At 36.0% G+C, this 67823-nt stretch overlaps 7 protein-coding genes and 1 long non-coding RNA gene across 9 annotated transcripts; 7 read left to right on the top strand and 1 right to left on the bottom strand.

Annotated features, from left to right (window-relative positions):
- Positions 1–35632: 35632 nt before the first annotated feature.
- Positions 35633–36550, bottom strand: LOC122533851. The gene has a single exon (XM_043663947.1). It carries the CDS (start codon positions 36548–36550, stop codon positions 35633–35635), a length of 918 nt encoding a protein of 305 aa, XP_043519882.1.
- Positions 36551–38399: 1849 nt separating this feature from the next.
- LOC122533850 lies at positions 38400–39426 on the top strand. Its single transcript, XR_006307788.1, has 4 exons — positions 38400–38486; positions 38878–39011; positions 39115–39250; positions 39350–39426. It is a non-coding gene; the product is annotated as an uncharacterized LOC122533850 (long non-coding RNA).
- Positions 39427–40367: 941 nt separating this feature from the next.
- On the top strand, positions 40368–44083 carry LOC122533842 (odorant receptor 49a-like). 2 transcript variants are annotated; one of them, XM_043663937.1, is made up of 9 exons: positions 40368–40754; positions 40898–41014; positions 41079–41196; positions 41579–41840; positions 42591–42713; positions 42799–42889; positions 43321–43454; positions 43753–43885; positions 43959–44083. In XM_043663937.1, the coding sequence occupies exons 1-9, from the start codon at positions 40602–40604 to the stop codon at positions 44004–44006; spliced, it is 1179 nt and encodes a 392-aa protein (XP_043519872.1). In that variant the 5' UTR covers positions 40368–40601; the 3' UTR covers positions 44007–44083. The 2 variants fall into 2 exon arrangements, with proteins under 2 accessions (XP_043519872.1, XP_043519873.1); XM_043663938.1 differs by having other exon boundaries at positions 43753–43902; positions 43959–43978.
- Positions 44084–45545: 1462 nt separating this feature from the next.
- LOC122533837 (odorant receptor 67c-like) lies at positions 45546–48642 on the top strand. The gene is made up of 9 exons (XM_043663932.1): positions 45546–45790; positions 45922–46038; positions 46102–46219; positions 46561–46822; positions 47185–47304; positions 47583–47673; positions 48105–48238; positions 48374–48506; positions 48595–48642. The coding sequence occupies exons 1-9, from the start codon at positions 45641–45643 to the stop codon at positions 48640–48642; spliced, it is 1173 nt and encodes a 390-aa protein (XP_043519867.1). The 5' UTR covers positions 45546–45640.
- Positions 48643–49542: 900 nt separating this feature from the next.
- On the top strand, positions 49543–52077 carry LOC122533844. The gene is made up of 9 exons (XM_043663940.1): positions 49543–49692; positions 49821–49937; positions 50001–50118; positions 50367–50628; positions 51007–51129; positions 51196–51286; positions 51518–51651; positions 51780–51912; positions 51994–52077. Exons 1-9 carry the CDS (start codon positions 49543–49545, stop codon positions 52039–52041), a joined length of 1176 nt encoding a protein of 391 aa, XP_043519875.1. The 3' UTR covers positions 52042–52077.
- A 912-nt stretch (positions 52078–52989) lies between these two features.
- On the top strand, positions 52990–55861 carry LOC122533845 (odorant receptor 22b-like). The gene is made up of 9 exons (XM_043663941.1): positions 52990–53236; positions 53379–53495; positions 53554–53671; positions 53908–54169; positions 54529–54651; positions 54733–54823; positions 55298–55431; positions 55565–55697; positions 55779–55861. Exons 1-9 carry the CDS (start codon positions 53087–53089, stop codon positions 55824–55826), a joined length of 1176 nt encoding a protein of 391 aa, XP_043519876.1. The 5' UTR covers positions 52990–53086; the 3' UTR covers positions 55827–55861.
- A 340-nt stretch (positions 55862–56201) lies between these two features.
- Positions 56202–59593, top strand: LOC122533838. The gene is made up of 9 exons (XM_043663933.1): positions 56202–56222; positions 57074–57190; positions 57249–57366; positions 57565–57826; positions 58181–58303; positions 58386–58476; positions 59073–59206; positions 59295–59469; positions 59546–59593. The coding sequence occupies exons 1-8, from the start codon at positions 56202–56204 to the stop codon at positions 59296–59298; spliced, it is 870 nt and encodes a 289-aa protein (XP_043519868.1). The 3' UTR covers positions 59299–59469; positions 59546–59593.
- Positions 59594–62530: 2937 nt separating this feature from the next.
- On the top strand, positions 62531–65191 carry LOC122533839. The gene is made up of 9 exons (XM_043663934.1): positions 62531–62680; positions 62790–62906; positions 62969–63086; positions 63498–63588; positions 63935–64054; positions 64150–64240; positions 64618–64751; positions 64932–65064; positions 65147–65191. Exons 1-9 carry the CDS (start codon positions 62531–62533, stop codon positions 65189–65191), a joined length of 999 nt encoding a protein of 332 aa, XP_043519869.1.
- Positions 65192–67823: the final 2632 nt, after the last annotated feature.

Consider the following 67823-nt stretch of genomic DNA (forward strand, 5'->3'; position numbering starts at 1 on the left):
ATAATTGTAAATTATTGAGACTCGTGTTATCCCTATTGCAAGCTATACTGTACAGTGATGGGCAAAAGAAAGTTTGAAATTAGAAACTATATTATATATAAAGAGTCATTAGATATTAATCATTTATATATGTATATAAGTAAAAATTAAAAATCTTTTCATCAACTATCCTCAGGATATATTACCGTACCTATTTCATATTTCTCCTATTAAGTATAATTCCATTTCACAAAATTACGAACTTCTCTTCACCTGTATCGTATCTATACACTTGCTTTTCAAACAAATACGTTTACAGCACCTTTTCATATAATACACAAAGCTTAATTTACGAAGCTTCTTCTTGTTGGAGAAAAGTCCCGACCGGGAACTTTTGAAGGCACATGTATATCTGAAAATCGAATCAAACCAAAAACCAATCCCCTTCCCATCCTCATTCACACGATACAATGTAATGAAACCAACGGTCACAACAAGGTTGAGAACCCAGAAACTGGTCCGTTCGAACACCCTATTAAGCCCGGTTTATCGTGCATATCCGTATTTGTCCAAGTAGTAATATCGCGGTCTGGTCGGACAGGAGTCGGAACCAGGAGGCGGAAGGGTGGCGCACGAGAAGAGCATTATTTCACACGTCTCTCGAAACAGACTGTACACGACCAGGTCAGGGACTGTACCGTCTGCCTCTCCAATCTGCAGGCTATTGTGACACTCCTCTGGTTCTCCGACTCCCACTCTCTATCCCCCTTTTCCTTCGAGCGGGCCCCTCTTCCGTTCTCGCCCCTTCGCTCTGCTTTGCTTCTGTTCCAGCCACTTCTTCGCCGCCCCTTCGAGTTCTTCTTTCGTTCACCCTTGCTTCTCCTCGCGTCTCGTCTGTCATCGCCGCGGCCGCGAGAGGAGCCTGCATACCGGGCCACCCTTTCTTCCACAAACGGACGACCATTCTCCCTTCACCCCTCGCGTCCGTGTGAAAATTATTTACGTTCCTCCTTTCCATACGTGGACGTAATATTCCGCCTCCTGTCTCGAGACATCGGCTCTCCGGTTAAATTTTCATTCTCTCTGGGGACGATTTGAAGACGTAAGAAGACGTCGGATAAACAACCGAGTTGAACTACTATGCTTAAACTAATGACGATTCATCTTAGCTAAGTCTAACATTCTAATGAAGGATCCTTTAAGTCATCGAAAAATACCCAATTTACAGTCAGCCAAAGCCAATTGTTGTAACCAGAAATGCAGTCAAAGAACGTCTCAAATAAAAATATATTTATACCCAACATTCGTTATATATTTATATCCAACATTAAATAAATTTCCTTTAAAGCTTTCGTTCGGCGGGTTACGGAACTTGACAGAAAGTTACTAACGATCTGTAAAAGGCACAGCAGAATTTATCGGTCAGTTCGTTTTTTAATACATTTTTTATTAATCTTATTAATTCTGCATTGCAACAAATACTTGCTTTCTTGTGAAATGCCTCGACGAAATTTGAAGAAATGGCGAACGAGATTGTAAATGCGACGACATGATTATTAGAGAATGGAAAGGAATATGGTGGAGATTTGGAGGTTGTTCGCTTCTGAACCCGACGAGTTTCGCTTAGAAATTGGGGTAACGAGGTTAATGTGATGCGCGTTGCGTGGGCGTAGTTGGAGAATTAGCCGACGTTGAATGGATTCAGCTGGAAACGTTTAGTCAGCGAAGGTTTTTACGAGGGTGAGTCGATGGGGATGTTCGAGCTACGCAGTGAATTATTCTTATTTGAAATTCTCAGGAAATGCATACAACGACAAGCTGACCTATCAATATATTGAATTTCGAGATCAATTGATCCATTTCAATCTACCAGAGTTTTCATATAATTGAATTATTATATTACTTATTGTATTACTAATTAATTAAGAAGAATCAGGCACGTTATCAGTATAAATAGAAGAGCATAATGACGCGTGATTTCTCAAGAAACGGTGATATCCGTTTCTACTTTCGGGCACCGCAAAACTGCCGAATTTCGACACATCAATCGGGAAACATTTTGTACGTTTGGCCAGGGCCGCGTCACGTGCGTACCAATTGCACCATCGCCGCATGATAAACGACGGAGAAATTTCCACGCTGACGACCGTGCATCGATGGGGTCCCATTTGTCATGGAAATCTCATCTTTTTTTCAACAACACCGGTTTTCCATCCGAGTGGCCTGTTCCCATTCGCGGCCGAACAGAAATTTCTCGTTGCCAAGAGCACGGGAACGCTTTGTTTTCATCGGGAACAACAAAGTAACCGGCGATAAGAATCTACGTTACGCGCGAATAATTTCAAAACGGGCGATTTTTATCTGCTACCATCGATCCGCGCTCCGTTTTTCCTTTTGTTCCTTGACTTTCGATTGGCCGAATGATTGTTTATTTTTTTATAGACAGGTACGCACACCTGTTAGTCTTGCTTTAGGTTTTTAGACAATAAATATACTATTTTTATCATTGGACATGCAATATCTGTGTTTTAGCCACGAAGTGGTTTGCTTTTGGCTGAATCAATGTTGTTAATTTTTAAAATAGCGTTGTGGAAGTATTGTGCGAATAAATACTTATGTATATAATTTCGTTATGTATATAATTTCGTTAATTTGGCTAATAAATATCTATGTATATAATTTCGTTCATTCGTTGAAAATGAAAGTTTATCACAAAAAATATTAGAATTGTAACATTTATCCTCAATATTTGCAAATATAATTTAGCAGAGTATTATTAACTGTTTAAAATGAATTATTTTTCACTGTCCATCCTCTTTCTTTGGTAATACGCCCATTGACCGAATGTTAACTATGCATATAATTTTGTTTCATCATGTAAAATATTAATAATCCTAATATATATTAATAATATTGATATTTATTAATACAAACGATAGTCTTCAACTAAAGGAAAATCTTTAAGCAGAAGTGAAAGTATTAAAGACAAATATTATATGCATTATAAGTAAATATATATATATATATAAATTACACATTATATTATATAATATATCTAAAAACAACAATTAAATTTCTTTTTTTTTTCTTTTGCACCGTAATATTCAACCCTCGAGGATATTACCTCTGGTGTCTTTTACTTATTACCATCATTTAAATACTCATATCCGTTGGCATAATACCTCCCTTTTCCGCGATTCCTGTGAAAACACTATTTCACTACGTAAAATAGAAGGCTGGAAATACGCTGAGAACTCTCGCCGAAATCTACCCGACCGTCGAGCATTACATTGTAGTAGCTCTTTCCTGAACTTCCATATGTTCAATCCCTTCTATTCAACATACTTTCGACAATACATTCAGCCGCGGATTAAACGGACCAGCCACCCCTTTTTAAACTCCCTCCTTATTCAAACCTGAAAATTTAAAACGTTCCTACGGGCGAACGTATGCAAACGAACAACTAGCTTCGCCAACAATATTTCACTCCCTCCGATCGTTTTATTTCTTCTTTATTTCAATCATCGTTTTTCATTTCGGTCGTTCGGAATTCGTGATTCAAACGAAAATCGTATATTATTTGCTGGCGATTAAGGTTGTTAATTAGATCTTTCGTTTTCTACGAAGGACAAGTACATAAATATGTGAGTAATACTTCTTTTCCTAGTCTTTATACTTTATTTCTCCGTTCCTAGTCTTTATACTCCTTTAAAACGTTTCTTTGAAACGCTAAGTCAACACGTTCATCTTACTCCAATATTGTACTGCGACTGATTATGGTAGGAATAGCTACATATATGTATATATAGTACAAATTTTAGACTTGTGTTTCAAACGTAACCAATGTAATCTCGTTGAAATGTCAAAATATTTTATACAACACGCATAATATATTTGTAAAAATTTCTACAAGTGTCCTAAAAATACTTTCTTGAACAACTATCAAGTCCAGGGTTTACAAGTTTTCATTAGGCTGCTCCTAAGAGCTGGCTCATCAAGAGGCACAAAAGCTGGACGAAAAGTCGCCGAGTCGGAATTAACTATCAAATTTTACAGATACAGCTCCCGCCCAGACGGTGTTTACTTTCCAACAAAGTTCCCATCGAACGGACTTTCCTTTCTACGAGCAAGCCCGACGCCAGTTTTCAATTCCTCCTCGACTATGTAACAACCGAACTTTATTTACCAACATGCTAATAGATGAAAAATGAGAGCCACTGCCAATTATCCATGTGTTTCGTTCAGTTATTTTTGCTTCCACCGGCCGGATAATAAATGCAATTTCAAACTGCGACGTGTGAGATTTCTCTGGTATCATTTACTGTCGATAAGTGCCAAGCATGATGAATTACATGAATATATAAATTGTAAAAATCCTGTCGCATGTAAAATAAAGAGAGAGAGAGAGAGACATTTGATTGAAAAATAAAATGATCGAAGATTGATCGTAAATTGGGAAAGTATAGAAAGTTTGATGAAAGTTGGTGTGATGAATTTTATGTGAGTAAAGTATTTGAACTGCTTTAATGAATATGTTGCCCGCTATGTGAAACACCTTGAAATTGAGTTAATATTGTAACGAGGCATAACTGTCATGCCTACATTAGTCAGGTTTGAAACAAATCTAAAAATATTCATAAAAATTGCAAGATATTTAATTTAACAATATTTCTACGTTTTGTATTAATAAACTTCGATATTCAACGAGAACATGCTGTTCGTTGGCGGAATATTGAATTTGAATTCATATTGAGGCTCGGCTCATCAAATTTCAACATATGATAAGATACAATATTGTTAAATATCTTTAAAGAACTATGTATCAACTAACTGTAGCTATTAAACCTAATCATAAAGGAATTAACGTTAGGTGAAAATAATTCTTTCCCCCGAGTGATAAATTTCACATAGTAATACACGAATATCATATATCAGTAATGGATTTATTACCCTGAAGGCACCAAGTTCTTCAAATCTCCCGATACAAAGATTCATGCCCATAGTAAATGAAGGTATAATGACCAAGAAAACTCCATCTATACCACCGAAAATAAATTTAGAACCTGAGAGGAGGGAATTAAATTATTCCATTTATTTGTTCAATGACTTTATTCATTAAAAGATCCATCAATTTCCATCAAACTTCATTCATATCCAAAATCTTCCCTTCTTAAGGAAAATTAATTTCACCTCAAGCAAGAAAACGAATGCAAAGACAAAACATACACACACACACAAAAGAAAGAAAGAGAAATAAAAGATTTGTCTCCGTCTCAGCAGGGTGACTTTCACCCCCGAAATTTTTCCCAGCCGACTGGCCACTGGCTCGTCGCGTCTAGCCAGAACCCTCTCCGCCGCCCCGTCGCAAGCCAGCCTTCTAATTTCTGGCTTCCGATTTCGATGGAACTTTCGTCCCGAAAGTTGCATTTCCCCTTTGGTCGTCTGGATGCTCGGAACAGGAAGAAGTCCGTCTCGAGGTCGGTTTGGATGCCGTAGCTCTGGGGCGTAATATTGATCATGGCGTGGGCGGCCTGCAGGGGAGAGAACGGGGGTGTCTGCACGACCCCTTCGCCGCACGTCCCTCGACGGCTGCACCCCTTCTCTCTCTCTCTCTCTCTCTCTCTCTCTTCGTCTCTTCGGGTCGGCGTGCTGCTTGCTTCTCTAGCGCCTCGAACCCTCTCTTTCGAGAGGGGTAAAGCACGACGGGGCAGCAGAGAGGGGTGGCAGCAACGAGAGGGACTAGCTGAAGCGTTACAACGGGCCCACTCGTTGCATACGCTCGTCGATTTTCTAACGGGTGATCCCGGAGCAAGCCAACGTTTCGACAATTTAGAACAACGGACGAAAGAAAGATTAGTTGGCCGGCCTCGTAAGTTTCAACGATTTAACTCGTACTAGAAATGTTTCGCTTCGGAATGTTTCCGTTCGTACTCGAAATGCTCAACCGTTGGGTACCGTGGTGTGTTACACGAACTGCAACTGATTCCTTTATTTCTAGTTCCACCACTAAGGTAGTTAAAGATCGATCTTCTATTATTTGGAGATTAATTTCCAATGAAGTGAAATTTTATTTTCATCGTAATCAACTATTTTGTATATTCTGTGTATTTTGTATAAGGGATTTTTTTTTCACTTCTTAAATTTAGTATGACAGTGTAACGTTAATATTCTATTCAGTAAGATAATGTAAATATAATATTCTAGTATAACCTATAGATAAAATATCCTAATAAGCAAGTAAAAAAATATTTGCATCGTTAAAAAATTGAATCCTAAAAGAATATGGTGACGTATTTCAATCTGTAAGAATCTATGGCTCAAAGAAAAGGAATTTTTTAGTTAAAATCCAAAATCTAATATTCTGTTCACTACCATAATATTTTTATAGGCTTGTAGAAGATTCTAAAGTCCAGGGATATAAAATACGAAAAATATATATATATATATATATATATATATATATATATATATATATATATATATATAAAATAATCCAATATAAAATATCGAAGTGCTCTCTAAAATATTTAGCCAGCGAAACAGCTCTCCTGTTATTTCCTCTCAATTACGTTCTTACAAATAATATAAAAACTTGCATAAAAACTCGCAATCTGACCGCAACAGGCAATATGCTCCATCTTGCCGGAATGAAATCAAAAAGTTAGCAATTATTTGAATGCGAGAAATGCTGAAAATATCGAACACGACGGCGTTTAATAATTCATTTTTGCAAAAGTTTACGAAAGCGTTCCTGAGCGTTCGCGTAAACGCAGTCAACAAACAGCAGTTTATGACCGCTCTGTGCAACGAGAGCGACGGCCAACTTCGCATGCAAATAGTGGCGTGCGCGAAATTAATATGAACGTTGAAGGCTGTTGCGCGAGTATCGCTGGGAAACGAATCGAGATAAACGGAATTACCGTAATTTCGAAACGAGTTGCACAATCTCCGCGAGTCTAGCGTTCTTTCTTTCTCTCTTTTCCTCTCTCTCTTTTTCTTTTTCCCCTCCTCGACTCGAGTTGCGAAAAAAAATCCGAACGCTGGAATTCCCACGAAATTTTCGCACGCGTAAAAGTACGAAAACGAGGTGACAAAAATCCTTCGCGTGCCATTCGCGGAGGCGAAAACGACGCGAACGAACGCGCACACCTCGCGGAGATCGTCGATAAAGCGAGAATGTTCTGGGAGGAAGAAGGCTCACGCGAATGTTGGCGAGCGACTGAACAAACAACGATGAAACATGAATCTCGATCGGGGGGGGAGAAATACAATTGGCGTTCACGTAGTAGAGATTCGTTGATTCACTTATCTTAGCAGAGATTCTGCACAATATATATATATCTAACGACGTCAGTCGAGAAACAAAAGCGAAAATTTCTCTGAAATACAAAAACGTCAGAGTTCACGTTTAAAATCTCTCGCAATTTCAAACTAGTTGAAAAACCCCAACAAATGTGCGCTTGGTTCGGCGCTGGAATTTCGAAAAGCAGCAAGGAATCGAGTCGGCCACTCGACCATTGGCGATCGCCATAAACGTGTCTGGAGCCCTTCTTCTCCTCTACTTTTCTCTTTTCCTCCGTTTCTCCCGTTTCAACCCTCTCGTTATCTCCGCGCTCACGGGGTGAATTGAACACGCTGAGAACCGCTGCAGTCTCTTTCGGGATCGAAATGACAGTCTGGCCGAGAGGCGCGAGCTTCGAAAGCACTCCTCCTGGCTCGCTCCGGGTGGGTTTCTGTGCAACGATACCGGGATATCGCGGCCGTGTGTGTACACACGCGTGTCTGCCCGCGTGTCTCGCGTGTGTCTGCGCGTGCACCCGCGTATTGAGAGGAATAATCGCGCGGTCGTGTGAGTGCGAGAGCACGAAGCAAAAAACTCTTTTGCGAGGGTGGCGACGAACCACGAGGGGAGGGAGGAGACGAGAGGCGGAGGGGAGTGGCGGAACTACAATACAGCTTTGCAGGTGGAGGCCATAGAAAAGCCTGTCTGGCTTAAAGGGTCAGGCCTCGAACGAATTCGCGATGCCTCGTATCGTCATATCGACGGAGAGAGGGATGGAGAGATACGAGACGGCCGCGAGGGTCGCGAGACCGAGGTGGAAACGCGAAAGAGGGAAAAGAGAGAGACGGGAGAGACTGAACATACAGGGGCGGTATAAGAGAGTATATAGTAGCGCTCATAAGTATCGTGATACTTGGATGCAAGCCGAATTTTATTGCGATGGATGGAATTGGAAAATGGGGAGCATTTAAGCGTGGTCAGGTTTAGGATACTTTGTTAACACAATTTTATATTCGTTGCGACAATTTTTTTCTTTCGCATCTACTATTTTTTTTATTATCGTCATGTTGTTTTATAGTAATTTTCATTTATCTTTCATTGGGACATTTCTCGTGAAGTATTCGCTACAGTAAAGTAAATAACATTTTGTTTTATATTGGAATGGATGAATCAGTGGGAATGTTATTTTAGTGGATAGAGTCTAAAGCACGAATTTAAAAATGATATCTGTGAGAGTATGTAATGTAAATATAAGTTATTATAGGGGTTACAGTGATTATACGTAACACCTAAATTACTGAAATGCTTACGTAATGCACATTTAACAAGCAAAAGAAATATATATTTTGAACAAATGTTATAAATCTATCATTTATTACTGTATATATTGTATGCATATCATTCGTAAGTATCGTGACTCTTGAATGCAAATTAATGAGGAAGAATTTGGAAGTAGGATTTTCAAATAATGCGTTCGATAATTAAATTATTGTGCAACTTAGAACTTAGCATACCGTCATTCGTCGATTACATGTTCAAGAAATATTATATCTTAACTAATAACAGTCTGTAAATGAATATCTTTAACAGCCTAATCTTGTCCGTCGAATAGATACGATTTCACCCAAAAATTGGCAAAATGTTCCAATGTTTTCAAACGATAATAATATCATTTTCTTACCTATTCGAACTTCATATTTTCACTTATTGGCATTCCGATCCTGGTATTAAATCGCAAGCCATCAGGAAACAGGCGAGTGTCGGTGTACTTTTGAGCGATAGTGTACACGAGAGAGGGAAAATGAGCGTGCGGGGGCGAACAGCCGAGCGCAAGGATGAAATAGGGGGTGAGAAAGTGAGGAAGTAAGGAAACGAGGGTTGGGAGAGAGGGAGAAAGCGACGCAGACGAGCGAGACGATGGAACGACAGTGTGTGTAACTGAATGAGAAAGCTGAACGGGGCACGGCGGAGAGAAAGAGGACGGGTCGAGAGACGAGAGAACACGCATCGGAAGTAATAACTCGGTGATTAATGGCTGCCTCCTGATTTTGTGGAAACGGAAAGGATGGACGTGGTCCACGTTGCAGCCGGCTTGGATTGGTTAATTATTATTCATTAAAGTTGGGACAACGATCGTGCTTCAACGAGAGTGATGAACGCGCAGTGTTTCAGCCAAATTCTTCTTATCCTCTATCTTTATCTTATCGTTGTCCTTTTAAACTAATAATGTACGTGCAATGCAATAAAATCGTGATTCTTGCGTGTTATATCATCGTACAATTATATTACTGTGCAACGTAAATAATTATTTTTCAAGCACACGACGATTTTTATTAAAAACTAATATCATAGGCTCATTGACATAATTTTTAAATCTGTTTCAATCTTTCACCCACACGATCGTGTCCAATGATCAGCGAAATTTCAGGATATTTTCCACGTAGAAAAAAAAATAGCCGTGGACCATGATCAATAGTCCTTGACTCAATGTGCAATGAGAGACTAACATACGTACATGCATATCCTACTATCAGTTTTCCAACGCACGAACGTCAGCATATATACAAGAGGACGGATCGGTCCTCATACACGCACACACACACACACTGCTGCACAAATGTACAGTTCTCGCAGAAAAATCTGGCTATAATCCCATCAGTTCGCGCGCTCTTAATTGGCTATTCAGTTTCGTGTCGTGTTCGCGATCCACCCCCTCGATATAACACTCTCTCGAACGGCGGATACGTAATTATTATGTCTGACGACATCGGAAGTAAAGCGGTTAGTTATCCGACGAGGACGCGCCGAGCCACGCGTGGAAAACTGCCGGAAAATTGGGTTTTCCCCGGCGGCAACGGAGCGACGACGAGCGCGTCCCGCCGAAGAAAATGAAGTTCGCCCGGCGGATCGTCGATAGTGCGATGGGAGATGCACGCAGCGTGATTAAAAAAATTTTTGTTCGCTCTACGTACGCCTTTCTCTCTCTCTCTCTCTCTTTGTCTCTCTCTCTCTTTAGCTTCTCCTCTGTTCTGCAGTCGATGCGCGGAGAACGCAGTGTTTGAAGTTTAATCACGGCTTCGTGCTCGCCTCGTAGCAGCGCCGAACGATCTGCTTTTAAGGGAGAGACACGGGAAAAAGCCATCGAGCTATTATAACGATTATATCGCCGGTAGACTCGGGTATAAACTCGGGTAGACGAGTCTCTTGAACGGTTTAACGATAATCAGACCACGGAAATTTAGAAACACAGAAATACATGCGAAACGACACGAAGATGCGCACAGTGAAATATGTAAATTTCTATTCGGGCAGTTATACTCATAAAGATACGAAAATGTATAGGAAACCGTCTAAAGTAGAGTATTTTAGAATCTTCTTATAACTGAGACCTACGTCGATTTAAACTTAAATCATTGATTGTAAGTGAGACTTTAGAAGACATGATTGTTCAACTTTTACACTTGAAGAGTTACATCTGAAGTCAATATATGAAATTGTGATTTGTTTCTTTATAGCCTTTACATGAAGAAAGAATGTATCGTTTGAAATAAATAAAATATCTCTAAAGCAGAGTATTCGTTATAACATACTCACTAGATCAAGTCAAATTTCTATTGGTTACATTTTCTTTTTTTGGAAATGTCAACCAAATGATTTTTTTAGACGAACGTATCTTAATTTAACTTTGGGTATTCTAATTTAACTTCACGAACTTCGTTTAAGTCAGAATCTTTTACGCTCGAGATTGTAAATGTTACACACTCTTATCTGAGGCTTTTAATGTCCATTTCTTATACATGAATGTACAAACTTTCGAGAGTCTGTCACATAAAATTTAAACTCGTCACTTGAGATTACGAATTTTACCTTTGCCGTCCGAGATTATGAATTTTTCTAACACTGAACATTTGAACATTTCTGACATTCTCAATCGCGTTGCATCCTATAAGCACGATGTTTAATAAACGTCGATTAATAAACTTAAAAAAAAAAAAAGATTCAAATCGCTCGAAGATTAAAAGAAAAATTCAAATTCAAATCATTCGAAGAAGAGGCAAACTCGAAATACAAAATATTCCCCTGGCGACAGCCCCATCAACCTGTGCACCAGCGCGTCGACACCGACGAGTGACACGCTCGTTCCGGCGAGACAACTCCCAAAATCAACACGTCCCATTTCATTCATTAAAAAGAACGACAGTACGTCCAACATTCGGGCTTCCCTGTGTAACTCCACCTACGCCACGAAGGAACAAGACGAGACGAACACGCATCGTTTCCCATAAATCTACTGTTTTTACTAACAAAAAAAAAAAAAAGAAAAAAAAGAAAAGAAGAAGAAGAAACGAAAAGGAAAGAGTCGCGTAGAGGAGGGAAAGGGGTGCCCCCATAGGTGGTGGGGGAAGGGTGCGGACAAAAGGGAGCGCGAAGCCCCCGTGATTCAGACCTCTCCAATTACCGAGCTCGAGTCTCTTCCCACGCGTGACGTAGGTGTTTCATTAATTTTAATTAAATATTTTTAATTCTCGCCGCGGTGAAAGAGGCGCCGCCGGAGGAGGAACGTCGGGCGAAACAGCGCGAGAGAAGCGAACGAGAAGAGAGGCGAGTCTAAGGAGAAAATGTACGCGTATCAATCAAGCCCGAGTGCGATCGTTTTGCGTTTAGCGCATTAGAGAGCAGATAATAATTTATTGCAATCACGCTGCGGACGTTTTATCCATTTAATGCACGAATATTGATCTGTTACGCGTTATAGTAACTCACCAGTTTCGAGTTTCAGACGAAAACTTTGTTGCTCAATTTCTGAAATTTGCCACTCTATCGCGGAAAGCTTGGCAAAAAAGCTTTTCATCTGTATGTTAAATTAGAGACTGTAGTAAGTGTCGCGGGATTTTTCAGATTTCTTCTTTTCTTTTTTCGCGCCCGAAATAGTAATGAATCAGGCGGGGAAGTGAAATAGCTATAGTGCCACCTGTGTTAGTGAAAAAACCACGCTCATGTACTGTATACTACCTCACACGATTTTATCTTCCATTTTAAAATCGACGCTAAACAAACAAGCTCGAACAATCAAGTATGAATCAAGATTACACAATGTATCTGCGGTTTGAAATGAATATATGTCCATTTATCAGAAAAAGATTAGTAATTACCTTTTGGCCAACCCAAAATATATTACACAAAACAAATTTCTATTTAGATTCCAAATTATATTCACGAAAATATAAAGACGCACAAACGTTCGCGATCTATTTGCGAGTAATGATAAATCACTGTTTGATAAATCACGACATTTTCATACTACTGCCAAGAGAAAAGAAGATGCTGCACCATTTAATTACATTCGTAGGAATTCAGTTGCCTCCTCTCGAAAAAATCTTTCAGAATTGAGCGTTACCCAGATCAAATCCAATGCGCGATGCAATGTGTCCAATGAACACCTGAACTATGGCACACCGTGCGCTTAGGCTACGCTGTTTCATGCTCGATGTACGCCTAAACTGTGCTTACGTCTCGTATGTACTTAACCTATATTGTACTGCGACTGATGTGAGTTTAAACTAAGTACGCTGCGCTGCATCTAATGTGCGCTTGAACCGTCGATATCGAGCTGCATCGAACGTGCGCTTAGGCTAAGTCCAACGCACCGCGTCCGATACACGTCAGGCTGTATCCCTGTGTACTTGAGTAAATACGCACACACATACACACATCTACTTTTGATCTACGTTCGAAAGTATCTGGACACTGATTAACAAAATGTTATTTATTTGCAGAGTTACAAGTATTTGCTTCGTTAGTGATTTTTATTGACGAGTAATCATGTCGATGCAACGCAATTACTGTATTGATATTGTTATGAGATGCAACGTCTGCAAGGCTGTTATAATAAATTATATATATATATAATTATACCGTATTATTTATTTATAATTATACCGTTAATTATATTTATATATAATTATACCGTATTTATATATATATATATACGGTAAAATTTTTCAATGAAATTTAAAAAATTGATCATCGAAATACAGATTAGATAAGAAAGATTCTTCCTTCTCATCTCTTATAATAAGAAAAAATAGTGCAAATGAAAATTAAAATAAAATAGACACACCCATGAACTTTATACTAGCTTTTGAACACGATGGTCATTTTAATTTACATTAATTTACATAATAGACCAATCGTTTATATTTTGTTTATTTTATTTCATCTGTTCAACAGGACGAATACGATATATAATGGTTGTAAGTATAATATACATTATAAATAATAATAAGTAAATATTCTAATTATTCATTAATTTATTATTTAACGTTATTTAACGTTATATAAATTAATATAACGTTATTTGTATAAATCCTAACGTCAAGTAACGTATGGAAAAACGACGTTTTATATTTCAGCTTTTCAATTAACCAAGATGAAACGAGTCGTCTTATTTGCCGGCCTGTTTAACGTTTCAGCCACGTATTTAGACGAAAATTCGTTTGGATTAATTGCGGCCGCAGTAACTGACGCTTTTCAACCCGTTAAATAATTCCCCCCTCCTCTCTCCCCCCCCTGCTTTTCATCGCCGCAACACATTCGTCATTAACGTGCGGCCAATCGAATCCTTCGTTAATGCGCGTGTCAATTACGTTAATTAATACGAGCGCGATTCAAACGCGGTAATTAACTCGTTATCGTTAACTTTACGGGCGACATGCTTGTTATCGAATACGCGTCGTTACTTTTTTGTATATTTTCACCGAACCACCGAACGATCTCCGATCTCGAGGAGCCATATGTTCGTCGTTTTAATTATTTTACAATAGCACGTGCGTGTACATTGTAATTAATTAAACATAACGAGATACAGATTAACTAAACTCGAGCTCCAAGAAAATGTTCAATGAAAAGGTTTTGTTCTTTCTTCTCGATTCACTTTTTCACACAGAATCACCTCCCACTCGGTTGTAGCATACTGATTATATTGTATGGGACTGTATATCGTTGTACATATTAACTGACCATATATATTACACTGAATTGTATATTTGTATTATTGTATGTATATTACAATTAATATATATTGTGCGTGTATCTTCATAGTATAATTACACGCATACGAGATAATTGAAGTCGAAAAAAAGACATTCTACAAAGACGGAACACAAAATTTTACGTTTAATTATATTCAACAGCTACGTACACGTATTTAAATAAACGCGATCACAGTGCAACAGATTGCCACGGTGTTGAAAATCTGAATTTGCCTACCATACAGATACAAATGTGTAAAATAAGAAACTCTGTTAATTACGTGCTCTACTATTATTGTAATAATTTATGAAAGTCATAAAATATTTATACCAATCTGTACAATATTTTGGAACACAAAATTTTACGTTTAATTATATTCAACAGCTACGTACACGTATTTAAATAAACGCGATCACAATGCAACAGAAACACGGATTGCCACGGTGTTGAAAATCTGAATACAAATGTGTAAAATAAGAAACTCTGTTAATTACATGCTCTACTATTACTGTAATAATTCATGAAAGTCATAAAATATTTATACCAATCTGTACAATATTTTCAACTGCTCCACTTTATCTTATCGTAGCAGCTTCTACCGTAAATAAATAAATATCATCATCACACTCCCACATTTGCATCAAACTGTGCCAATATTAATCAAAGTGTAGTTAAATTCCACAACGACGTTAACGTAATACCAAAGTATGCAGCTGTGCACACGTGTCTACGAGTATCTGAATATATTTTCGCGAGCCTGTGTAAGTACCTGCGTCTTAATCGTTCCGCCGGGTCTGTTAGAAACGCGGAACCACGTTATTTCGTACGATTTGACGAGCCACGCCGCGCCAGTGCCAGAAATTCCATTACGTTCTAATTATTTCTCGTAACGCGCGCGCTAGAGCGCGGAATTTAAACGCGCGGGAAGGGAAAAGACTGGAGGGGGGGGGGGAGGAGGAGGAGGAGTGGTTCATCGCCGGCCGTGAACGCATTTCAATTACTTCCCGCGACCGGGCCAAGTTATTAATGTTTCAGAAAACACATTAACAGCGTGTTTGATGCACACCGACGCATTAATTGTGCCAACAAGTGCAGAAGCAAGTAGGGGTTTGGGGGCAAAGTGTACCTTGCGGCTTCGTTTCGCACGTCACCACTTTCTCGCGAGTTTCTCTATCTCTCTCCCTCTCTCTCTCTCTCTCTCATTCACCTACGCTAGCGAGAAAACCTTTAAATTGTCGTACAAAGGCGTGCATAACCGTGTTCCGTCGCGTTGCGCGAATTTCAAACGTCCAATGGGGACGTCTGTCTCTTCGGAGAACGTACAGACACACACATACGCGCACACACACACGTTCGTCTGTGTCAGAATTGTGTTTCAAGATTTTCTGGGGGAAATAGGAAAAATCAAAAGCGAAAGACAGAGAGGAACGGAAGGTAGATGTTTGTACAGCCATTAGCTCCCAGCGTTCCTCCTCGTTTTCTTAGATAAATAAGTTTTTTTGCAAAATGTGAAAGAGGAGAAAGTTTTACTACCATTTTCTAGGTACGTGACGTACTTCAGTTCTTCATGTTTGCAATATTGCTGGAGACACGAAGATGAGATATTGTTTGTTTTTCATATGGAATGATATATCACTGTAGAAAGATATTAACCTATGTCGAAGAACTATTATCTTACGAGATATTTTAATCATAATTTTGTGAAATGTATCGTATCGGATTCTATTATCGAAACGAGAATATTTATTGATAACAGATTATTATTATTATTATTATTATTACTAACAGATTATTTTGATTATTAAATGCTTGACATGTCGCAAAAAGAAGTTACTGACATACGAGATACTAAAGACTTTACTAAGAAAACAATATTAAAACACAAGAAGCATAAAAATTAATTGCAGTTAAAATTAAAAATAATTAAAAAATATGTGACATTCTTAAATATCGAAATAAACCGACAATTTTCTTAATTCATTTAAACACACGTGATTTAATTTAAACAGAAAAAAGTGGTTGTTCCGTTACTGACAAATTCCACTGACCAAATCTTTTTGTCTCGCTATTAGTTTGTGTATTGGAAGTTCCACTATTCTAACACACATAACATGTGCCCAAGTAAAAGTTCTTCTGTAACGAAGGTTCGGAGTATTGGAATCTACAGCATGTGAGCAGCTATTATTCAAACGTTCTGCTATTCGAATATTGCGCTATCCAAACGTTTGATTAACCCTTCAACTCTCACGGCCCCACGAGTGGAATATGTATGTCACGTTGAATATTTCTGATCCCTTGCGAGATGTTATGTACAATACGTACATATGTATATCACAGGTGTATTATTTTGTACCGTTTCAAGGGATAACGCAACTGGGGCAGGCTGAAAACTTGAAAACAGTGAGAGACGAGGAGAGTGTCACGAGGGCAAGAATTCTTCGATCAATTCCCAACAAAAAAGATGAATCACCTGAAACAGACTTGTGAGTTTAAATCTATATACGTTTTGAAACGTATCCACGAAGAAGTACCGTTAACACGTTTACTGTCACACTGTGGCGCGAATAAAAAGATTACACTACGATTTCTCTGAACTATTAAAAAATGATAATAATCTTGAATGCAAACATTTGTCACGAATGAGATGTAAATAATAGAAAGCGATGATCACGGATAATGAACAAATAATAGATAGTAATAGTTTTCAATGAAACAGCCAAATTTTTTATTCAAACATTTGCAAACTTCATCAAACAGATTTAGATAGTAATAGTTTTCAATGAAACAGCCAAATTTTTTATTCAAACATTTGCAAACTTCATCAAACAAATTTATCAGCAAGAGTACCTTAAAATAGACATCCTATCAAAAACAGGTTTTCAATTACTTCAAACACTCATAAACTTTGCCAAAAATTGCGAATAAATATTCCCCAACACAGTTATATAAAATTCCCTGATAAAGAACTAACGTCAACAAAAGATTACGTCAAACAAAAATGCCCCAATAAAAATAAACGAGTTAAATTCTTCTACAATTAATATAGTTCCTTCATGAAAGAAATCGGCCGCAAACTTTGCAATTCCCGTTCAAACATTCGGAAACTCCGTCAAACAACTTCAATTTCATTCCACAACTAATCAGGTCTCCTTTCACGAAGAATACTGCCATAATTCACGGCTGACCGAAGCCAATTCTCTCGCTAACTGAACGAAACAGATAAAAAGATCGTTAACCGTGGCGATTATTCTTGCGGGTAATTAACCGATAAAAGGGAAACCCGATTAAGAAATACTCGCACGTCGGCGTGATAATTAATCCGGGCGAAGAAGGGGCGCGATAAATTTTCCATTCCTTCGCTCGTTTCCCTATTTTTCATTCGGCGCGCGAAACGAAAAACGAGGAACGTTAATGGCTGGATTTAATTCGATTACGGCTTAATTATTCAATCACGGGACGGAAGAACGTCCCGCAACGGGAAAACGAAATGGATCGACCGCGGCGTTGGAAATCCCGTGTATAAGCCATCGGCCTCGCCCCGTCCCGCCAAACAGAAGACATCATAAATATGATAATCGCCGGTTTAGACGTCGCGTGTCCCGCATACCGATCAGTTTCTCATCGATCTTCTCTCCAACTGCTATATATTGGTCCGATCCTCTCGACCGCGACCGTAATATACTCGAGCAGCCAGCACGCTCAATATTTCGTCGTATATCGGATCGAGAAGGATGTTGGATGGTAACTCTTGGCGTCGTGGTGACCACAGTGTCACACGAATTCAAATCGATGCTTTTCGAGTGCAAAATTTTTCATTTCGTTCCAATTCGAAAATATTCCATCTGGAGATTTGTTAATTTCCAATGAGGAAAATTTTATTACTACGATTAATTCCCTTTTTCTTTCTTCATTATATCATAAATATAATAAATTTTTATAACATCGAGCATTACACTCGTATTTTTTTGCTAATATGAAAAATTGTTACACCAAAAAATTTTCGCTTATTTCCCAGATGAATGTTGCATAAATTGAAAATAGCAAGGCGTTATTAATTAATCCATCATCCTGTCGAGCGAAGAAAATAGTAACGCAAAAAATGTCCCCAGTGAGTTCGGAATTAAAATGATTAAGGGGCAAAGTTTTCGAAAAGGCGTGACACCGCGATCAGATCGTTTTATTCACTTGAAACTGGAGAAGAAGAAGGAAGATGGTCGAGGAGCGAACGATGGAGAAGAAGGGGGAAATAGTCGATCTCGCGAGCCATACATTTCAAACGATCAATCTTTTTTAAACCAATAAAAGAGCTCTCACCGCGTCTACAAACGATCCGACGTTGAAAATGAAAGATTTGTAGCTCGAACGTTGCTCGAACAATTTATCGAGGAAAGTTGGGAGCACCTTGCGTTAGATGGTTGAAAGCAGAGTTGTTTGTCGAAGTTTTAAATGGTGTTTGGCGTTTGAATAATCGATGAAATCTGAATATTTATAATCTTTGAGAAGTGTCATTATACTCTATAGAGCTATAGAACTATATATTATATTAGAAAAATTCTACTTTCTAATTCTAATTGAATTCTACTTTGTATTCTTACGATGAGGTGACAAAATTAAATTCAATCAAAAATTTTGAAAGATAATTTGAAATCCTAAATTATTATCATCATCTTTACTGATTAAGAAAATATTATGAACGACTAAAACATCTGACACGAACAGTGAACACATCGAATCTGATATTTAATCATCAAACGTAATACTCTATTCTCTAAAAAAAGATTTCTAAAATTGAAATTCTTGAAATATTTCAAAAATTTAGTCGTATATAAACCGTATATAAACATTTTAAAAGTTATTAAAAATTCTCATCGTGTTCAAATATTTCTGAATTTTCCAAATCCCGCTTGAACATTTGTAAAACGTCCAAAATTTTCATCGCGTTTATGCATTTCTACAATTTCCAAATTTAAATCACATTTAAACACGTAAATACGAGAATTTTCAAGTAATTCCAGACCGGCCGAACTCTTCATGGCGTTCAAATATTTCTGCAGCATCGCGTTCAAAGTATCCATTTTCGTGCATAAATTTTCTACAATTCAAGTCGTGTCTAAATTTCCAAATACTTCCAAAACGTCGTCCGAACTTCTCGCGTTTGAATATCCAAGAAATTTGCAACATTCTCACCCCCACAAAATCGTACTGTAAGAAAAAAGGAAAAAAGAGAGAAATAAAAAAATACTATCACACGTAGATAGAGAGAAAGAAGAAGAGAGAGAGAGAGAGAGAGAGAGAGAGACCACGTAGGACCGACGCAGAGGAAGAGCAAACAAGAGGGAGGGCTGTTAGTACCGGGAGCGTAACAAAATTTCGACGCAACAACGAAGGGGCGGTCTGAGAGACGCTCGCGAGAGAAATCAAGGCGGAAAACCACGTAACCGCGAAATCGTTTGAACGTGCCTATATCACCCTCGTGCGAGCTAGTGCATTTTTTTGCACGCAGTTTTAAGCGGTGTCACGGTGGCAGTATCCGCATGAATGTTTCATGAGCCCTCTCGCCCGCTCCCGAAACACACACGCACCTGCGTGTGCTCCCGTTTCAATCCAGACCGGCGTAAATCATTGTCCCGGACAGAGAGAGAGAGAGAGAAGACTTTGTCGCCTCACTTTACAAAAACACGACGAGTACGTTCGATTTTTCCTGTCTGCTTATTTCGTTCCCTTTCTCCGCCTTTCAATTTCGATCTCAAAGTTCGCGATCATAAAATTTGTCACTGTTTCTTGTGAATCTCAAACCAAATTTCACGCAGCGTATCGACTTTTAATATTGGCGTTAATCTTCAGCTTTCCAGCATCAACATTTGTAACTGACTCTGTTCGTTAATTGTATTTAATTCAAACTTGTACATCTGGTTCGTTCTGATTAAATTCTGATTAAATTCTCTACGACTGTTATTGTTGTATTGTATATTGTACGTCTTCTCGTCGAGAATAATTCTTTTCATTTTATTGCAGAGGCACATCAAAGATACATTTTCATACATTGACAATTATAAAAATATATAATTCATAATGTTTGCCCAATAACGAGAAGTCGAAGATACCTCGCCGAGGGAAAAATTCGTGAATTAATCTGCGAATGTTACGTTTCAATTAGCATGGAAATTAGACACGGTAAGTAAGCTTCGACATGACGATCCTTTCTTTCAAAACGGCGCGCTCTCATTCGTGAAACCATCCTCTTCGGCTATTCCTTCCGTACTTTCTGTTTATCGCCGGAGACGTGTCGCCGGGAATTTCGTTTTTTTTTTTTTTTTTTTTCTTTTTGGTTGACGCTACGACGACTCTCGCGATTTCTACAATATAAGTCGTCTTTTAATCTCCAAAGAATTATCAATTTCTTCTTTTTCAATGTTACGTGTTTATGACTTGTCTCATTTCTCAAGAACAAAATTTTATGTAATTTATTAATATTATTATAATATAATATTAATTTTGTATAATTTATAATGACGAAGAATAATTCTTTCGTTCGAATTTTTCATTATTTTTTAAATAAGATCTGATGCGGAAATCTAAAAATCGCCGGATAATTTGACGATCGAGAACGCTTCGGTTATCAGCTCTTTGGAAATTATCTTTCTTTCAAAATCTTCAACTTGAGACACCTGTCTTCTTCCCACAAATTCATCAAGCGTTTCTTGTTCTCGCGAAAAACCACGACGTGAAATTGTCACTCGAATTTCCCTCCGACAGTGCCCTCGTGTCCTGTTTAATCGGAATTTATCCAATTTGGAAAATCTCCAAAACATATCAATGGAACCTGCGAAAGGGCTAAATTGTTCAATGTCCAAGCAAACTGTGACACGCTACTGAACCATCAAAATAAAATGTTCCGACGATATTAATCCTTTTTTTTTTTTTTAATGAAAATTGCGCGCTTTTTAAAGAAAATTTCCCGAGAGAGAGAGAGAGAAAGAGAAAATAGGGTTGAAATGCTGCCGGACGACGAGAACGCCAAGCACCGATGTCCGAGGACCGCTCATGGCGAAGGATTAAAGCGTGTAACAAATACTTTTTCTAAGTGGCAGGGTTTCGACATCTGCAATAAACATTTACGTAAATGTATAATCGTGAACACGTTACGATGTATCTACTATCGCCCGAGCTTGTCGTCGGTTTCCGTGTTGTCCAGGTACCCCGGTTACAAGAGTTGTACAAATTGTTTCCTTTCTTTCCATCGAGAATAGAACAACGTTATTCCCGCTGTCCGAGTGGACGAGCCGGCAGGGGAACCGGAAACGACACGGGCTCGGGCACGTTCGAAGCTCAATACGAAACTAAAGACACATATTTTGGGTGTAAATCACGCGGAAACGGCTGGCTCGGTTCGCTTTATGACGTTCCAACGTTTTCTTGTCGATTTCTCATTCTCGAAACGCATTCTTCTCGACGAGAAATTCGTCGTTTCGTCGATCGATCGGACAAATGTATATCCGAATTCTAACGAAAAATACTGTACTGTGCGGGCGTAAAATTAGTCGTTAGCTAACAAAGAGTGGGAAAAGAGTATCGTTGGCCACGATACTTTCAAGTTTATTCGAAGTTCAACAAGATTTGCAATAAACAGAAGGTTTCTAGATTCCTAACGTTCCTTCCTTAGAAGAAACGTTGTTTCATCGTTATTATTCGCCGAAACGTTATTTTGAAACCGATCGACAAGTGCCATGCTCGAAATTTCTATAAAGCGACCGAACGAACCGGCTCCGTGCCGTGCAACTGATCGTTACTCGTTCTTAGCGAAAAGAAAACTTTCGTCTCTCAGAACGCCGCCGCGCGCTTACGAGGATTCGAAGGCGCGAACGACAGAGCTGAGGAGAGCTGACGGAGAAAAAAAAAAAAAAAAAAGAAAGAAGGGAAGAAGAAAGGGGAATGGAAAAAAGAAACGAAGAAATAGCGGATCGGCGACGTTTTTCGACGCCGGATCGCCGCGACGGTGCTCGACGAAACGGATCCGAAGGGAGAACGCGTGTTCGTCCCATTGCCGATTTCTCCCTCCTCGAATATTGGCGAAATCGCGCGCGTTCGCCGATTCCTTTTTCGATCGATGGGCCGCGCGATCGCGCGACAGGAAACTTGATGATGCTCTCGAATGGAAGAAGCTCGATCGGACGAAGGGTGTCGTTTGCTGACGGATCGTGTAATTTAATCTTGTACATAGGGTACATTTTGTATATTGTTAAAAGTTTGTGTGATATAAATGGTTATGTATTTACTATTAAATGCGGCGACGGGGGGCACCGCGCTCGCGTCGTCCAGTCACGGGCGAGCGCGGCTACGATGCCACGACGGTCATCACTTTTGGATGCACGATTGTCCGTTATCCGTTTTGTTGTACGATCCGAACGATTCGTATCCGTTGATTTCGATGATTACTCGAGCGAGAACAACGATGATTGTCAAAACTTGTCTCGCCAAACCGAGAATCCCTGCGCCAAAGTAACCCAACGATGTAACATAACACTTTTACTATTTCCTTTTTTTGTGTCGTTAGCCGACGATTTCGTTTCGAAATTTTTTTCGATCGTTTGTATCTATCGATTTGTTTGGAGCGACCTGCGATTCCTCTGTTATTGAAATCTCGATGTCAAAATGTGCTCGTTCGTCGCGAGAACAAACCGCGAAATGGTGGTTGTCCCATTGCGGATGAGATGATGGAAGAATGATTGAAAGGTTGTGTCGCGCACGGTCGCATCCATCGGTGGTGGAACGTCGAGGAACGTCGTCCTCGGTTGAGCGTACACGCGGTTGGATCAGCTCCACGGATCTTTCGCGTTTAGTTAATTTTGTTATTTGATTTATCTCGTTCTTCTTATCCGGGACCCGACGACATCTCTGAATGGTTTCTCGCGGCCTCTTGTAAAATACAGAAGAAGAAGAAGAAGAAGAAGAAAAAAAAAGAAGAAAATGGAAAAAAATACACACGGACACACAGACACATACAAAACACGTTTATTAATTAAATAAAAATCACAAGTTTTTAGAACGTCGTTCGTTCATGTGAATCACACACACATTACGTGTATGTATATATATTATATCTGTGCTTTGGTCATGCGTCGATTCTTGATATGTGTACATAACGAGAAATATCACGTCCGTCCCAAGTTGTTCCACAGTGTACTCGCGCGATTATTTCCTTGGCAGTCCAACGCGAACACAGACCCAGACGTCACGGATGCCCGAAACGACTTCGAGGTAAGCGAACGTTACTGTCTAATTTAAGAAATTGAATCTCACGAGATATCGTAGCCAGCGTGGCGAGATTAATGAGCGAGCCTTTCCAAAGTCCTCATGCCCGCCTCCACCATCGGGAACTTATTGGCCGCGTTTTCGGCAGAGAGCAGTGAAAAAGTTTCTTTCTCTCTCTTTATCCTTGGGCGAGGAAGTTGTTTTGCCATTGAGAAGAGGAGGCGATGGCAATTCCTTTTATTTCCCCGAGAAAAGCCAAGGACGTTCCAAGACGGATAAATACAAACGAACGAATACTCCGGCCCCGAGATTCGTTAGAATTTTCATTAATCTCTTAACCGAATCGTTCCTGGACCGGAAACTTTCATGGCCGCGGAGTTAAAAGTTGCCAAAGACAAATCAATTTTAGTTAAATCGGTTTCAATCCTCGCGAAAGTAAATATATAATTTTGTTTTCAACGGAGATGAAGGAACACGGTGGAAGAGGGACTTGCAATTTCAATCAACTCGTTTTCTTCAATTTGATATTAACTTGCACTGATAATATTTAAAATAGTTATGAGTTTGCTTTGGAATCTATTGATGTGATTTTTTTTGCTGATCTAGAATTGTCTCGAGGTTCTAGAATTTGTCGAATTCAACTTGTACTCAACATGTACTTGTTCATTTGGTGATATTTTTACAAGGAGTAAATAAATTCTACAAAAAAGAAGCCAAACAACCGAATGGTGGCTGTCGGATATTGAATTTCACAATAGTGCACGTTTTAGGCGTACAGGAATTTTGACAAGAAAGCAAAACACAAATCACAGACACAATAGCATCTTTGTCCCTCGTACTGAAGCGATGTGAATTCATTCTAATCGATGCTGAATGCACGTACATACAATCTTCTTGGCTAAATCCATTTAAATGATTTCCCGCGCTTTTTCGACCCTAACGAGATACGCGTTGCGAACAGTATCTAGGATACATATAGTTCGTGGAAACGGAGATCGATATTTGTTTCTCGAGCAATGGTTTGTTTTCGATGAGACAGGATACAAGACTACTTTAAAGAGCAATAATAATCGTTAAATAATACGAGATGACAATTTTGAAAAAATTGTAAAGTAATGTTATTGGTACTAGAAAATAATGTATAGAAGCATCGAGCGTGTATAGGAGCAATCGATTGTGAAACGACGAGTATGACATCTGTGATAAATTTCGACATTAAATTGCCGTAAATTTGCAGGTTTCTGTAAAAAAGAAAAAAAAAAAAAACGTTGTTTCATTACGAGAATTTGTTACAAATCTTTACGATTGCTTTGTACTTTATTGTAAGAAAATAAGAGTACAGGTGAGTTTCATTAATAGAGATTGTTGAAAACATACGCGATTCAAGGTTATGGGTCAGATAGTTTCCGACTTTATCGACCTTTCTACGAGATATCATCGGTGAGTAACGCTTCTCAAATACTTTTTGCTTCATGGATGTGCAGAGTGAAAGATCGATGAATTTAAAAAAAAAAAAAAAAAAAAAAAAATGAATATTTAAGTCGTACATGTATTTTCTAAGCTATTTTATATTAAACAGCATGAAATATCACTAAAAGTAACAAAATTTTGACAAATTGTAATATTGTATAAAACTGTAATAACGTATATTTCTCTTTCTTTATTTATTTGTAAATACATCGTACGTGTATATATATATAACATGTACATACATTATGCTACACATTAAATAACATCTGATAACGATGACTTGATAAAATAAAGCACCGCGGAAATTTATTTAGAAATTCGGTGTAATTCTTCATGTTCCTATGGATCACGATATTTTCATCGGATCAATATTTATCCGCAAAACGATTAAAAATCCCCCCCCCCCCCCCCCCAAAAAAAAAATTCACGTTACAGCTCCGCGGTTACGAGCGTTCAAACTTTTGGAAAATCCAACAGGGCACACGAGTGGAAAATGTAAAATCGGTAAACGAACAGGCACGAGAACGGCCCATCAATTTTTCATGTAATCGGATTTTATTGGAAACGGCCCTAATAAAATACAATGGAATTGAACATAGTTCGAACTACGGTGCACCGCGCTGTATCGTTTCCCTGGGCGTATACGTACAAACGAAACTATTGTGCGGCAATAACGCAATTTAAATACAAGCAGCGCATAAGCGCCGGGGCAAACTCCGCTCGATCGAATTATTATCAACGCCGGCTGCGGTAATTGGCAGCCATTCGTGCCTGCAAATTCAATTCAACCCCCGTGAATTAACTTCAAAGAAACAAACCGATTGCATCTTTCGCACGTTGCGAAACGGAACAAAAAATAAAAGAAGAAAGAAGAGGCAAGAAAAGACGATCGTTAGAACGAAGCAGAGTTATTCGACTTGGCGCTGAGGTTCGACGTTTTAAAATTCAGCCGTGAATTTTCCATGGAATAATTAGACTTTGCATACTGTAAGAAATTATTGCACATCGCGGCAATTACAGTCGGGAACATTAATTAAACAAACTCTCGACGAGTCGGTGCATTGCCTGTAACAGCTAACCAGTCCGGTTTCAAATGCCAATCGCCCAACAGAACTTCTGTTCGTAATTGAATTTGATAAATTACAAGAAGAAACATCATGCCACTTTATCTTATGCGGTGCTCCTCGCATAAAAAGGGGGAAGATAGAGTGAAATAGGCATCGCGTTTGGTCGAATGAAAAAAGAAACGGAAGAATGTGCTAATTAAGGAATGCTTAATAAGCCTGGTGGTGCATGGTTGCATGAATCACTCGGTGGACAAGCGCGCGGTGAATCGCAAGCATGTAAAAGAAGAACAATGCATCTGGCCCCGCGGGGAAAGGGCGGGGGGAGGGGGGGGGGGGTGAATCGGCGGGCCGAAATAAAACTTTAATAATAGCGTAAAAAGCGTACGGTTTAATGGCCGAGCAGACGGCCGTAATACATTATTTTCGAGCCGACACTCTTCTTGCGGACGGAATCCCTTTGAGGACGCGCAACTGCTCCAGCTATCCGCGCTTTGTTCCAAGAGGAGATCGTAAAAAGAGCAAGCACCAGGGCTGGGACGTGGGGTGGTTGCAACGGGTGACGGAGGAGCAGCGGGAAGAGAAGAAGGAGGAGGACGAGAAGGAGAGAAGCGGCGGAGGAGGCGGCCAGGCAGGGAGAAGAAACGAAAACAATCGATACTGTCGGAACAGGAAAGCAAGGCCAATCGGCCCGTGCTCTATTCGCGGAGTGGCCAATCAAAATGCCTACTACGTCGCCGGCAGGCCCGCTAATTAGACGCCACGTAAATCAGTCCTGAAACTCAACGTTAATTAACACGGGTTTCCGTTGGAGTTGCTTACCTACCTATTTATCGAACGACACAAATGCAATATGGTCGAACACGTGCACGTCCGTTAAATGCCTCCTCCTCAGAGGACCGAGAATGCCAGATTCTCTGCCTCTCTCTCTCTCTGTTTCTTGCACTCTCAGCAAGTTTGCCGTCGGTTATAGCGAATAAGCTATCCCACACAACCCCCGACGTGCACCTATTATATCCATAAGTTTATGCCATCTTAAATAAAAGTTGTCGTATAAATAGGCATGTGTTCGCGAGGTGTGCCCCCGCCCCCCCCCCCTCCCTCGTCGGCGAGAAGCGTCGCGACGCCACGACATGTTCCGCTCGTTAGAAACGTCACCTACGCCTCGCTCACCGACCGACCGATTCGATTTGTTTGTCTCGTTCTGCTTAATGATCGCAAATTTCTAATAATACACGAGCGGAATTTTTTCTTAATTGACTGCCGCTAACTCGTTACCGAACCGCCTTTAATTGCGACGAATGTTTGGCGAACGACCCGGATGCCTCTAAATATAATCCCAGGCGAAAATTCGTGGTCCCGAATTCGTTTGCGTCGAGGCTCCATTCGATCAACGGGTTGTTATTCCTTTTCGTGTCGAATAATACGACGATGCAGGAAATAACCGATTGTAATCAGTTGATTATCTTTAATCGACTTATCCACCTACCAGCTGAGTTGAAATTATCGTTTGGATTAGCCTTGAATTTCTTCCTTTGTAGAGGAGCAGAAAATTAAAGGTAATTAAAGGAAATCAAGTTCCATCAAGAACGAATTTATCATTCGATTAATAATTAATATCGAGCACGAATGAGCTAACGAGAAAAGAAAGAATCATCGACGGGAAGGAGGGAAAACCTACTAATCAGAAAATCTGCTAATTCACGGAAGAAGAAGAAAAAAAGAAAAAAAAGAAAAACGAAAGAAGAGGAAAAGAAAACGTGGAAAAATGAAGACAGGACAGGTACAGGGATGGTGCAACGTTGGTTCTTATTAAAATGCAAAGTGCGTCTGATTGCAGACGGATGCAGAATTGGCGAGGACGGGCACTCGGCTCTGTCAGTATCAGGCCGATGAGGAACCAGAAACCATCAATAACCAACGGGACCGGTGCTCGCTTAACTCTAACGAAGGACGATTTCTAACGATCCCCTGGCTACGTCCAACTTCTGGACGTAATTAATTCCCCGGCTAACCCGGAATGCTATAATTAATTGCCGGTGGCTGATGAGGGGTAGAAGGGTTGCTGCAACAATATGTACCCGGCTTCGATTAGAGGCACGGACCTCCGTGCAGTTATGCAATTAATTAAATTCAGTTTGTTATGCGCGACCGATTGTTAATTACCGCTAAAGTTGTAGAAACCCGGGGGCCGCTCCATCGGAATTGCCCCGATGTCCTCCGAAAGAGGGCTCTGTCGTTGGCTATTCCTCCCATCGAAACAACGATAATTACGCGTCATCCAACTTCCACGTTTACCTTTGTCGGCAGCGCGAAAAATCAAACTTTCCCTTCCCGTTCGTCGCCCGCCCTTCCCCCCCTGGAGAAGCAAAGATATAATTAAAATGTAAACGCTTTCACTTGGCTCGATCGTTTCAAACGACTAGCTACATTAACCCTTTGAGTGCTTGAAATTATCGACAGTCTAAAAGTTCGATACTGAAAACAAATTAACCCTCCGCCGGGGATATGGTCTTTCACAAACGCGGCCACCTTTGGTCTTTCGTTCTCTCGCCTGATTTCTTATTGTTTTAGGCGTTTAAAAATGTCTGAGAATATTTCGAGTTTATATAATAATAAATGAAGCTTCGGCAAAAATCTTTGCAAAAAAAGTGGGACGAACATTTGGCGGAAAAATTTGAAAAGTTAAACAATAAGTTTTGAAACTCGATTCAGGGTTAAGAATATATTCGTCTTTGAACGTGTAGACATTTGATATATTTATTAAATAAATTCTAATACGTTTGAAACTCCAATTATTTTCTTTTTATTATTAATTTCATTATTATTTTCATTTTATTGTCTATACAATATTCCAGTACGGATTAAATACTCAATAAATTGTCCGAGTTATGATTCTTTTATTTTATCGTGTACGATGATTTACGCCGACTTAGCTTGTCGGTTAACTGGTTTTCGAATAAATTCATCAATGATATTCCATTATCTCATTACAAAATATTTCTTTTACCAAATTCTAAAAAAGTCGACGTTCATTCGTGAGCTAAACTTAGAAAACAACTCTACGTTTTGTCTTTATACTAACTACATAATATATAATTCTCTCTGTTTTCCAACATTGTCATGGAAACTTGTGTCATTTTGCGTAACTTTAATTAAATTCAAAAGCTCCATTTGAAGTGTAATTTAATCAGTCGCTCGCGAGAGTGCTCAAACTATTTTGTAGAAACTTTTCATGGATATATATTACAGATTACAGTTAATCATTCATTTGCAACAAATGTTCTCTGATTTCTACCCATACATACAATCGAATTTTATCAATGCAGTCACAACGACGTGACTCGTTATATCCGCAATGAAATCAATTAACAATATAAATGTAAACATAATAATAGGTTCAACATCTCCCGAGGTGAAGTAAGTACTCGATCCGTCTCGAAAACAAGGGAAATTTTTCGATCGAAGATATACATATACACATATATATAAGGAATGGAAAGCTAGTTAATCCGCGCGCTAATTAACGATTCATTAAAAGGAGGAACAAACGAGATTACAAGCAGCTGGTCGTTCGATCGCGCGGACGACACGACACGATGCGACGCGACGTCTCGCAAATGCTGTAACCGCTTCTTTTTTTTTTTTTTAATCCTACCTCCAACACGACACTCGTTTCCCGTTGCGTTCAATCCTGCGGAACCAAGGGGGGCCGGAAAAAAAATAAAAGGAATATATATTAAGAGTGTCTCCGGCAGTGTTCTCTGTCCGGCTCGCCGGCAGTCCGTTCCGTCTAATTTCTAATTATTCCGCCGGAGTGGTTCTAATTAGCGTAGCTACGTAGTTAGCTACGTATAACTGTTTCCTCTGCGTCTGAAGAGGTGTACAGACTAGGTAAATAAGCTCCTCTCTCTCTCTCTCTCTCTCTCTTTTCTCTTTTTCTGTCTTTCTTACTTCAGCTGCATATATACACGCATGAACGAACGTGTGTTGTTCACAATCCACGAGAAGGATTTTATCGTGCACGCTCGTTGCTTTCGGCACAATAATTATTCCACCTTCGATATCCGCCTGTGAAAGACAGACGACTAGAACGTATTTAAAATATGATACTCGTATAATGATAATCCTCGTAATAATGATCCGTTTCCTTTGGATTCTCTCTCTAAAATATAGCGAGCGTTTGAGTAGAAAATATGAAAAGTTTCTTGAAACTTTGGTTAACTGATTTGGCGATCGAGATGCATCTTGCCTTTCGACTATTTTTGAAATACACAGCGAGATAGCTGGGATCTGGGATAGTTGGTTTCAGTTGAAGATATTGATTCCAATTTTGATATAAATTTGCTGAAGATCTGAATTGATACAAAGAAACAGATGACAAGCGAGCGAACCTTATTTAACACTGCAACTATCAAAGTGACTAATTAAATTTAAAATTAAACAGTTAAACTGTATAAACGTGAAATATAAGCTTAAGTCTTTTATTGCGTTACAAATTTGATTTTCTTTCCACCTTCATTTCTCTGACGCGAGTTTCATATTTTAGACATCGGTCGGTGCCAGTGTATAAAGTCGGTAATTGAGATAATTATTCCCTATTTTAATTGCTCCACTTGACAACAGACAATTGTTAGAAAATTTCTACAAATATTCAGACACTTTTGTGAAACACTTCGTTCAAAGTTGAAAGAAATACTTCTTCCTCTGTCATGTGTGATAAATTTGATCTCGTTCCATCAATTTCTCCGCTAACAGAAGGAAAAATGTTCGATTGCGGAATAAAATTTTTTTTAATCAATCGAATAATAAAAAATCTCTGTGCGTAAGGATTTTAATAACCGTCGCGCGGCGAAAAATTTTGTTTAATTCTTGCTTGGACACGAGCGTCCGAATGAAAATCCCCCATTGCTGAAACTTTTACACTCGATATTCGCAGCGTTCCCAATGTTCGTGCCGGAATCAAGCGACGATACCTGTTGCAATTGCTTTAATAACGCTCGCAGGATCACGGCGTTCGAAATAATTAAAAGTACAATATTGTGTCGCGAAATGGAGAAAGAGAGAGAGAGAATTGAAGCACATGGACGAAGAGAGTTTTCTGGTCCAAAGGAATTCACAAAGGAATTTATTTTCGCATATTTAATTGAAATGGTTGTCGAATGTTGTATTAAAAAGATAAAACGTGGATATTAATTGCCGATGTTATTAAATCGTTCATTTTGTTCGCGTATTAAGCACGAATTAATTAATTCCCCGTGCCACGTCGCTTGTTATTTTTTTCTTTATATCGAAGCCGGTTAAAATAAAGCGTAATAGCGTATATCGATGAAGGAATTCGATGCAAAAAATAGTACGAATGAACTAAATTCACCTTATTTTCTAAATCAAACGTTCTCAGAAGCAACTAGTGCTTCTATATGGACATTAAAATGATGCATTGATCCTCTTGACGTCTAGCAACAAATATCTGATCTCAGTTTAAAGATGTTTATCGTCTTCTCAACTAGAAAGGAAAAAAAAAAAAAAAAAGAAAATGGGTTTGGAAATCGCGAATCGCAATATTTTCTGAACTAATAATCCTCTACCACAGTTTTTTCGAAACGTAGCAAGCGCAGCTGGGAACTTGTGTCTCTGTTCGCCGAAGAATGAGAAGATGGACAGGAGCAGGACGTGGACTCAGAAAGAGAGAGAGAGGAGGGAGTGCGAAAACTGACATCGAAATGACGATTATTATTTCGAGTGGTTGGCGACGGGGGCTCCGGTGATATTTTATTTAAGATACAATCGCGTAATAGCCTGGTTCAGGAGGTTAGATAACGCGGTGGATGGTTGCAGGTTCGGTGGAAAGGAGGAAGAAAGGAAGAAAGGAAGAAGAAATTGATGCCAGTGCGTGAGTAAGAGAGACAGAGAAAACAGGGGTGAGAAAACAGGGCGGAACCTGAGGTGGGATAAAGGATAAAGTTCGAGGGGAGAACAGCACGAGGACGGATGACTCTGCATTAGTAAATTAGTCGGCGTCCTCCATTGTTGGGAACGATAACCGCTTCTTTGAGCGTGTAACTATCCACTTACGATTGGTTTGTGCATCGTCGATTTGGTTTGATATTGGATTCCGTAGCACTTTTCTATGTTGAATTGAAAAACAACGTGCAAAAATTTCACCGTTCCAGCCACAAAGACTAGATCATCACAGAGTGATCTTAACATTTGTAAAAACCTCGTTTATTTCAACAACATTTTAATCCATAAATCGATTAAATGGACCCTTGCCTGTAATATAATATAAATATAATAGAATGAGAGAGTTACATTTACAATAGAGCTTCGTTTATTTCAGCGACATTTTAATCCATAAATCGATTAAATGAACCCTCGCCTGTTGAATTCAGTTGTTTGAACATGAACGAGAAATCACTTCCATCATACGAATTTCAATTACATTCAATTATTTGACAAATTCGTATAAATGGAGTTTCGCCTGTACCAGTGAATTCCACTAAGACTGTTTTCTCTTATTTTTGTTAGAAGTGAACAAACGTTCCTATTTTGCCGAATCGTTCTGGATTTAAACGAGCAAAGGGTTAATCAGATGCAAACGTTAGGAGCCTTTTGTACACACTTGCGTGTTCGTTTCCTATTGCTCGAATTGCTCGATCCGGTCAAAGGGTTTAATAAAGACCAGTGACGACAAGCGGGAAATCGGTCGTTGACAGATTTGCTAGACACCGCGACTAGCTGAAAATTGAAAGTAGAAACGCGTTGTTTGATAAGCGATCTCTGGCTCGCGGTTCGACGCGCGTCACAGGCCAGAGAGGAGAGGACATACGTTATTTTTTTTTTTTTTTTCCTGCCGTCGACGATGGAAACTTCGCGTGGAAACGGCTAACGAGTTCGCACATGGTAGGACGGCAGGACAACAACAGATCCGGCGTTCTCCTCGGCATGACAGCGTGAGTAACGCGTTCGATTCTCTATGGGTAGGACGACGTCGTCGTCCCATAGGTGGCCGCTGGCGTACCGAGAGCAAATCGATGGGAAAAAAAGTTCGGATACGCGCGCGAACGCGTCGATATGACGTTATCCAATTAAAAAAGCTGCCTTTGTGTAACCCGATCTGTCGTAGTCGGCAGCGACAGCCACGGTCTATGCCCGTTACTCTTCCAATCTAAACCAACCCCTGTTGCTCCGTGGCAGCGCAGCGGCCTGAAAGGCTGCATCCAATTAGTACATACCTTCTACTCTATTGTAGCGGGGCTATATGTGCGCCAACGATCGTGGGTAGTCGTGGTCGCGATATCTTTGCCAGTGGACTTTCTTTTTATTCAAAAAGAGAGAGAGAGAGAGAGACTAAAGAAAAAAAGAAAGAAGAAAGGATAGACATTAGAAAAAGAGAGCGTTTAATGAATTTGTAACGCTCGTTGAAATGAGCAGACCGGTTGATCATATCAGGGACATCGATTTATTTGTGCCCTTTGAAATTCTATTCTGTTGCAAACGGTCAAGAATATACATACGGGATGAACTGAATATAACATATTCCGATGAGCTGCCGCATGGATAAATTATTGTTGTGAAGATTTAAATACAATCGTAAACGTTTATGTACATGCAGTCAGATAGAGATACTTGGGTCGAATGCGTTTCGACATTTTAAAGTATAGTTTTTAACAACATACAAAGTAATTAGATTTGTTGTATTCTGAAACACCAGAATGTTCAGAATGTCAAACACCATGAATCTTTAATACAATAATAAAAGAACGAAAGATGTATATTGTATTTTCTGTAATGCGAGAAAAAAGATCGAAAACAAAAGAAAACGATAAATGTATTTCTACGATAGGATTGTTTGAATCGAATTGAAGATAATTGAATTGAATTGAGAATAAAATGTACTTAAATGAAATGGTTTTGAATTTAGCGCTGATACCTGTCGCCATCTTTAGTAGAACATCGCAACTCTCTAGCAAAGCTTATACCACAAAGTATATGAATAGACATTGCATCTCATGGACTTTCCCGTGACCTGAAATACCGACGTACTGAAAAAGAAATCATTGGTTTTTTCATTGGGGCGCACTCTACGTTTAAATAACAGTGAGTTTAGGAACTAGTGAATGTTCCAACAGATGAGATATTCGAAACCTGTTATATCAATATTCTTGAGATCTATTACAGTGTTGTCAAACTTTTAATAAACTTTTAATAAATGTGAAGTTAATAATCAATAAAATAATTAATAAAAGTTAACAGAAATCATTCTACTGTGAATCAAAAAGAGCTCTGTCCGTGTTTTACGAATTTATCACAATTTTTTTCAATATATAGTAAATTAAAATTTTAAAATTATTAATAGATGATTTTATGTACAAAAATTATATTTTATTAAACATTCTTAAAAACAATTTTTAACTATTTTAAATTATTATTAATATTACAATATTAAAATTATTATATATTCTTATTCACAGACGAGGTGTATGACCGAGATTCATATACCTCGTCTATGCTTATACTTTCTATAAAAACTCTTCGGATAATCTCAGAAAATAATGAATAAAATAATACATTATTTTACGAGTACGATTCACTGAAAACCATGTTTTTTGTTATTCGAATTTTAATTATTTTTTGCTACTTACGTTGTAATATAGAGATCGTGTCCATCGAGTTCCAGATACACAGTGAAGAGGGAGACACAGTATAATATCATGTAGCGACCTCTACTTCGAAGAATTTAGATCAACGACATCTATGTTCCGTCGAGATGTGTATTTAATATAAACAATAGAATATTTAAAAATAGCTATTAATTTTATTATCACCATAGAAATGTTTATTGACACTTANATATATTGTAGCCATAGTAGAAATTCTTCATTCGTTATTTCGTTATTTCGTCATTTAACTTCCATTATGTAATCTTCATTAAATTATTAGTAATTGTATATTTTGTGATATTGATAATATTTTTATATAAAAAACTAAAATTAATTACGAAGTTATTATTTATTTATAGTATTGTGATATAAATATAAATTATCATAATCACTACAATCATGTAGGAAACACGTAGTAGATAATGTAGAATCCTACCACGGGTTCTTAAATAATTAACGCAGATGAATTTTGAATAAATATATATTTTTGTATAACACACTTTGGTATAAATTTTATATTAAACGCTTTTGGTATGTGTTACTCAGCACTCGATTAGCGAACGAAGACTTGTACTCACAGAAAAACGCAGAAGGCGAAGAAGGGCTTTTCCTCTTCGCAACCTGGTTTTATAGCCTCTGCTTGCGAAGAGGAGGAAAACTTTTTTCCCGCCTTTTTCCGGGCTTTTATTTTGCGTTGTTTCGCCGAAGGTCGGAATTGGTGTACCATCTGCTGTGTAAATACTAAAAGGAGAAGCGGCGACATTTCCTTTTGCCGAACTAAGCGGCAATACAGATATGTCGGCTCCCGTATCTATTAGAAAAGCAATTTTATTTTTATAATCTGGAATCACTAGACGACTACTTTGCACGCCACCCAGCGTCGTCAGGGCTTAGTTTTCCGCTGGCGGTGCGATTGTGGGGATGTTAGTTTCACCCGGTTTTGGCTTCCACGCGCATGGGATTGAGCATCGGTATGCTTTTGCTCCGAAACGTCGGTGGTAGTAGCAGTGGCCCGTGGTCCGTCCTGCGGAACTGGAACGAGATCTGGAACGGGCCCCTGAACGGCCTCTCCATCTAGGTTGCTGCTCCCGCTGCGTTTCTCGCACTTCCAACGCCGTAAATCGCCTCAGGATTTCCGCCATTTGAGACACCAGGAACTGGCTCGCGTCCATTCTTGGCGCTTCCGGTCGTTGGTGCAGAAAGGAAGTCGCCATGTTTCCGTGGGTTATCGGCGCCGCGTGTGGCGTCTGTATCTCCATCACCATGTCCGCTATTGTGGCCAGCTTCGTTAGGTCTTTGTTCTCGATATCCATCAAAATATCGTGCAGGTTTTGGGGCACTTGTGCTAGGAATATGGATGTTAACAAGCTTTCCTCCAGTCTTCCTCCCGCCAAACTCCTCAGTCTGTGCACGTAATGGGATGGTTTTTCGTCACCCATCCTGCATGTCTTCAGGATTTGACGGACTCTTGCTTCTTCCGTTTGATCGTACAAGTCTAATAACCGCTGCTTTAAGGTGTCGTATTTGTTCAAAGCAGGCGGTGTCCTCACAATGTCCGCTGCGTATCTCAAAATTTCGGGGCGGAGTTGCGACAGCAGGAAAAAATATTTTCCCTCGTCGTTGGCGATTTTTGCCGTTTTCATCGCCGCTTCCGCCTGAATAAACCAGAATTCTGGTTCTTCTTTCATAAACGGCGGGACTGACTTAAATGCTAGGGCAGTTATCCAGTTGTCCTCTTCCTGCTGAGCACGTGGCTCCTCTTGACTGTTCCCCGACCTCGTGCGAATAGGGGATCGCGATGTGGCCATTTCGAGTGTCTCACGAAAGTTTATCAAATATTAGTAATAAGTTCGGATTTTTATATTTTTAATAGTTCAAATCACGTCGGGCTGTCACCACTTTGTAGGAAACACGTAGTAGGTAATGTAGAATCCTACCACGGGTTCTTACATAAATAATTAACGCAGATGAATTTTGAATAAATATATATTTTTGTATAACACACTTTGGTATAAATTTTATATTAAACGCTTTGGTATGTGTTACTCACAGCACTCGATTAGCGAACGAAAACTTGTACTCTCAGAAAAACGCAAAAAGCGAAGAAGGGCTTTTCCTCTTCGCAACCTGGCTTTATAGCCTCTGCTTGCGAAGAGGGGGAAAACCTTTTCCCGCGTTTTTCCGGCTTTTCCCGGGCTTTTATTTTTGCTCGGAAAAAGGTGTCGCTGCCTGTTTTACTGAAAACGCACCTTTCGACGGAAAGTTCCTGCGGAAGTACGTGGCGCTGTCTGGTGTTTCGCGGAAGTAGCGGTCGCTACAATCACGCATTAGAATCTTGTAAATAATCGTTTTTCATTTTCATTAATATTCCAAATTTCACCCAGTGTGAAAACCTGCGAATCATATTTACAATTACCACCACTGTATGAACACAGTTACGGTTATTCGAGCTTTAGACGTTACTACAATGTAATAGATTTCGAGTTATGCTCGGATTTTCGTTGTATTTAAAAATAATAAATTATAAAAAAATTATATGTATTGCGAAGTATTGCATTCATTACATATAATTTTTTAGATTTTCATTGAGTGGGCATTACAAACATTTCTTTCGCATGAATCGCACACAGACGAATATCTGTTATTACTTCCTATACAGAAACAGCACCTAGCACGATTATTGTAATAAAGGGATGATTGTATTTTAGATATCGATGCAGCGATGAAATTTCATATAGAGATATGTTATTCAACGAAAAACGTTGATCAATAAGTAGATTTAACCAATAGATTTGTAGCGTAAAATAAAATTGCTTAAAACTTAAAAAAATAAGCACCAAGCGGCGTTTGTTTGTATGGATGTCCCAGTGTTGAAGATAGAGAAGGGAATGAAGTAAATAAAATTCTTTTGTTTAAATCGAGTCTGAAAATTTATGTACTTGAAATTAGCTAATTCTGGACTGCAGAAGATTGATAGGGGGAAAAAAAAGAAAACTTTTTCGAACTAAAGTCGCATTTTTAAGAAAACAAGGTTCGGAAATGTTTAGTTAAAAATTACTTAAAATGATAAAGTTTTAAATTTAGTTTTCTCAAAAAAGGAACGTCTGTGAAAAATTGTATTATCCTACATTTTTGACTTTATTCTTAATTTTCTGGTAGAGTAATTTCCTGTTCATTATTTATTCCTGACCAATTCAAAATTAGCTAGATCCAAATACAGTTGATAAATTTTTAAACATGATTTTCTTCAAAGCGAAGTTCTAGATGAAACGAATTTATTTTTTATTTATTTATTTATTTCTTTTTGCACGTAGTATCATTCCTTCCTTGATTTTGACTTGCAATATATAAGAATGCTTACATAAGAACACTATTATTTGGATATCTATAATTTATCCGGGTCTTATTTTTATTCTCTCTTGGATTTTCAAACGTAAAACTCTGACTGTCCACAGATATTGTTTCAAGTACGCGATGAATGACGTGAATCTATGTAACGAAAACTACAACGACGCGTTAATACATGAAACTTACGTGAAAGTGCGTGAATTTATCGAGGCTCACAAAAAAGCTGCTGAGTTAGTATCGTTCCATATAGCACAGTGAGCAACAAAAAAATTGCAATCAGTTGCCAAATGTCTTTTAAATTTGATACGTGGAAAAAGTCGATAACTGTCATATACATTACTTTCTCATCACGTTGGGCTTATTATAGTAGTAGCATTCACGACTACTTTCGTAAGGGTGGGTTTCAATTCGTTATCAGAAATTTAATTGCGTCACCATGCGAATTACACAATTTAGACTCTATCACACTATGATTACAGTGGGAATACTACACCGTGTGTACTCTGCCATTAAAAAGTTTCGAAAGATATTTTATTCTTAATATTCTGTATTTAATGTGGACAAATTATTCAATTATAATAATTCCACGATATATATATATATATGAACCTTATACGAATTCATTGTGGTATAAAACATTTAATTGTTCTAACTTTAAAACAAATGTAGTACTTTCACCTGATGGCATGTGTATTCAATTGGTAAAAAACATATTAGTCGATTTCATTGCAATCATAGATTTATCCCATAGATTGATTTAATACATGGTATTATTTTCTGCGATTAGTTATCAGAGATAGAAATGGGATCCCGATTCTTGACTTTATGTGGGTTCACTGTCGGTCAATTGGTTCATCTGTTCTTTTTAACGGTAATGGGACAGTTCGTGGTCAACTCTAACGAAGAAATCTTTCAAAGAATGTACGATCGGTGACATATTGATGTTTTGAATTATAGGTACACTAGATTTTAAGGCACGTTTTAATATAACCAATCTGAATTCACAATATTGTTTAACATGTAGATACGAGTCCCAATGGTACAATTGTCCGTTGTGTAGAGTACAATCATTATATGTACTGGTGTTGCAAAAATGTTTGAACCCACCCACAATAACAGATGGATGATTGATACCTTTGAATTTGGACAGTTTCGTACAAGTCAGTTCACCGTCTTAGCAGAACATTTGATACTTTCAGAAAACAATTTATTGATTCATTTCAGGTCTTCAATAATTCCATTTACTAACTCGATTTCAGGTCTTGAAAGCATCCTTTTCGTATTATACAGTGTTTAGATCTATGTAAATTGAAGAGAGAATAATTACAAACTTTGAATGTTAGTAATATTTCTTTGATAAATTATATTTGTATTTTTAGGCAAAAGCACTTTTTTACGTTGCACTGGAATTAGTCACTTGTTAACAGGTTGTGTTTAACGAAATACATAAAAACATAATGGTAAGAGAACTTTGTTGAGCATCCACTTTTTTCAAATACAGTACAAATCCAAAAAACTACCTAAAGTCGTGTCAATCCTATTTTCGATATGTACATAGATACATAGTGAATGAACATAAAATTTCCAGAATACTGGCGAATGAAAGTTGTGTATTATTTATGTTGATACAAGAAACTGAGAATTTTTTTATAGAATACTGAAAACATTTTACAGTGAATTATGCGAATTTTAATTATTTCCTATGTCATGATCACCAGGTCGTCGAAAAAATGTGAAAACGATCACATAGACAACAATTTCACGTATCAATATTACGTTTATATTTTTACTTATGTTGCCTTCTTTATATTTTTATTTATGTTCACTCCTTATAGAAAACGTGGATTATATTTATGATCACTATTTTCATACTTAACACCGCTGTCGAATTTCACATTCAATCTGTAAATTATTTGTAAATCTTATTGTAAATCCCATATTTATTATAAATCTAAGCGAAAATAAACAGATTTGTTGTAATTTATTATAAATCTAAGCGAAAATAAACAAATTTATGCTTTAGGAAATCAGAGAGAAAAAGATTGATCAATAGTTGCGACTTGTATGAAAGTAGCAAAACGATTCACGAAATACTTAATTCAGGCAGTGTCTACTATTTCACAACGTGGAAAGCTGCATACCACAATTAATTTTTCATATTCTGTACATAGATCTACTTATCTACTTATCTACTTATTGCATTAAAATCGAAATTATTCTGTCCGATATTTCAGTGCTATATCGAGTTAATAGATAATCAATTTTTCTACGAACATCTCTGTGTAAATAATATTGAAAACAATATGGAAACTAAAAGGAAACAATTATCGTCCATTTTCTGTATGAATTAATCAAATCAATAATTCTCTCTTACTGCACTTATCGTTGCGGAGGACACGCATGGTTGAACTTATACCATTTGGTTACAACAGTTTGAACGGTGATGCATATGACACATTGCTCATAAAAGCCCATAGAAGATAAAACGACGTTAAGTAGATTGTTGTTTATATGATGGATTGGCAAACAGTTGAGGATCAATGTTTCAAAGACAACAAATTTTTCTCACAGCTTGTTGGTATATGGCCTGATCAGGAAAGAGTTACCAAATTTGTTAGACGCCTTGTCATACTTGTACTAGTTATTATTGCCATTATAACTGAGGTATCTTTTTTCTCTTTCGAAATGTGGCCGATCGTATTTCATCCATGGTCATTGTACATAAGAATTTTTCTTCTGTACAATTTACGTAGATGGAAATTACAAATATGAAAACGTAATAAAAGTGGATTTCCCACACATTGTAGGTATCACGGATAATACTATTTTACAGCGTGGACGCGCTGTTGGATCAGATACTGTACCTGGATATAGGTATAGGTATTTTAATCAAGCAGTATAATTACATTCTGAACGAGGAGAAGGTGAAAGACTAGTCAACATTCTACAATCTTTTCGATAACTATTTCGATGTCTTTAAAATTGTAGTTGAAGGAACTTTTGAACAACATCGTGACCGACCATCTAGTAAAACGATCAAAGGAGGAACAAGAAATTTTGGACACGTACTCCAAGAGAGCGATGCTCTTTTCTTTTATATATAAAGGTGATAAAGGAAACGAATAAATAATGAAAATTCATAAGGTTACTGTTGAAATTGCTATTACTTGTCAATGTGATTCCACAAAAATTGCTGACACAACATGTTCCATGGAAACGTTCTTTGAAGAATTTTTATATATTTATTTTTCTGATGAGGCACATCCCTGTACCATTGACTTGTTAAGATTAGAAAAATATCCTGCAAAATATCTCTTTTCATCAAAACTCAATCGTAATTGTCTCGTTTGTTTGCTGTCCAAGCCGAATGCAAATTATAATATTTCTGCATATACGTGAATAAAACTATCTAACAATATATCTTAAGATCAGTGAAATTGGCAAGATATATCTGCTTTAAATAATTCTTTTTCTCTCTTTGTATTTAGTCAGTATATGTTCTTCTGCGTTGATGTTCATCCTCATACCAGCAGTACCGCCAATTCTGAACGTTATAGCTCCCCGGAACGAATCACGAGGCCGCGAATTCATCTACCCAGCTTACTATTTTATGGATGAGCAAAAATATTATTATCCCATATTAGCGCATATGATATCAATAGCCTTAATACTCGCAGCTGTATATACTGCATGTGACACCAATTTGATTTACATCATACAACACGGGTGCGCCTTGTTTACCATCAGTGGGTGAGTGTACTTTAGTTTACCTTTTCATGCCTAATTTTAGATATCGGTATCAGCGATGAAATTTCATGTAGAGATATGTTATTCAACGAAAAACGTCGGTCAATAAGTAGATTTAACCAATTGATTTGTACAATAAATAAAATTGTTTAACTTGAAAAATAAATACCAAGCGGCGTTTGTTTACATGGGTGTCCCAGTGTTGAAGATAGAGAAGGGATTTTACATGGAAAAATATATACAACTCAGACGAGACTAATTGAAAATATAGAATTCGATCTTTCCGTGTAACGTCCCATTTAAAGAAAAAAAGAAACAGAGTTTGAATATGTTTAATTCAAAATAATTTAAAGAAATGTGTACTTGATAAAGTTTTAAGTTGACTTTTCTAAACAAAAAAACGAAGCATCTTGTCAAAAAATTGTACAGTTTAATCTACAATTTTTAACTTCTATTTTGATAAATAGAATAATTTCCTGTTCATAATTTATTCCTGATCAATTTAAAATTAGCTTAAAGTTCAAGTTCCAAATTTGACTTTCTTGAAAACAAAGTTTTACATAAAGCAAATTTATTTTCGATGTACTTTTTCACGTAGTATCATCACCACCTCGATATCTTCGATGCTAGGATGGCCTCTTTATTGTTTGAAACTCATCCGCATAAATGTTATCTACTGTTATGTTTTATTTTTATTTTCTCCTGGATTTTCAAACGTGAAACTCTTACTGACCAAAAGAGAAATGTCCGCAGATATCGTTTCAAGCACGCGATGGATGACGTGAATCTATGTGACGAAAAGTACAACGATGTGTCAATGTATAAAACTTACGTGAAAGTGCGTGAATCCATCGAAGCTCACAAAAAAGCTGTTGAGTTAGTATTGTTTCATATTGCGTCTTGAGTAATAAAAGTATATCGTACAGTGCCAGACGTCTTTTATACTATTCTTTTAAGTTAGATATGTGGAAAAAGTCAATGCCTGCCACTTATATTACTTCCTCATCGTCTTGGGCTTCACAATAGTAGCATTCACGACCACCTTCGTGAGGGTAGGTTTCAATTCGCTGGCAGAAATTAAATTACGTACGTTATTTATAGTTATTTATAAGTTTTATTAACTAAAGGATACAATTTAGTCACGCATCAGGTTATGATTATATTAGGATGAAAATATCTACTATACCGTAAGTCTACATTCAAAAGTCTCGAGAAATTTTTTATACTTATATATAATGTCCTATATTTATCGAAGACAATTAAGTTTAACAATCACATATGAATTCTACGATAAAATTATGAACTGTGGTATAGAATATTTAATTTTAGTTCTAACTTTAAAACACATGTAATATCTTCACCAGGTGACTTGCGTATTCAATTTGTCCGAAATATTTACTTGGCAAAAAAGTTCGTTAGAATCACTGAAATCACACATTTACGCAATCCTGATTGAATTCGTGACATTATTTTCTGCGATTAGTTGTCAGAGACAGAAATAGGGATCCGATTCTTCACGTTATGGGGGTTCACTGTCGCCCAATTGGTTCATCTGTTCTTTTTAACGATAATGGGGCAGTTCATGGTCAACTCTAACGAAGAAATCTTTCAAACGATGTAAGATTGATATATATGGTATAGAATATTTTAAATTATAGTGTACATAGGTATATAATGTATAGAATATATTTTAAATTATAGTATATAATTAAATATACAGTGTATATAGGTATATAGCGTATAAAATATTTTAAATTATAGTTATATAGCGTGTAAAGTGTAGTAAATATAGCGTTATAAATTACAGTGTATATAATATATAGTGTATAAGTTGAAAGTGCATTTAATACAATTTGAAGAACATTAGGCCATGTATAAAAACCGTTTTAAATTTGTAATTTCAATTAATATGTAGATACGAAGCCAAATGGTACAATGGTTCGTCGAAGATGCAATCGTTATTTGTATTGGTGTTGCGAAAGTGTTTGAACCCGCCCGCAATAACAGGTGGAGGATTGGTACCTTTGAATTTGGACACTTTTGTACAAGTTGGTTTGCCACTTTCGTAAAATATTTAAGAATTGCATTTAGAATAAAATAAACTGGCTCTTTCGTTTTCAGATCTTGAAAGCATCTTTTTCTTATTACACAATGTTTAGGCCTACGTAAATACAACAGAAAGTTATGAAGTAAGAAATAAAAATTGAGCGTTCGAATTTTAGTATGTATATTTATTGGATGAATTATGTTAGAGTTGTAGGCGATCATTGGGACGATCGCCATAAGAGGTTTGTGTCTGGGAAGGGGGATGGCTGATCGGACGACAATCCGACAGTCAATAAAGACTTTTGAGAAGGAAATATCTCACGCCTCGAATTCTTCACCCTTTATCCATTATAGAGTATTTTCAGGGTAGTATATTTTTTATGTTGCATTCAAATTAGTTACTCGTTGTTGTGAGCTTGTGTCAAACGTAAAATATAAAAACGTAACGAACTCTGTCAGTTCTTTCATAGCACTTCTATTTCTCAAACACGACAAATCCAATAATATCTGAAGTATTACCACTGTTACTACCAACGTACGCGTAAGTAACAAATAAGCATGACATTTCTTATGCATCTGAGAATGAAACTTGAAATGGGAATATCTGAGAAACGAAATATGGAACTACAGAAAAATAGAACTAACGAAATACAGAAAATATTTTACCTTCAATTGTATATTTGAATTTTAATCATTTCTGTGTACTTACGTGCAGAAATCATGTTCATCAAGTTCCGTACGCAAAGTAAAGATGGCAATATATACATGATTAATTCGATTTTATATTTATGCATCTTGGTGCTCCGTGTTTTACAGCAATACCAAAACCTGTGTATCATATTTGCGATTACTATTTTTGAACATACCACAATATGATTTAGTTGTCAGAATGAAACGATTTTTAATTGACTGTCTTGTACCCAAGTTTTTTTATTAATATCTCTGAAATTAGTAAAGTTCCACAGTTAAAATTTTACATTCGAGGTGCTTTCCTCATTACTTCCACTCATCTCATTCTGACAATTGGGTCGTATCGTGCTATTTTTATGTTTAACATCATTTGATCGAGTTTCAATTTGTAAAATTAAATGTCACAGTTCTTTCTTCTTAGGGTGAAGATTATAATAGAACGATAGAAACTTGTCGATGGTTTAAATTGCTTTAACTTTGTAAAAGGAAATCGTAGTACAAGCCACATGATCTCATTTTAAAGAGTACTGCTTTCAAAGTCTTGATCTTTGTATGACTAGGACTAATATTTGACTTTCTTCTTAACAACAGTTTAAATTGTCGATAATTCTTCATCGTTATTAATCCAGATGAATTGAAACAATTTCTTTCAATTTATAGGATTTCTATTACACATCGCACACGAAAATATATAAATTGAAAAATACGTGTCTTGGGAAGCTGAGAAAAAAAAAGTTCAATAGTTGCTAGTTTGTATGAATGCACAAAACTACTCTTGAGATACGTGAACCAGCAGCACTGTCACAATATTAATTTTTCATATTCTGTACATAGAAACACTTAACCACTTTAGCAGCCGACAGTCATTACATCGAGTTAAAATATATTGAGTTCTTCTACGGATCCATTTGCATAAATATAGAGTAGAATGGGAAACGTAAGACGAATCCATCATCTGAATGAATTAATCAAACCAGTAACTCTCTCATATTACACGTTGTCATTACTTGCAAAGAATGTATTCAACAAACGTTCCAGTTTGTTTCATCTGACTACTCTATACGATTATGAACTGGCGAACAGTTGAGGATCAATATCTCAGAGATAATAAATTTTTCGCGCAACTAGTTGGTGTGTGGCCTGATCAGAAAAGATATGCTAAACTTTCTATACGACTTGTTATATTTGTCGTTGTCACTGTTGCCATTATAACTGAGGTATTTCTTTCTTTTTATCAAAACGTGATGATGTTCCTCACCTGTGACTATCGTGTAGTAAAACTTTTTAATATAGTGTAAATGTGACAAATGTAAGACCGTAATGGGCGTGGTTTTTCTGTACGTTATAGGTATCGCGAGTAGTAATATTTTATAGTACGGACGTACTGTTGGATCAGGTGGTGTATCTGGATATAGCTATAATAGTTTTAGTGAAGCAGTACAATTATATCCTGAATGAGAAGAAGGTGAAAGACCGATCGACAGTTTACAATATCTTCAATAATTATCCTTGTCCTTAAAAATTGCAGTTGAAAGAAATTATAAGCGAAATCGTGGCCGACCGTGTGATCGAACGACCGAAGGAAGAACTGGAGATTTTGGATACGTACTATAAGAAGGCAATAATCTTCTGCTCTATATACAAAGGTAACAAAGGGAACGAACAAATTCAATTCACATTACAAAAACCAACATCGCAATGACAATCAGCAACGGAAATTGATAATTCTTCTGCTGAAAGTGCTATTTGAAGAATATTCTTATGGTGTTTCTTTATATGGTGACAGCCCTATGTCATTGTAAAGATGAACGTTTTGTAAAGTAGCTACATACAGTTCTTATACTGCGATAATGTAACTGCAACTCCAAATGCAGTTTAAAATATTTTTGCTTATATGTGAATGTGATCTGACGATCAATGAAATTGACGAGGTGTCTGCTTTAAATAATTATTACTCTACTTCACATTTTCCCCCCTTTGTATTTAGCCAGCATATCTTCCTCCGCGTTGATGTTCATTTTCATACCGGCCATACCACCTATACTGAACGTCATAGCGCCCCTGAACGAATCACGTGGCCGTGAATTCGTCTACCCAGCTTATTATTTCGTTGATGAACAGCGGTATTATTACCTTATACTAGCGCATATGATATCAATGGCGTTAGTACTAGCAGCCGTATATATTGCCTGCGACATCAATTTAATTCACATCATACATCACGGGTGCGCTTTATTGACCATCTGCGGGTCAGTATACTTCAGAAATGTGTTTGTATGTTTCTCGAATTTTTTTCCTATACAGATTGTTGAGAAAAAGAAATGCGCGGCTCTAAAGATCGATAAAACCCATGTAAAAACATCTCGGTTAATCTTGTTTTCAAAATTACTGTAAGAAGAACGAAGTTTTTAACTTGACTTCTGTGAAACGAAATAGTTTGTAAGCAGCAAATATATTTGCAGTATAAAATGTAACTGCATTGAATTTGAATGATTATGTCATGAACTCCATTATCTCAATGTCTGGAATTCGATTGTAGTTGTCATTGCAGACATCTGTTACTTTTCGACCTATCTGATTAGACGTGATTAAAAAAATTATATATATACAGGTATCGCTTCAAGCACGCAATGGTTGATGCGAACTTTCGTGACGAAAAGTACGACATATTAACGAGAAAAACCTACGCGAAAGTGTGTCGATCCATCGAGGCTCACAAAAAAGCTGTCGAGTTAGTATCATTGCATATGATATAATAAATTAATAGTGAATTTTTATGTTCTGGAAATTCTAAACTACGAAATTGCACACGCTGTGCATAATATCCAATTTACAGCTCTCTTTGTGACATTCAATATTACGCAAAATAACTTTCTAACAAGTTCCTCTGTTTTTTCTTTTTTTTTTCTTTTGTTATATTTTTAAAAATATGAATTTGTATAAAAATTCGCAGTTCAATAATGTACAATAAATGTATCGTATTTGTCAGTATATTTTTTCTCGTGGTAGGTACGTGGGTAAGATCGACGCCTGCTATGTGCATTACTTCTTCCTACTCTTGGGCCTCATAATCATAGCATTCACATCCACTTTCGTGAGGGTAGGTTTCAATACACCAATAAAAATTTAACTGCATTATCATTGTTATTGAACAAAGAAGAGCACAACTTGAACTTTAATTAACAGACTTACACAATGATTATACTGAATGTAATGGCCAGGATACAATCTTGCATATGTGTTGTGACACTTTTTGGTTTTCATATTTATCAAAGGTAATTAACTTCTTTTGTTGCAAATATATTCCACAATAATCTTTTTATGAATTCTTTGTTGTATAAAATATTATTCAACTTTACTAATTATGAAATGAATGTACTAGCGGAGGTATACATTTGTTTGACGTATTAGTGCAAATATATACATATATTTATTTGACGTATTTATATTTAAAATCATTCTGACCATAGACTCCACTTTAATTAATATACGAAAATTAATTTCATAAATGATTTTATTATCTGTGATTAGATATCAACGATGGAAGTGGGATCGAGGTACTTCATATTTTGCGCGTTCACTGTTTCTCAATTGGTTCATCTACTCTTTGTGATGATAATGGGACAGTTTATGGTCAATTCCAACAATGAAATCTTCCGAACAATGTAAGATCGATCGAAAATTTTCTGGTACAACGTTTTCAGTATTCGTATATTTGAAACAAGCTGTAAGAATTTCATTGATTCGAAAACATGTTCCAGTTAAGCCGATTTAAATTCACGATATAATTCGTTGTGTAGATATGAGGCCAAGTGGTACAATGGTTCATCAAGAACGCAATTGTTGTATGTACTAGTATTGCGAAAATGTTTAAATCCGCCTGTATTAACAGGTGGAAAATTGATTCCTTTGAATTTGTATAGCTTCGTACAGGTTAGCTGAATCACATTCGCAGAATCCTTCAGAGTATTGCTTTCAGAAAACAATCGACTGATTTATTAACGATTAATTCTTTTTTCAGGTCCTGAAAGCATCTTTTTCGTATTACACAGTATTTAGCTCCAAGTAGTTTGAAGAGAAATTAATGTAAATTGCAAAGGTTTGAATTTTAGTATATTTCTTGAATAAATATATGTTAATATTTATGTTAGTATCATCGACCAATACATTTATATTCGGATCAGTTAGTTGTTATTAACATTTTTTGTGTTATGCATAAAATACACTTAACATTTCTTTGGTATTTCTTGTCTGACGTATTAATAGTATTGCCAACATACTCGTACGTAGGTAATAAGAGTGAAATTCTTGGAGCATTTACATTGTTTTTCACTGCAGTATAACGTAAGTAATTAATAAAATTTTGACGACTCGTTGAAGATACTTCAATTACTTGAATTTTAATTATTTCTGTCTACTTACACGGCAATGCAGAGACCATGTCCATTCATACACAATTATGATTACTATTTTCATACTTAACATTACGTTGTTGAATCACACATCGAGTTTATAAAACTGTAAATGTTCCGGGTTTACGGATCTAAATAAAAATAAACTTCCATCTGAAAGAATTCTTTCTACGTATCACACGCTTGTGTGCTTCAGAAAATTGGAAAGAAACAACAAATAATCGATCGAACATTACTATTGAAAGCACAGGACAATTCATAAGATGCCTAAAGCAGTTACGTCACAATTAATTTTTCATATTCTGTACATAGATCCACTTATACACTTTATCGGAACGAAATTATGCAACCTGCCATCTCAATACGACGTCGAATTAAAATATATATATACTCTGTTTTTCAAAGAATCTCTTTTCCTAAATAACAGCGTATCCATCGTGCATCGTCCAGTAGATAATAACGACTCCACTTTTCGCATAGCTTCCCCTTATTATGCGTTGTTACTGCTCTTACTGAGAATTACATATACGTATGAATTTTTCCCTGGTTACACGATTATGAATTGGCAAACAGTCGAGGATCAATATCACAGAGATAACAAATTTTTCGCGCAGTTAGTCGGTGTCTGGCCACGTCAGGAGAGATTCGCGAAATTTTCTATGCGACTTGTCATACTTGTTATAGTCACTATTGCCATTATAACCGAGGTATTATTTTCCTTTTCTTAAAATGTGACTGACGATAACTCTCGCCTGTGTCTCTTGTGGAACTGAACTGTTTGACGTAACGATACATACAAATGTGAGATAGTAATGGGAGTGATTTTACGTTATAGGTATCGCGGATTGTAGTATTTTATAGTGTGGACGTGCTTTTGGATCAGGTTGTTTATCTGGATATAGGTATAACGGTATTAGTGAAACAGTACAATTGCATCCTGAATGAGAAGAAGGTGAAATATCGATCGACATTCCACAATATCTCTAATAACTATTCTTGTCCTTAAAAATTGTAGTTGAATGAACTTTTAAACGAAATCGTGGCCGATCGCATGATGGAACGCCCGAAGGAAGAACTGAAGATTTTGGATACGTACTACAGGAAAGCGATAATTTTCTCCTCTATATATAAAGGTAATAAAGAATAAATTTATGAATAAATTTTTACATTAGATACTCTTACTAAAAACAGGGATCAGCAACATAAGTTGACAATTTTCCTGCCAAAAGTGTTCACATATATCAACGTTGTTCCGAGAATGTGAAATATATTCCTGAAATTTAATCTCAAATGAATCTCAGGATCAACATTGAAATCGCCGAATCTTGTCCGCTATAAGTGGTTATCATTTTACTTTGCACTTTATTCCCTTTGTATTTAGCGAGCATATCTTCCTCCGCGTTGATGTTCATTTCTATACCGGCCATTCCACCTATTTTGAACATCATAGCGCCCCTGAACGAGTCACGAGGCCGTGAATTCGTTTACCCAGCGTATTATTTCGTTGATGAACAGCGATATTATTACCTTATACTAGCGCATATGGTATCAATGGCTCTAGTACTGGCAGCTGTATTTATTGCATGTGACATCAATTTGATTTATCTCATACATCACGGGTGCGCTTTGTTAGCTATCAGCGGGTAAGTGTATTTTAATAGCTGTATGTCTATGCTCTTAGCCTTTTCTTTACATGCTCCTTGAAGAAGAGTAATGCCTGACTCTAGACATCGACATTCACACACAAATATCTCGATTGATGGTTAATTTTCAAACTAGAATAAATAGAACGAAACGTGTAAGCGAAACAGAGAGACAGAAACTCGTTAGCTAACTGGCAAATATATTTGTAGCGAATAAAATTAAATTGTTTGAAACTTGAAAAATTTCGGCATTGTTATCTCTATGTCTAGAATTCATGTATATAAATATCACCTCTTTTAGTCTTCTATTCTTATTTTCTGTTCTGTTTTTAAACGCGAAATCTCGGCTACACCTCACCAAGGAAATAATATACGCAGATATCGTTTTAAGCACGCAATGGATGATGTGACTTTATTTAATGGAAACTACAACAACATGCTGATACATGAAGCTTACGTAAAAGTATGCCGATCCATCGAGGGTCACAAAAGGGCCGTCGAGTCAGTATCATTGCATATTGCATAAACTGTTTGTTACAATTTTTATATATTTTTTTGTCACATTAGATATGTGCATAAAATCGACGCTTGTTACGTCCGTTACTTCTTCCTACTCTTGGGCCTGATAATCGTAGCATTCACATCCACTTTTGTTAGGGTAGGTTTCAATGGTCGCTAACAAATATTTAATTGCGTAATTTTATCACTGTAATGGAAAGACGCAACTTAGATTTCAATCAACAGACATAATATACTAAGTACTTTCAATAGAGATATCTACACGTTTGTTTGACGTGTTACTCGGTATACAGACTGTCAGAATATAAATCAGGCTGTTTGATTAATACATGGGAATTAATTTAATAATAATTTTATTTTCTGCAATTAGTTGTCAACGATGGAAGTGGGAACTAGATTCTTCACGTTTTGCGGGTTCACTGTTGCACAATTGGTCCATCTGTTATTTTTGACCGTTATGGGACAATTTGTGGAAAATTCCAATGAGGAAATCTTTCAAACAGTGTAAGACCGGTATACAATATCGTGGAGCATTTTTAGTTTCAGTACATTCGAAACAAGTTATTGTAATTTAATTGCTTTAAAAACGTGTTACAGTTAAGTCGAATTAAATTCACCATGTAATTCGACAGATACGAAGCCAAATGGTACAATGGTTCGTCGAAAACGCAATTGTTGTATGTACTAGTGTTACGAAAATGTTTAAATCCGCCCATACTAACAGGTGGAGGATTGGTTCCTTTGAATTTGTACAGCTTTGTACAGGTTAGCTTGCCACTTTTGCCAAATATCGAAAAAATGCTTCTAGAATTGACTGATTTATTAACGACTGATTTTTTTTTTCAGATTCTGAAAGCATCATTTTCGTATTACACAGTGTTTAGATCTACATAATTTGAACAGAATTGCAAAGTTCCAATTATAGCATACCTCCTGGATAAAATACATTAGAATTTACATTAGTATTATAAGCTCGTATGAATTTTGCACGGTGCATTCGAATTTAATTGCTGTTAATATTTTCTGTCATGCATAAAATACAACATTTTCTCGTTATTTCTCTTATTGCGTTTTCTACTTTTTTTCAAGTATAATAAATTCCAGAATAAAATTCTTATTACGTAGCAGTGAATTGTTAGTGCATGAATTCTATTTTTTACTTGAGTAATGTAAATAACAGACACTGAAGAAACGTGGGAAATAATTTAGTTTTAACTGCTTCAACTTTAATTATTTTCGTCTATTTATATGAAAATATAGAAATCATGTTCATTAAATTTTATACAGGTATTTCACGTATAACAATACTTTTGCTTTCACTTATGTTCCCTTTTTTTATAATAAGACGCAAATATCAGATCACACTTATAATTATTGTTTTCACACTTTATATTACATTGTCAAATTCCACGTCTAACTTGCAGACACAAGTATATAAATTTAAATGAAAATGAACTCTTCTCATTTGAATAGAATACCTTTTGCACATCACATACGAAGATATTTTAATCTACACATCAATTACAGAAAGATTTTTGCTTCGGAAAATCGTAAAGGAACGACATTAGTCGACTGCTGCTACTTGTATGAAAACATAGAACTTTTCAAGAGATACCTGAAATACCAACTATGTCACAGTAAGAAGTACATCCAGAAATTAATTTTTCATACTCTGTACATAGATCCACTTCTCCACTTCGCCGCAACAAAATTATTCTGCCCATCATCCCCATACAATATAGGATTGGAACACTTCATTTCTCCAGGAACCTTTTCTGAATAATAACATGTGAGAGGAGAAAGAAACATCATTCAGTATAGAGCGAATCTACTTTTTGCATTAAACGAACAACTCTTTCTTATTATATGCCCTTACTATTCTTGCTAAGAGCCATACATACGTTTGAAATTGTTCCATCTGGTTACATTTCGCACAATTATGAATTGGCAGACAGTTGAAGATCAATATTTCAGTGACAGCAAATTTTTCGCGCAGTTAGTCGGCATCTGGCCACAACAGGAGAGATTCACCAAATTTTTTATACGACTTTTCATATTCGTTTTAATCATTGTTGCCCTCATAACCCAGGTATTATTTATCTTTTCTTAAAATGTGACAGATGATATTTCTCACCTGCGATGTTTCGTGAAATAATATTTTTTGATATAATACATGTGAAAAATGTGAAACCTGTGAAACCTAATGAAAGTGATTTTTCTATACGTTATAGGTATCTCGGGTTATAGTATTTTATAGTACAGACACGCTGATGGACCAACTGATATATCTGACTATAACTATAATAATTCCAATTAAACAGTACAATTACATCCTGAATGAAAAGAAGGTGAAGCATTGACATTTTACGACAACTCCGATAACTATTCCTATTCTTAATATTGTAGATGGAAGAACTTTTGAGTGAAATCGTGATCGATCACCTGATGGAACGGCCGAAGGAAGAACTGGAAATTTTGGACACGTACTATAAGAAGGCGATAATATTTTCTTTTATATATAAAGGTAACAAAGAAAATAAATGAACTTTCACATTACCAACTAAATTTTTACAAACCAATACCGGAGTATTAAACCAACATGTTGTCGTTGATAGTTCTCTTACTAAAGTTGTTGACTCATGTCAATGTTGTTTCATACATTTTTCGAAAAGTAGAAACTTAAGATCATTGAAATTGCCGAGGTAAGTTCGTTATACAAAATTATTACTCAATGTTACACGTTACTCCCTTTGTATTTAGCCAGTATATCCACATCAGCCTTGATGTTTATCCTCATGCCGGCCATACCACCTATTTTGAACATCATAGCGCCCCTGAACGAGTCACGAGGTCGCGAATTCGTCTATCCAGCTTATTATTTCGTTGATGAACAGCAATATTATTATCCTATACTAGCGAATATGATAGCAGGAGAACTAGTACTTATAGCTGTATATATCGCCACTGATATCAATCTGATATATGTCATATATCATGGATGTGCTTTGTTGGTCATCAGCGGGTGAGTATACTTCGGTATTGTGCATGTTCTTTGCCCTTTTTTTCTGTTATATATAATGTTGAAAAAAAGAGGTAAAAAATAAGAAGAACGAAATAAGAATGAAACGGAGTCAAATGACTGATTCCGCTTATCAAATGTGTTTGTGGCATAAAATAAAATTGCTTGAATTTTGAAAAATTTTCGCCAACAGGCATTGCTTCGTAAGAACTTTCCTCGTTATCTCCAGATACAACTAGAATTCATCCGTATAAATGTCATCAATCTTTTATTCTTATTTCTTCTACTATTTTTAAATACGAAACTTTGATTACATGCAATAAAAAGAAAAATAAAAAGAAAAAGGAAAAAAATATGCACAGATATCGTTTCAAGCACGCGTTAGACGATGTGAATCTATATGATGAAAAGTACAACGATGCATTAATGCATGAGGCTTACGCGAAGGTGTGCCGATCCATTGAAGCTCACAAAAGAGCTGTCAAGTTAGTACCACTGCATATTGCGAATGAGCAATAAACATCCCGTACATACTAAATATTTTATACATTTTTTTATCAAATTAGATACATGCAGAAAATCGACGCTTGCTACGTGCATTATTTCTTGATAGTCTTGGGCATGACAATCGTAGCATTCACATTTACTTTCGTTAAGGTAGGTCAATGCGCTAACAAAAAATGAATTGCACAAGTTTTATCGCTATTAAAGAAAGGAACATAATTTATATTTCAATTAATAAATACGATTAACGTTACAGTAACGATGAATGTAAGTGCAAAGTTACATTTCCAGATGTTTGGGACACTTTCTACATTTTGTATGCGTTATATGTCGTAAACAATCAAATCTCTTTCAATTGGAAAGATATTCTATAATTCAACTACATATTATAATATAATACATATTATATATTATATATATTATATTATATTCTTTTTACGAACTCTTTGCTATATGAGATACTATTCTTCTTTTCCAGTTTTCAGAAGAATGTTTCAAATATATAGGCATCAGTATATAATACTTATTTGAGACGTATCAGTCGATCATTGTGATCATAGACTGTACACTGTTTAACAAATACGTGATAACTATAATTTTATAAATGATTTTATTTTTTGTGATTAGCTGTCAACGATGGAAATGGGGACAAAATTCTTCACGTTTTGTGTATGCACTGTCGCTCAACTGGTTCATTTGTTATTTTTGACGATTATGGGACAGTCTGTGGAAAACTCCAACAATGAAATTTTTCAGACAATGTAAGATCGACAAATAATATTGTATAATATTTTCAATTTTAGTACATTAGAAACAAGTTATAGGGATTCATTCAAAAATATGTTCCAATTCAGCCGAATTAAATAATTCACAATACAATTTCGTATTATACAGATATGAAGCCAATTGGTACAGTGGCTCGTCGAGAACACAGTTACTGTATGTACTAGTGTTGCGAAAATGTCTAAACCCGCCTGTGCTATCAGGTGGAGGATTGATCCCTTTAAACTTGTTCAGCTTTGTACAGGTTAGATTACTTTCGCAGAACATTTAACTATTGCTTTCAAAAAATAACTGACTGATTTAATAACTGTTAATTCTGTTTCAGGTCCTCAAAGCATCTTTTTCGTATTACACAGTGTTTAGGTCTGCGTAGTTCGAAGAGAAAGTAATTCGAATATACAATGTCCGCACATTGGTATTATTGGCTAGTGCGTCTTTCGCGTTGCATTCGAAACATTTAATTATTATTAACATTTGATATTACGTATAAAATACAGTATATCTTTCACTGCGTTTTACATTTTATTAACTCTATATATACATACACATGCATGTATGCCCGGAATGAAGTGTCGAGTTCGACATAATAGCTAAAGAATTTTCGATAATATATGTAGAATCAGCAACACAGTTTATATTTTTTTATTCTAATTTCCCTATCGCCAATAACATTGCAGTGCAATACTTACCTAAATCGATAGCTAGGACGTGACATGAAAACGGTACGGTGACAAACATGATGTGAGACATGGTCACTGGAGAATTGAATGTTTGGTCTATCCCAATTAGTCAATGATGTCTTCTTGGGTTCATCCATACATTCTTTCGTAGCAATTAACTATTGTCAATATGTACGAACTTCCATAGCCAATCAGAATGAAATTCTCGGAGCACTTGCGAATGAATATCGTTTATTACTGCAACAACATAAGTAATATAAGTAAATGAGAAATTTCCAATTCAGTTTTAGTTAATTGAAGTTTAATTATTTCTGTCTAATAACATGAAAATGCATAAATCATGTGCACTGAATTCAATACCCAATACGAAAATGACGACATATATACATGATTCCAAATAAAACAATAATTTGCTTTTATTTTTATTCAGGTGCTACTTTTTACAGTAATATCTATATCTGTGGATCATATATATGATTATTCTTTCCATAACACTATATTGTCGAATTTTACAGTCAGCTTGTAACACTATGTCTCAGATATATGTATATCTGAATGAAAATAAACTCTTACAATTTTTAGAATTCTTTCTATACATCACACACTTCAAAATTTTTCAGTCGAGAAAACACTTGTGCCTGAGAAAATAGGAAAAGGAAAACATTGGCCGACTGATACTAAACGCATGAAAGCAAAGGACGATTCAACAAAGTACTACATTTAAACTATTTCGCAATATGAGGCGTATACATCTCACAATTAATTTTTCATCTTCTGCATATGGATCTACTTATACACTTATCGCATTATAGCTATTTTCCTCGGCAGTCCTACAATTTTCTAGAAGTATCCTCTCACAAGTAATAGCATAAAAAATGTAAGGGNTGAAAAATGTGAAACCTGTGAAACCTAATGAAAGTGATTTTTCTATACGTTATAGGTATCTCGGGTTATAGTATTTTATAGCATAGACACGCTGATGGACGAGGTGGTGTATCTGGTTATAAGTATAACAATTCTAATTAAACAGTACAATTATATCCTGAATGAGCAGAAGGTGAAGCATTGATATTTTACAACAATTCCGATAACTATCCCTATTCTTAATATTGTAGTTGGAACAACTTTTGAGCGAAATCGTGATCGATCACCTGATGAAACGACCGAAGGAAGAACTGGAAATTTTGGACACGTACTATAGGAAAGCGATAATATTCTCTTCTATATATAAAGGTAATAAAGAGAATAAATGCACTTTTACACTACTAACTAAATTTTTGCAAACGAATACCGGAGTATTAACCAACCAACGTGTTGTCATGATGTTAGGAAATTTTGTAGAGTAAAATCTTAAGATCATTAAAATCGCTGAAGTATGTACGATATACAAAATTATTATTCTATTTTGCACTTTACTCCATTTGTATTTAGCCAGTATATCTACGTCAGCCTTGATGTTTATCCTCATACCGGCCATACCACCTATTTTGAACATCATAGCGCCCCTGAACGAGTCACGAGGCCGCGAATTCGTCTACCCAGCTTATTATTTCGTTGATGAACAGCGATATTATTATCCTATACTAGCTAATATGATAGTAGGAGCAGTAGTACTTGCAGCCGTATATATAGCCTCTGATATCAATTTGATATATCTCATACATCACGGGTGTGCTTTGTTGGCCATCAGCGGGTGAGCATACTTCAGTACTATGCATGTTCTTTGCCTCTTTTTTTTCTCATATATATAAATTTAAAGAAGAGACAGAAAGTAAGATGAACGAAATAAGAATGAAACGGTGTCAAAAGACTCATTCCGTTTAGCAAATTTGTTCGTAGCATAAAATGAAATTGCGTGAATATTGAAAAATTTGCGCCAGATGTCATTGTATCTCAAGAGGTCTTCTCGTTATCCGGATATGTCTACAATTCATCCCTATAAATACCATTTTCTATTCTTATTTCTTCCACTATTTCTAAACACGAAACATTGATTACATGTAATAAAAAGAAAAGAAAGAAGAAAAAGAAAAAAAAATATGCACAGATATCGTTTCAAGCACGCGTTAGACGATGTGAATCTATATGATGAAAAGTACAACGATGCATTAATGCATGAAGCTTACGCGAAGGTGTGCCGATCTATCGAAGGTCACAAAAGAGCTGTCGAGTTAGTATCACTGCATACTGTATAATGACCAATAAACATCTCGCACATACTCGATATTTTATACATTTTTTTGTCACATTAGATACTTGGAAAAAATCGATGCCTGCTACGTGCATTACTTCTTCCTACTCTTGGGCCTCATAATCATAGCATTCACATCTACTTTCGTTAGGGTAAGTTAATGCGCTAACAAAAATTGAATTGCTCAAGTTTGATCACTATTATTGAAAGTCACAATTTAGATTTTAATTAACAAATACGATTTACGTTACGATCACAATGAATGTAGTTACTTATCAAAGTTACTTCTAAATGTCTTGGGGCATGTCCTTTTTATACTCGTTATTCGACGTGAATAATCAAATTTTTCAGCTGGTTACATCTTCTACGATGCAACTATGACATATTATAATTATAACACATATATATAATATATAATATATAACATAATATATAATATATAACATAATATATAATATATAACATAATATATAATATATAACATAATATATAATATATAACATATAATATATAATATATTATATATTATATATATTATATTATATTCTTTTTACGAACTCTTTGCTATATGAGATACTATTCTTCTTTTCCAGTTTTCAGAAGAACGTTTCAAATATATAGGCATCAGTATATAAATATATAATATTTATCTGAGATGCATTAGTCATAATGATCATTGTGATCATAGATTGTACACTGTTTAACAAATACATGAAATTTAATAAATGATATTATTTTTTACGGTTAGTTGTCAACGATGGAAATAGGGACCAGATACTTCACGTTTTGTACATTCACTGTTGCGCAATTAATCCACCTGTTATTTCTGACGATTATGGGACAATTTGTAGAAAACTCCAACAACGAAATCTTTCAGCGAATGTAAGATCGATAAATAGTATTGTATAATATTTTCGATTTTAGTACATTTGAAACAAGAAGTAGGGACTGATTCAAAAAAATGTTCCAGTTAAGCCGAATTAAATTCACGATAAAATTCGATATCATACAGATATGAAGCCAATTGGTACAGTGGTTCGTCTAGAACACAGTTACTGTATGTACTGGTGTTGCGAAAATGTTTAAATCCGCCTGTACTATCGTGTGGAGGAATGGTCCGTTTGAATTTGGTCAGCTTTGTACAGGTTAGCACTATTTTCGTTGAAAGTATTGCTTCCAGATGATAATTAACTGATTCAATAAATATTAATTTCTTTTCAGGTCCTCAAAGCATCTTTTTCGTATTACACAATGTTCAGATCTGCGTAGTGTACTTCTTAGATAAATTACGTTAGTATTTGGCTAGAACATTTTTTATAATGTATTCGAAACATTTAGTTATTATCGACATTTGGTATTACACAGAAAATAAAGCATTTCTTTCTGCGCTTTCTATTTTATTAATTGTACATATACATACATACATATGTATGTATTCCCGCATTGAAGTGTCAAGGTCGACATAAGAGACAAGGAATTTTCGGTAATACACGTAGAATCAACAACATAATTTATATTTCTTTATTCTAATTTCCCTGTCGCTAATAATGCTGCAGTGCAATATTTACCTAAATCGATAGCTAGGACGTGGCATGAAAGTGGTAAAATAACGAACATAATGTGAGTCATGACAGAAAGCATTGGATGTCCGGTGTCCTAACTAATCAATGATGTATTCTTAGGTTTATCCATATATTTATCCGTAGCAATTAACTATTGCCAACATGTACGTACTTACGTAGCCAATGAGAATGAAATTCTCGTAACATTTGCGAACGAATATCGTTTATTACTTCAACAACATAAGTAATATGAGTAAATGAGAAATTTTGACAAGAAGAAAATCAATTCAGTTTTAGTTACTTGAATTTTAATTATTTCTGTCTAATAACATGAAAATGCGCACATCAAGAGCAAAGCGCGATTCACCAAAGAACATATCAGTTCTACTACAAACATGTCAGTTATTCAACAATACGAAGCATATACAGTCGATTACGAAAATATTCGGACACCAGTACAGATTTGATCTTTATGTTCTATATTTTATCTAGATGTACAAAGGACTAAAAAAATGTACTACGCTATGATAGAGTGATGTTTTTAGATAATAAAAATGCACAAATCTTTCATGTATTGCGTATCATTGTTTAAATAAGGGAAGAAAATCGAAAAAATATGTAATTTGCAGGTCACAGAAATATTCGGACACCGTGGTATATTGTTAGTATATATGACAATTTGTTATTTCTGCGAAAGCTTTAAGTACAGCTTTTTAAGTATAATGTTTGTAAGCATAATGCAAGCTACAGAGAAGGTTAACATCATCAGTTGTATTCTAAATTCATTGAGAATTTCGTTGTAAAGGTAAAAACACTTTTTTCGACATACGTCAGTTAGTGATTTTCTACCAGGAAAAAAAAAATCATTTCGAGAAATTTCAAGTCTCTTAAATATCAGTAAGAGCACTGTAACGGACATAATAAAAATATATAAAAATGAAGACAGAATTGATATTATTCGTCAGAGTGGATGTCCGCGTATTCTAAGTGTTCGTGATAGACGTGACATTATCAGAAAAATTAAAAAAGAACCACGGACAAGTGCTCCAAAATTAGCAACAATGCCTGAAGAAGAACGCGGTATCACTGTTCAGCCAGAAAACGTGCGAAGAGTAGTGCGTGCAGAAGGTTACAACGGCCGAATAGCCAGAAAAAAACCATATATTAATGCCAGAAACAGAAAGAAGAGACTTCAGTTATGCTTACTACGTAAGAATACATTTCAAAAGAAGATGAGTGGTGGGGTAATGTGATTTTTGCCGACGAGAGCAAATTTAATGTGTATGGTGGCGATGGAAGAGCCAGAGTGCAGAGAAAGCGGAAAGAAGAATTAAACCGAAAATATTTACAACCTACCGTAAAACACGGCGGCGGTTCGGTAATGGGAGTGCATTTCAGCACGCGGAGTGGGAGAACTGATATTTACCGACGACATTCCTGACAAAAATAAATATGTGAGCATTTTATAAAATTAAAAATTTTTAAAAAAGTGCTACCAAAATGGGGATCGAACAAGGATTGAAGTTTTATCAGGGCAACGATCCAAAACATAAAGCACGGATTGTTCAAGAATTTTTGCATTATACCTGAGCTAATGTCTTACAGTCGCCTTTACAATCGCCTGATTTAAATTCCATCGAAAAGTTATGGGATGAACTGGACCGGCGAATTCGAAAAACCACCATAAAATCAAAAGAAGAGTTAAGAAATCATCTGATGGAAGAATGGAACCACGTTGATATTAATTATTTACAAAAGATTATTTACAACATGCCAACACGTGTAAAACATGTTGTGCAACAAAAAACGGATATCCCACAAGATATTAATCTTTAGTTAAAAATCATTATATTAATTTTGTAAACATAATTGTAATAATGTCCGAATATTTTTGCGACCTGCAAATTAGCGATTTCTTCGATTTCCTTCCATTATTTAAATAATGACACGCAATAAATAAGGGTATTGCATTCTTGATATCCAAAAACTATCCAAATGAGTATTTTCAATGCCACAATGCAATTAAATATCTTAAAATTTGTACATACTTGTTAATACCTAGTATACTGGCATCAGTGCGGAATGTATAAGAATATTCGATTTTGATAAAAATCTGCAAGTGATTTCAAACTTTTGGCCGGTAGTGTATGTAAATCTGCATGAAAATAAACTCTTTCAATTTGTAGAGTTCTTTCTATATGAAACACACGAAAATATTTCAATCGAGAAGCATTTGTGCTTGAAAAAATACACGAAGGAGAATATTGGCCGAGTGATACAACTAGTATGAAAGCAGAGGGCAATTCACCAAAGTACTACACACAATACATATCAGTTATTCCACAATACGAAACGTATTAATTTTTCATCTTCTGCATATGGATCTACTTATGCACTCATCGCATTATAGCTATTTTTCTCGGCACTTCTAAGATTTTCTAGAAGTACACTGTCGCAAGTAATGGCTTTAAAAATGTAAGGAGAGGAGAAACCATCCGTTGATACGAACTGGTATATGATTATACAATTTCACTTTGCATAGTAAATAAATAATTGCCTCCTATTCCACGTTGCTTTACTTCCGCTGAGTGTTGTATGTAAATTTCAACGTGTCCTACCGAACACTAACTTTACATACATGATTATGAATTGGCAAGCACTCGAGACTCAATATCTCGGAGACATGAAATTTTTCATGCAGCTGGTCGGTATGTGGCCATATCAGGAAAGATTCGCTAAACTTTCTACGCGACTTTTTTCATTTCTTGTGGTTATTTATGCCTTTATAACCGAGGTATATTTCTTCTTCACGATAGATAATGTTTCTCACTTGTGCCCTAAGTACAATTTTTTACGGACTGGAACAAACAAACATGAAATCGTAATTGATTTTTCTACTATAGGTATCGCGGGTAATAGTATTTTACAGTACGGAGGTGCTATTAGATCAGATGGTGTATCTGGACATAATTATAGGCATTTTCACTAAACAATATCATTACGTCCTGAATGCAGCGAAAGTGAGAAGCCAATCAATGTTTTAAAATGTCTCCGATAATTATCTTTGTCTTTACAATTGTAGTTAAAAGAACTTTTACGGGAAATCGTGGCTGACCGCATGTTGGAGTATCCGAAGGAAGAACTAGAGATTTTGGATAGTTACTTTAACAAGGCGACATACTTCTGCTTCGTCTATAAAGGTAATACAAGGGAAGAATAAAACTATTCATTACAAAAACTGCCAAAACAATAATCAGGAAGAGGAGTTAATAATTTTTTTATAATTTTTCCGCTAAAATTTTTAACACGTTTCGAAGTTGTTTCACAGAAATGTAAAATATATTCTCTCGAAGAGTATCACAACATCATTGAAATCGCTGAAATGTATCTGCTACTAATAATTGTTATTATATTTTACATTTTACACTCTTTGTTCTTAGGGGTCCTATTTTTTTCCGCACTGGCGTATCTCGTAACACCGACAATATCTCCTATACTGAATATCATAAAACCTCTGAACGAGTCACGAAGTTACGAATTAATCTACCCGGCTTATTATTTCGTTGATGAACAACAATATTATTTTGTCATAACAACGCATATGGCAATAGGAGTAGTAATATTAATTACTGTGTATGTCGCCGGTGATCTATGTTTGATTTATGTTATACATCATGGTTGTGCCTTGTTGACTATCAGCGGGTGAGTATACTTTCGTACGTGTGTATTTTTTTATCTGTTTCTGTTTAATTAAAGAAATGCGTGATCGACATCAACAAAGCGAAGAAATTCATATAGGAATATGTCGATTGGCGCTAATTTTTCAACACGGAGACACAAGAACAAAGTGTGAGGGATGTACAGAACAATTGTTCGGATTTTGCAAAATTGGCGAAAAGCCACATTGTTTAAATCTCTAGAAATCTCGTCATTATCTCGATGTCTAGAATGCATTCAGATAAATGTCATCTACTTTTATTTTTACTTTTTTATCTATTTTTTAACACGGATCCTTAACTACATGTGACCAAGATAACGATGTGCACAGATATCGTTTCAAACACGCGTTCGATGAAGTGAGTCAATCTGAAGAAAAAGACAACGACGTATTGCAGGACGCTAATGCAAAAGTGTGCCGAGCTATCAAGGGACACAAAAAGGCAATCGAGTTGGTATTGTTGCATATTAGACAATAATCAATGAATCTGTACCTTACAGATTATTTTATTACGTTAGATACGTTTAATTCTTTTGTTGCGTTAGATACGTGGATAAAATCGACAACTGCTACGTGCATTACTTCTTGATAATTTTGGGCCTGATAATCATAGCATTCACATCCACTTTCGTGAGGGTAGGTTTCAATGCACTAACAAAAATTTTATTGCGTTATTTTCTCAATAATTGCAAAACACATATTGAACTTTAATTGACAATGAATACAAAAAGCAGACACATTTAATTCTTTGTATTAATTTATCGAAGATAATTAATTTTTTCTATTGCATGCGTATTCTACAATAACCTACACTTTGTTGTATAAAATGGTGGTCAATTTTTCAGTTCTTAATCCACTAAACAATGTATTAAGCATTTTCAGCAGAGATGTACGTATGTATACATTTATCTGATGTNATAATGCGTGGATTAGTGCACAGTTTGTTAAACATACGTTGTTTAATTAATTCATGAAAATTAATGTAATGAATTGTTTTTATTTTCTGCGTATAGTTGTCGATGATGGAGAAAGGAACGACGTACTACGTATTTTGCATGTTCACTGTTGCCCAACTGTTTCATCTGTTCTTTCTGACGTCTTTGGGGCAATTTGTAATCAATATCCACGACGAAGTCTATCAATCAATGTGAGATCGATAAACATAGTTGTAGAACAATTACAATTTAATTTCAATAATTTCAATGTCAATTTGTTAAACACTGTTCTACGATAATTTCAATTGCTACATTAGTTGTAAGGATTACACTGCTTCAATAACATATTCCATTCAAGTCAACCTAAACTCACAATAAAATACGATATACAGATGCGGAGCCAACTGGTACAATGGCGCGCCGAAAACGCAATTGTTGTACGTACTGGTGTTGCGAAAATGTTTAAATTCGCCTGTACTAACAGGTGAACGATTGATCCCTTTGAATTTGTTCAGCTTCGTACAGGTTAGCTTACCAGTTCCGCAGACTATTGTTTTCAGAAAATAACTGATCATGAATATGACTCATTAACGATTAATTTTTTCAGATCCTGAAAGTTTCTTTTTCATATTACACAGTGTTTAACACGTAATGGTTTGAAGAAAAAGTAATGTAAAAATAGATTTTTATTACTCTATCACTTTTTGAGTAAAATATATGTGCTTTCTATGACCAGTACGCTTCTTTCACTGGATTCGAATGTTCGTTGATAACATCTGGTGTAACACAGAAAATGTAACATTTCTCTATGATTTCTTTCATTGCATTTTCTATCTTTTTCAAATACAACAAATCCCGCAGTGCTAATCGATACTATTGCGGACATATTCGTACACAGATCACGAAAAGTTTTTGGAGTATTAGCATGTGAAAATCGTTTTATGTTTGTCTTGTATTCAAAATATAAATATACAGGTCAAAATATTTAAAAAAGTATTATAATAAAGTATTTTCTCTTTACTATTTCAATCAGAATAGGAAATAGACATTCGTATCTGAACTAGTATAAATATTTCGTCTTGATCAAATAATCAATTACCAAAATTTAAACGTAAAAAAGATTTAAAAAGGAATAAACAATAATAACGTAATTAATTCATGAGAGATACGTATTTATATTTCAGTTGAAATTAAATGTGATCTACAGTTATAAATTATTAATACAAACAAATTAAAATTAATGTTAGAAATTAACAATACTGATTATAATTATAATTCACTGTAATCAATCGTTATAATCAATTAATTAATGATGTCAAATTCAGAAACTACTCCATCATTTGAAAGAATTATGCCTGGAATGTAGTAAACACAATAAAATATTTGAACACATTACAGTTTCGTTTTTCTTAAATATGTTAATTGTGGGATTCAGATTTTTTTCATCAGGTCGATTCTCGGATCTAGTTTCCAATTTGTTACGTGAAATTCGCATTAGTATTCAAATTACCGAGAGTAATTGTTTCATCAGCATCGGCTATTATTGTATTGATATTGGCATTGCTATTGGTATCGTAGAATAACGTTATTAATTAAGTACTAATGCTACCTGAAATGATGTGTTTCCAGATGTTGTAAAAACAAATGTTGCTTATCTTTCGCAGACTGATTTTAGGAATGAACTATTAGAATATAGAGATAAATTAGGCATAAAATGTTGTTATTTCAAAATACCTATAATAGAACAATGAGAATGACTTTTATTTCAACCGCGCGTGTACATGAATAATTGATGATGACTGTTTAAATGTTTTTGAAATTGATAATAGTTATTCGTAACCAAAAATCAGTTTTGTGTTGCAACTTTTATAATTGGGATTTCAATAAAGAATTATTTTATTATAATACGTACAGGTGTATCTAGAACCTGCAAACAGTCATTATACAGTAATATTAACATAAGTTATACAAATTCTTCCGACTTCGAAGGAAGCAAACAATTATTTAGTTACCGATTGATGCAACGAAGAAATTACTTCCCAACATATTGACAAACTTTGCTACCTGTTGCACAGTATCCAGCTAATATCCTGCGGTAGTACTGCGCCAGGAGTCCATTGCTGCGTGAACCTCCGACGCGTGCACGTTGTATAAATTGATTCTTTATGATGTTCCTAAATATTCGAAGTATTCAGAAATTTAAAACTTCCACAACGCCTATCTAAAACAGTTGAATCATTAATTTGTTAATTAGTGTGTAAACATGCATTGTGAATTGTCTTAGTCTCGTTTACTGACTTTGTGCATTGAAATAGAAATGAAGTGCTTGGAACGTAAATGACTTTCTTCTTCAACACGTCGCTACAGCATTTGCTCAGTTATTTTTGTAGCCTAATCAGTGTTAGTGCAAAGTGTGTTTGCCAAGATGTCGTAAACGTCAGTGCAATGGCAGAACTTGTGAGACGGAAGAGTCAGGAATTCACGAATCTGAGATGGGCGAAATTTCATTTTGTAATTTTCGGTTTAATAATCGGTGAGTAACATGATTTAAGTTTCTTGAGTACTTAAATTGTCATATTCATACACAGTATTTCTACTGTTATTCCTGTTGGCATTTTATGATTAGTTCAATCAAAATATGTACTTTGTAATTAGTTTAGTTACAATATGTATTAAATTCCTTTTTGTTTATTATACTCTTAATTTATTACACTAGATTAGTATCAAAAAATTGTTCGTGGTATATTGAAATTTTCATGGACATAATCTTAAAAAATACGAAGTTTTCCAAAACCGTTGAATTGTTATGTTCATGAATGAATTCAATGTAATCTTGAAGAATGAAGTTCTCATGTTGACTATAAAACGTCCTTTATAATTTATATACTACCATTGAACGAGAAAAAAAAAGTAAGAAAATCCTGACAATTGGTCATGAATATTCAAGGTCCAATAAAATGGCAAAGAAAATCAACAAGTTTTAAACAAACTCGTTGTAAAGGCGAGACTATTTCAACCTTAGAAGATCTAGTCATGAGAAATTTTTAATTTTATCACCGTTATTGTAAAACATTTAAACTTTAATTAACAGACTTACACTATGATTATAATGAACGTAATGGCCAGGATACACTCTTGTATATGTCTTATTTACAATTATAATTTTTCGTATTTATCAAAGGTAATTAACTTTTTTTGTAGTACATATAGTTCACAATAATATCTTTATAATCTTTTTATGAATTCTTTTTTGTATAAAATATTATTCAATTTTTTCAATTATG

Source organism: Frieseomelitta varia, unplaced genomic scaffold, assembly GCF_011392965.1.
Source record: "Frieseomelitta varia isolate USP_RPSP 00005682 unplaced genomic scaffold, Fvar_1.2 scaffold_557, whole genome shotgun sequence".
NCBI classification, from domain to species: Eukaryota; Metazoa; Arthropoda; class Insecta; order Hymenoptera; family Apidae; genus Frieseomelitta; species Frieseomelitta varia.

What these genes read in the sequence shown, in the direction of transcription:
- LOC122533838 (XM_043663933.1), top strand. Translation starts at nt 56,202, where the DNA reads ATGGTCACTGGAGAATTGAAT. An exon ending in GCTTTGTTGGCCATCAGCGG is followed by an intron (nt 57,827 to 58,180) that starts GTGAGCATACTT and finishes AAATATGCACAG; the next exon opens with ATATCGTTTCAAGCACGCGT. An exon ending in TCACATCTACTTTCGTTAGG is followed by an intron (nt 58,477 to 59,072) that starts GTAAGTTAATGC and finishes TTTTACGGTTAG; the next exon opens with TTGTCAACGATGGAAATAGG.
- LOC122533837 (XM_043663932.1), top strand. Translation starts at nt 45,641, where the DNA reads ATGAACTGGCGAACAGTTGAGGATCAATATCTCAGAGATAATAAATTT. An exon ending in CTTCTGCTCTATATACAAAG is followed by an intron (nt 46,220 to 46,560) that starts GTAACAAAGGGA and finishes CTTTGTATTTAG; the next exon opens with CCAGCATATCTTCCTCCGCG. An exon ending in TCACATCCACTTTCGTGAGG is followed by an intron (nt 47,674 to 48,104) that starts GTAGGTTTCAAT and finishes ATCTGTGATTAG; the next exon opens with ATATCAACGATGGAAGTGGG.
- LOC122533851 (XM_043663947.1), bottom strand. Translation starts at nt 36,550, where the DNA reads ATGGCCACATCGCGATCCCCTATTCGCACGAGGTCGGGGAACAGTCAA.
- LOC122533844 (XM_043663940.1), top strand. Translation starts at nt 49,543, where the DNA reads ATGAATTGGCAAACAGTCGAGGATCAATATCACAGAGATAACAAATTT. An exon ending in GGTCACAAAAGGGCCGTCGA is followed by an intron (nt 51,130 to 51,195) that starts GTCAGTATCATT and finishes TTGTCACATTAG; the next exon opens with ATATGTGCATAAAATCGACG. An exon ending in GAGGAAATCTTTCAAACAGT is followed by an intron (nt 51,652 to 51,779) that starts GTAAGACCGGTA and finishes GTAATTCGACAG; the next exon opens with ATACGAAGCCAAATGGTACA.
- LOC122533839 (XM_043663934.1), top strand. Translation starts at nt 62,531, where the DNA reads ATGAATTGGCAAGCACTCGAGACTCAATATCTCGGAGACATGAAATTT. An exon ending in GGACACAAAAAGGCAATCGA is followed by an intron (nt 64,055 to 64,149) that starts GTTGGTATTGTT and finishes TTGTTGCGTTAG; the next exon opens with ATACGTGGATAAAATCGACA. An exon ending in GACGAAGTCTATCAATCAAT is followed by an intron (nt 64,752 to 64,931) that starts GTGAGATCGATA and finishes TACGATATACAG; the next exon opens with ATGCGGAGCCAACTGGTACA.
- LOC122533842 (XM_043663937.1), top strand. Translation starts at nt 40,602, where the DNA reads ATGATGGATTGGCAAACAGTTGAGGATCAATGTTTCAAAGACAACAAA. An exon ending in TTATTGCCATTATAACTGAG is followed by an intron (nt 40,755 to 40,897) that starts GTATCTTTTTTC and finishes CACACATTGTAG; the next exon opens with GTATCACGGATAATACTATT. An exon ending in GCTCACAAAAAAGCTGTTGA is followed by an intron (nt 42,714 to 42,798) that starts GTTAGTATTGTT and finishes CTTTTAAGTTAG; the next exon opens with ATATGTGGAAAAAGTCAATG.
- LOC122533845 (XM_043663941.1), top strand. Translation starts at nt 53,087, where the DNA reads ATGAATTGGCAGACAGTTGAAGATCAATATTTCAGTGACAGCAAATTT. An exon ending in ACATCCTGAATGAAAAGAAG is followed by an intron (nt 53,496 to 53,553) that starts GTGAAGCATTGA and finishes TTAATATTGTAG; the next exon opens with ATGGAAGAACTTTTGAGTGA. An exon ending in ACTTGTTCAGCTTTGTACAG is followed by an intron (nt 55,698 to 55,778) that starts GTTAGATTACTT and finishes ATTCTGTTTCAG; the next exon opens with GTCCTCAAAGCATCTTTTTC.